General features: G+C 48.1%; 3 protein-coding genes across 3 annotated transcripts; 2 read left to right on the plus strand and 1 right to left on the minus strand.

The window, feature by feature from the left end:
- The first annotated feature begins 4,823 nt into the window (after positions 1-4,823).
- On the plus strand, positions 4,824-7,971 carry LOC100845750 (purine permease 3). The gene is made up of 2 exons (XM_003579763.4): positions 4,824-5,750; positions 7,398-7,971. The coding sequence occupies exons 1-2, from the start codon at positions 4,983-4,985 to the stop codon at positions 7,725-7,727; spliced, it is 1,098 nt and encodes a 365-aa protein (XP_003579811.2). The 5' UTR covers positions 4,824-4,982; the 3' UTR covers positions 7,728-7,971.
- Positions 7,972-17,722: 9,751 nt separating this feature from the next.
- On the plus strand, positions 17,723-32,418 carry LOC100846362 (immune-associated nucleotide-binding protein 9). Its single transcript, XM_003579765.4, has 11 exons — positions 17,723-17,965; positions 26,052-26,276; positions 26,395-26,660; positions 26,758-26,768; positions 27,021-27,081; positions 28,067-28,247; positions 29,606-29,854; positions 30,766-31,043; positions 31,206-31,367; positions 31,442-31,549; positions 31,920-32,418. The coding sequence occupies exons 1-11, from the start codon at positions 17,953-17,955 to the stop codon at positions 32,160-32,162; spliced, it is 1,797 nt and encodes a 598-aa protein (XP_003579813.2). The 5' UTR covers positions 17,723-17,952; the 3' UTR covers positions 32,163-32,418.
- Positions 21,379-23,839, minus strand: LOC104585341 (MEIOTIC F-BOX protein MOF). Its single transcript, XM_010241639.2, has 3 exons — positions 22,422-23,839; positions 21,960-22,202; positions 21,379-21,765 (listed from the first exon to the last, which is right to left on the minus strand). Exons 1-3 carry the CDS (start codon positions 23,532-23,534, stop codon positions 21,727-21,729), a joined length of 1,395 nt encoding a protein of 464 aa, XP_010239941.1. The 5' UTR covers positions 23,535-23,839; the 3' UTR covers positions 21,379-21,726.
- Positions 32,419-71,480: the final 39,062 nt, after the last annotated feature.

A 71,480-nucleotide genomic window follows, 5' to 3' on the forward strand; every position in this document is an offset into this window, starting at 1 on the left:
TAAACAGTCGATTTCGTATAGTCTACACAACTGGGTCGCACCAGCTGCGTCACCTTAGTTATTTATGCTCATTGCATGACAGTAAGCCTCATGGATTTCATCCAGAGCCTAGAGGCGTACCAGCTGCGTCGCTCTAGTTGATCCATGCTCATTGCATGAAGATAAGTCTCGTGGATCTTTCCACAAAGCCTAGAGTCGCACCAGCTGTGTTACTCTAGCTGATCCATGCTCATTGCATGAAGATAAGACCCATAGACCATCTATCGGGCCTGGAATCGCACCAGCTGCGTTATTCCAGTTGATCCATGCTCATTGCATGAAGATAAGACCCATAGACCATCTATCGGGCCTGGAATCGCACCAGCTGTGTTATTCCAGTTAAACCACGTTCATTACGTGAAGATAAGACCTGTTATTAGGCCTGGATATGCATCAACTGCATTCGTCCAGTAAAACATCAACTCAAGGGTCGCTCCCTAATCCACGTTCATTACGTGAAGATAAGACCCGTAGGCTTCTTACTGGGTCTGGAGTCGCACCAGCTGCATCATTCCAGTTCAAATTCATACTCATAAGCATAAGCTCATACTCTTGACAAGGAAGTCGAGTACTTGAAAACTAGAGTTCGACTCGGTAAGACCCCAACAGGCTAAGTCGAATTTCCCCAGTTGCCAGGTTCAAGCCCGGGGACTCGAATACTGATGTAAGCTAATGCTGTTTTTGCCCTAGAGCAATTAACTGGACTCAATCCATTGAGTATTCCAGGCGCATTATCCAAATATCCCTATGACTATAAACTAGCTACACTTCGCAGGGCTTTGACTCGATGCACTTCCGAGTCAATAGCATCCCTATTGCTTGATGTTACAAACTGTAATGTGACTCAAGCAATTCTTGAGTCGATCAATTCTCATTCGAAGTACAAGCCTCGACTCGATGCACTCCCGAGTCGACAGTCTTTACACTCAACATTATCAGCTGCAACTGGCTGAAATTAGCAGGGCATTGATTCGGTTCACTTCCGAGTCAATGGCATCCCCTCGTTTGCTGTTACATACTGTAATTTGACTCGACGAACTCCCGAGTCGTTGATTTCTCATTTGAAGCCAAAGCCTCGACTCGACGCACTTTCGAGTCGACGGTTCCTCTATTCAAGATTGTCAACTATGACCGGATCAACGCATGACGAACAAAGATTTCGGCTTTGAGTCTCTACCTGAGTCTACGTCTCGGCTAGACACCGGGGGGCTACTGACGTGGTTATGACCACTCAGGGCCTCATCTTTGGCATACCCACTACGGCCCAGCATGAAGCCCACTTGGAAGCCTACTACTGTTGGAGATATGCCCTAGAGGCAATCATGTGATGATGTTATTTCCTATGTATTCATGAGTTATTGTTATTGTCCTTGAACATCATCACTGATATGTATCAATAAATACGTGATTTATTTGTGAGACTATGTATTCTATGATGTTGTTCTAGTGGTCCCTGGTCATTGAGGTTATGCGGACACATAACCTAGACTAGCAATATGAATCAGTATGATGACTATGTTTCACAAGTCATAGGGCAAGGTGTTGCCGACTGATAGCATGGACTCGACAATGAGATTGTTGAGTCGGACAGACCCGCATTGAGACACAACGAGATGATTGTCATTTGTTAGTCTCAAGTACGATGTATATGCCAGTCCAAGACCTGAGGTCATCGCATGAGCTTGGGATGTGAATCGGCCTACTTAGGGGTTGCCAAACGCTACTCCGTAACTGGGTGGTTATAAAGGTAGCTTTCGGGTTTGCTGAGAAGCATGCTACGAGTCATGGTTGATCAAGATGGGATTTGCCCCTCCTATTCGGAGAGATATCTCTGGGCCCTCTCAAGTGATCAGATTCGGAAAGCATGGCCATGTGACTTGGGTTAAGTGTTAACCCGTTCGGGAATCTGTATCACAGGAACGAGAAGAGAGTCGAACTATCCACAAGGATGACAAGCACTCGCCTTAAGCTCGACACACATATCGTGAGGCAAAACGAATATTGCATATGACACATTTTATGGTTCGTCAATATACCTCGTGGTCATTTGAGAGTTGGCACGTGCTGCTAGGCACCGCTACCAACTATCAACTTGAGTTGGTGCCAGTGGACGAGTAATGTGTTACTTAGGCCCGCAGTCCGAGCTCGTAGTCGTGTCCGACTGACTGCGAACCTGAAGGGTCACAAGCTTAAGGGGTGGGGACCGAGTTGGATCGGATCCAACTCGTATTGGGCTTAGACTCCTAACGGGCCTCAATTGTTGAGCCCACTAGGGATGTCTATATAAGTGGAGGAGACCAACCCGGCTAGGGTTACACCAGTCCAGACGCGAGTTATACTCGGCCGTCACACCAGTCCGCCGCACGAAGTTCCTCCATGTACGTGTGGATACCTCGAAGGCGCTGCACCTTCGGCGCTTGGACGAACTGCTCGTGAGATCGACGAGGAGGAGCAGGCCGAACGATTACTCGGCATCGACACGCATCATTGACTCTACTTCCGCTACGGGTCTGCGCGTCTAGTGGTAATCTCGTGATCCATTATCTACATCATTGATCCGGGCGGAATCGGTAGAATTTTTATTTTGTGCTAGCGTAGCCTACCGCGTTCCCCAACAACTACGACTCTAGGAGTCCATATGCCCAATCTTGTGGTTCAAGACAAGGAACCTTAAACATATTATATTTCTCTATTGTAACCGATTTGGACTCCACCCGAGACCTGGCCTCCTGCATATATAAAGGACCAGGAGGGGGAGCCAAGGAGGACAACTCACAACCCTCTCCCCCGAGACAGATCTCGTCTCTCATACACGCCAGATCCGATCTGCGCACCATAGCATCTACGGCAACCTTGTAATCTCTCCATCAATACCAGATCAGACAAGCAGGACGTAGGGGTATTACCTTCCGAGGACCCCGAACCTGGGTAAAACTGTGTCCCCTGTGTCCTTGTTAGCCGACGGGATCGCCAACACACACGCATGTCGCTCTCTCTAGACACAAAGCCCCTCAACATGGGCATTGTCGAAGTCACAACTTCGTCACTCGTAGAGCTAGCCATTGCAACCCATCGGATAAAGTGATCACTGAGACTACTTTACTCCACTAAGTCACAACGGAAAGCTTACGTGATCAAAGCATAACGCAACAAACGATTTTCAAACACATTTTAATACGGAGTGAAGACTTCACGACGGAAGTTTCCGTGAAGTCTGAAATGCTTCATTCTTCACTCCGACGAAAACACACACACGTCAAAATGTTTTCGCCTAAGCTGAATATGAAAAATATGATTTCACCTTTACCAACTCCACACTTCAAACCCCCCTTAAACGTAAGTGGCCATTCGGTCACAACAGAAATTTCGTGTTAAATTTTTAATTCTGTCTTTGAAATATTAAACCCGAAATTTACATGAGAATTTTAGTATAATTTCAGGTACCTATAATTTCGGTCATTATTTCCCATGGGCTTTTGTTGCTGTGCAATGACCATAGTTGCATGAACATTTTAGAACATACAACTGATGGAGGAGTTGGAGATGTTTATGTGGAGTTAGTTCGAGAGGAACAAGAGAATGGTAGTGCATCAAGTGATAGTAATTTTGAAGATGAGACAGGAAATGAGGAAGATAGTGACGGATCATGTCAAAATGCATATAAATATTGTCGGCATTATGAACAACGTGCTGTCAAAATTTTGAACAGCAAGCCGTCACCATGCTATAAAATATAGAACGATGTGCGGGGTAAAGAAAAAAAAACAGAAAACAAGACGAAGAATTTTACTCAAAGGTTAATAAACAGATTCCTACGCTGATTGATGCCACGTCAGCAAATCCCAGCCTCAAACGAGCATCAAGCCACTAATGACTGGGAATCATGAGTTCAGGATGCCGATTCCAAGGATTAGGAGTTGAGGATTCGATTCCGACCAGTTCTGCGAGTTCTAAGGTTTAAAACAAACTTCACTGGTTTGACTTTTTTTTTTTTGAGAAACTAACTTCACTGTTTTGCAAAACAACTCTGTTCCTGGCGATGAGCACAATGGGCCAACGCCGCTGCTCATTCGCTGATCACCGCCGTCGTGACCAACGAGCCTGTTCGGCTCATCAATGCGTGATCTCGTGAAATGGGCTTTACTACTTCTTAGAATACTTAGAATATGGGCCTTTAAGTTAAGTTGGCCGAAACTTTTCCCTGGCGATGAGCACAATGGGCCAAGCAACCGTCGTCGTTACGTCGTGTCGTGCCTGTTCCGCTCTCTATAAACCGGAAACGTCCGGTGAATAACGGCGGTGCAGACCACTGTTCATTTCCGGTGCATCGGCAAGAAATGAGCGGGCTGTGAGTCTGTGACCACGAATATTGTGAAAAACTGAAAATTATAGTCTCTACTCCTCCATAGATATGTTATGCGTACTTGTCGGCCACTGTTCGTAGTGCTCAATGATTAACTGCCATCGATTCTGACGGCTGCGAGAGCTCCACAATAGTCAATCAGACACAACCGTAAAGCTGTGTAGGCTCGTTTGCTTTGCTGTTTGCGTGTGTGTGCCAACATTTAATCTACCAGCATACTATGGTAGTAGTAACTTTGACCAATGTGTCAAAAAAAAGTAACTTTGACTAAGATTTGCTTTCATTAATTAGGATTTGTTGCTAGAATTTGGCAAGTAATTAAGCTCCCAGCCGAGAGGGAGCGGTCCATTTTCCTTCGGAAAGTTAATTTGCCATCAAAGTTGTCACAACAAAAAGAAAGCTTTCCGGATTGATATCCGCAGCCAGCCAAGCCATCCAGCCGGCCGGCGTCATCGTTGTCTCCAAAGCGCCGAGTGCCTATACCTAGCTTCCAAAACTGGAGTCCAATACAGACAGACGCCACAGCCAACAATTAACCTCGGCGCGCACAAGCACAGTACGCCCAGGAGCACGCCCAGGCATGGACGTGGAAGCGCCCAAGGAGCCGCTCCCCGTGGGAGGAGCGGCGCGCGGCACCAGCAGCAACAACAAGGCGATGCACTGGCTCATGGTGGCGCTCAACTGCGGCATGCTGACGCTGGGCACGACGGGCGGGCCGCTCCTGAGCCGCCTCTACTACAGCAAGGGCGGGCAGCGGCAGTGGCTGTCGGCCTGGCTCGAGACGGGCGGCTGGCCGCTGCTTCTCTTCCCTGTGTCCTTCTCCTACCTGGCCCGGCGCGCCCGCGACGGGCCCGGCGCGCCCCTGGTGCTCACCCGGCCGCGGACGCTCATGGCCGCCGCGGCGCTCGGCTTGGCCACGGGCGCCGACGACTTCATCTACGCCTACGGGCTCTCCTACCTGCCCGTCTCAACCTCCGCCATCCTCATCTCCACGCAGCTCGCCTTCACCGTCTTCTTCGCGTTCCTCGTCGTGCGGCAGCGGCTCACGGCCTTCTCCGTCAACGCCGTGGCGCTGCTCACCGTGGGCGCCGTCGTCCTGGGTCTGCACGCCTCGTCCGACCGCCCCGCGGGGGTCACCAGGGGGCAGTACTGGCTGGGCTTCTTCCTCAGCCTCGGCGCCGCAGCGCTCTACGGGCTCGTGCTGCCGCTCATCGAGCTCGCCTACAAGCACGCCGCGGGCGGCGGCAGGGAAGTCACGTACGCGCTGGTGCTTGAGATGCAGCTCGTCATGGGGTTCTTCGCCACCGCCTTCTGCACCGTCGGCATGGTCGTCAACAACGATTTCCAGGTCACCACGTGTCCCTCCCTATAATGCTCCCGATCGATCGATCGCCGGTCTCGACTAGTTTATGATTATTCCTACGTCTCTGTGTGTGCGGGCTAGGATCGGAGTAGTGTAGTGGGGAATTTCTTGGATCAGGCACGCAGATTAAACGGCCAGGGAATTACAGCATCGAACATAGTATATATACTGCCCTCAACGTAAACCCCACGAATTAATTCCCAACAAGTACTGTAGCTAGCCGTGATCAATTCCCCCAATTAATCCTGTCGCTGCCATCGAAAAGATTGGCCTTGGCCCATTCCTCGTGGCAGAAAACGGTCCCGTGGGCGTTTCGTCAAGCGCTACCTACAGCTACGCCTCCGGCAATGATCCTGTCTAGTGAGGAAGTGATTCAAGTACGTGTGGACATGGGCGCTGACCATTTTGATGAAAGGAGAAATCGGATCAATTATTGGTATTGGTAGAGAGCATTCATGGCACCGATCATGTGTCGTGTTTGGATGCTCCGTCGTATCGTACGAGTAAGCGGGAAGGGTAATCACTCACGGGAGTCGGTCGGCGTTGCATGTCATAAAGTTAGCATGGAGGAGTACTCGTATCATGCTAGACGTGTGCAATGCCGTACTGCGGGGAGGATTTCCTTGTCTAGTGCATCAAATTAAGCACGCTTATTTGGTGCCTAGCTAGTATTCTAGAAAAATAAATTTGGTGCGTAGCTAGTACGTGCCTAGGTGGCGTACAACTGCAGTGTGCACCTATTTGGTGCCTAGCTACAGGGAAATAGTTTTGGTTTGTTAATTTGTTCTTTGACACTAAAAGGTTGGATATGGTCAATGATGCTTATACGGGATGCCGTTTTTTCAATTGCCCTTTTCCTGGATGCCATCATCCCAGCTACAACCTCAAAGTGGCACTAATTAGGCGGATGGCCTTTAGGTTAAGTGGAAACATGTACTACTAGTAATGTACTCGATTGCAGAGAGGAAATCAAGGAAGGAATCGATTCGCCGCAGTGCGGCGGTCCAGGCCTTTTCCACGCGAAAAGAAAGGTTGCCCTGTTTTTTCTTCTAACAAGGAAAAAGAAAGGCTGTTTGATGCTTGACATCGCTAAAGGGTCTACGGGTTGATAGCATAATTATTCTTGACGGCAGGATGTGGCCGGCAAGTATAGCTCGTTATTACTAGGGAAAACGATGCAATTGCAGAGGCAAAAACAATGTGGAACAGCCATATAGTTGCCGTGCTTTTAGTCTGGAACGACGGAAAGGCGTGTAGGACAAATGGATGGAAGTGTGTCGTCACTGTCTCACCGATAATCACACCTTCTACACTTTCTTTCTTAATCGAATCACCCCGTCCGCTTTCTTTCTCCCTGTCGATTCCTTTCGATGCTCCTTCTTAGGACAAGGCTTATCACATATGGACAGCTAGCTCAGACAGCAGTCATGTCAGACAGAGACCGTGATAACTAACAAGTGCCAAACTGCCAAATGTCACAAGTGATCGATGGCAAAATGATGAGATTTTACTCGTACATTTTCCGTTCCTTTATACCACTACGTTGCAGCTGTTAGAGAACGCCTGAAACTAAACCAGACGCAGAGAAGTGTGAAATCGTGGACTGATGGATGTTTGGATGCGCGTGTGCAGGCGATCTCGAGGGAGGCGCGGGCGTTCGAGCTGGGGGAAACCCGGTACTACGTGGTGCTGGTGAGCTGCGCCGTCCTGTGGCAGTTCTTCTTCCTGGGGGCCGTGGGGGTCATCTTCTGCGTGCACACGCTGTTCGCCGGGATCCTCATCGCCGTGTTCATCCCGGTGACGGAGGTGCTGGGCGTCATCTTCCTGCACGAGAAGTTCAGCAGCGAGAAGGGCGTGGCGCTCGTGCTCTCGCTCTGGGGCCTCGCCTCCTACTCCTACGGCGAGTACAGCGACGCCAAGGCCAAGAAGAAGAAAGCCGCCCTGCAAGCCCAAGATCCGTAGCATTGTATATTTGTTTTTTTTTCCTCTTTCGAAGTTTCATATTTCAGTTTGTATGTGTCGTATATGTGGGCTCGTCGTAGCCATGGGCTGGCTAGCAGATGTATTTATCGATTTATGTGTGTGACTGACCAGTGACCAGATGAGATAGCAAACTCAAAATTTTACAGTGGAAGTGTACAACACGTAAGGGAATACGTGACATTATTTTTTGAATAACACCGTGCGATTCAGCAATTATGCAAAAGCACAAGCTTCGCTTGAATAGGGACGTTAATAAAAAAAATATAGTACATCCGTTCCTAAATTCTTGTCGTGGTTTTAGTTCAAATTTGTATTAAAATCATGACAGGAATTTAAGAACGGATGGAGTAATAAGTATGGTATTTCTACGTAAGGGAATACGTGACATTGTTGATGGGAGTACTATAATAACCGTCAAATGTACTTCCGGTAACATTCAAGGTTCGAGACGATTGAGCTCTGGCCAACTTCACCAAATTGCTCCAGTTGTGGTCTTCCTCTGCCTCCTGCTTCCAGGCTGCTTCTTCCCTGCACCGGCTGGATAGGTTCTACCCTGCTTCCAAGATTCAAGGTCGGCTGGTTTTTTAGGTGTAGCTGCTGCTCCTCTTGGCTCTTGCTGTTCTTAGGTGCGGCTCCTGCTTCCGCTGTTGTGGAACAGATCTGAGCTGTGTTGGCACGTTTCCTTCCGTGCAATTTTTGTTGCGGCAAATGGCCAAGTATTGCAGTATGGGTGGTGGGCAATCTACTCGTACAAGATTGAGCTTGCGTGTCCAAAAACCAACCATTCGGTTAGGGTGAGGACTCAAACCCTAGGTTTAACGCCTGTGATTCTCAATAGAGAGCCGCTAGTGGTGATTGCATAGTTGTAGGCGTCAAGTGTATGCATGTGTGTGGGTAGCTTTAGAATGTAATCAATGTTTCTCAGGGAAAATAAACAAGAACGACCGTGCAGTGCAGGAAATTTTGCCAATCAAAAGGAGAAGAAATCTGAAGGATTTTGTCAAATAATTCCTCCGTTTCATAATTCTTGTCGAAATATTACATGTATCTAGACACTTTTTAGTAATAGATACATCCATTTTTGATCAAAATTGAGACAAGAATTCTTGTCGAAATATTACATATATCTAGACACTTTTTAGAAATAAATACATCCATTTTTGATCAAATTTGAGACAAGAATTATGAAACAGAGGTAGTAACACTTAGGAACTAACGGCCATAGATCCTCCTTTTGTGAGAAATACTAGGTCCTTGAAGCTAGGAAGAAAGCGCACCACATTGAGATCTGAGATCGGCCATACACAATCCAAGAATTTTGCAGAGGCCACGGGCTTTACCGTTGAACCCAAATCATGTGTAGTGTACAATCACGACATGCTCAATGGTGCTTAAGAATAGCATAACATGAGTCACGCTGAAGAACATCAAAGATAGATTTCTTTCTCTTTGTCTTTTAACATGTTTTCAGCTTACCATCCAGGTCACTGGGCTCATAATAGAACCCGGGATACGGAAAAGTGTCTGAGACAGCCGTCTCCCGCTCAGGAGCTCATAATGCAGAGACCAAGATGACAAGATCGTTAACCGGCTCAAAATTACCAATATAAATCCTCAGGTGAGTTTAACAACTTGCTGGATGCAGGTACCCTCGGATAAAGCATATCACCCGATTGAAATAAAGCAATTCAAATTTCAAAAGACAATTATGTACAGAGGTAATTAAGTCCTAGGACAGTTGTTAGCAGTTAGCTAGCTACCCTTCTCTAGGCTTTAGACAACTATTTTGCCCTTAAGGAAGTCCTTTGAGAAAGCTATAATAAGTTGTGATTTGGAGTGCTACCTTGTCAATCACAGTACAATTGGCTAGTATTTCTGATGATAACCAAGGTAATAGGTGAGTTAAGCCTAGCGTGTTTGTAATAATATTGGAGTTGGAGTACAGAACTTAAAGCCATGTATGGTATATATCATACTGCAAAAAAAAGTCTTTGTTAACAAGCAGAGATGAACTGCAGTCCTCCCTTGAAAACAAAAGTTGGATGTGTTCCATAAAACTAATAATTTGGCAATAGTTGGCTGGCCCTTTCTCTAGAAATAAACAACACGAGAGATGGCATACGACATGAAAAGTTCCATGAAAAACCGAATGAAATAGAAACGGTGCAAATTAAGCTGAGTATGACGACTAAGTTGTCTAAGGTTTGATGAGTTTAAAAGTAGCCTTCTGCAGGTTACTCCAAATGCGCTGCATAATTTGAAACATCTGGTCATCATCAGCACCACCATGACCTATATATTTCATTTCAATCAACTTCAATCTCTGACACTGGAAAGTCTTTTGGTCCGTACTATCGAGAGGTATCTCACTGGTCTTTCTCTTATTCCTCTTTTCCTTCGAGTCATCTGAAAACTTTTGGCAGCAGAAAAAAAAAATACCATGCAAGACATTGTTAAACAGATGTTTAGAGGGAACTGGCTCAACCCTCTAGGGATGGCCTATCATATATATTTAGAGGTACCAATACACGTATAGGTACAAGTACAGATGCTATACATGTCTAACACCCTCCCTCAATCTTAGCCACTTCCTAAAGACTCTAGAAGGGTAAGATTGCGCCTACAAGCCTCGAACTGTGGTAGAGACAAAGGATTGGTGAAGATGTCTGCAAGTTGATCCTTTGAAGAGATGAACTTGATTTGTAGTTGCTTCTGAGAAACACGTTCCCTTACAAAGTGATAGTCAACTTCGATGTGTTTTGTTCGGGCATGAAATACTGGATTCGCCGAGAGGTATGTAGCACCGATGTTGTCACACCAAAGTGTAGGAGGCTGCGGTTGGGAGATTCCCAATTCCTGAAGCAAAGACTGTACCCAGATAAGCTCTGCAGTGGCATTGGCCACAGCCTTGTATTCTGCTTCAGTGCTGCTACGTGATACAATAGTCTGTTTCCGAGCACTCCAGGCGATCAAGTTGGAGCCAAAGAACACAGCATAACCCCCGTGGCTCGCCTGTCATCTGGACTACCGGCCTAGTCCACATCAGAGTACGCCGAGAGGACCCCAGAGGGGTTCGGCTAAAGGTGCAGCCCATGAGACATGGTGAGTCGAATGTAGCGCAGAATGCGCTTGACAGCAGACCAATGAGTGTCGCGAGGCGCGTGAAGATACTGACAAACTCTGTTGACAGCAAAGGAAATATCTAGTCGCGTGATCGTCAGGTATTGAAGCCCACTAACAATACTCCGGTACTCTGTAGCATCCTCAGAGGACAGAAGCTCACCATCAACAGCAGTGATCTTGTCAGTGGTAGACATAGGCGTGGTGGTCGTCTTGCACTTAAGCATCCCAGCTCGCTGCAGTAGATCCAAAGAATACTTCTTCTGTGTCATAACCAGACCATAATCACGATGGGCAACCTCCAAACCCAGAAAGAAGTGGAATTTACCAAGCTCTTTGACGGCAAAATCAGCACCAAGAGCACGAACAAGAGCGTCTGCAGCCAACAAAGACGAACTGACAAGGATTATATCATCTACATAGACCAACAAGTACATAGTAACCTCGGGCTTCTGTAGAAGAAATAGTGATGAATCAACAGTGGAGGGTGCAAAACCATGAGCACGGAGGGTAGTAGCAAGACGAGCATGCCAGGCACGAGGAGCTTGCTTCAGACCATAAAGCGCTTTCGTGAGACGACAGAGATAATCTGGACGATCAGGATCAGCAAAACCAGGCGGCTACCGCATATAAACCTCCTCCTCCAATAAGCCATGAAGAAAGGCATTTTGCACGTCAAGCTGACGAAGAGACCAACCTTGAGTAACTGCAAGAGAGAGAAGAAGTCTGATAGTTCTAGGCTTGACCACTGGACTGAAGGTATCTTCATAATCAAGGCCATAACGCTGCCAAAATCCCTTGGCAACAAGACATGCTTTGTAGCGCTCAATAGACCCATCAGAATGCTTCTTCACTTTAAACACCCACTTTGAATCAATGACATTGACTTGTGGTGGTGGAGGAACAAGTGTCCACGTCTCATTGCGAATAAGAGCGTGATACTCATGTTCCATGGCTTCTCTCCAGTGAGGAATACTCATCGCAGATTGGTACGTGATCGGCTCAGAAGAGGGACCGCAAGAGCAGCTGCCATGCAGGCAGCATACCAGGCAACGGTCCCATCAGTACGCACACAAGGGCAGAAAATGCCACTACGGCTGCGTGTGTGCGGACACAGAGCCACTAGAGCCGTTGATGGCGAAGGAGCAGCCGGCGAGGGGCTGGGCGACGGCGACGGCCCAGTCGGCAAGTGACTGGTCATTGTGCTGAGGCCGGCTGCGCGGGCGACGGGGAGACAACCTCCGGCCGCAGAAGCGGCGAGAGCGAGACGGGAGACACGGGCGACACGCAGTCTCCCGACTACGCAGGTGAAGACAACGGCGGCGTTCTGGGCCTCGAGTGGAAGGCCGGTAAGACGGATTCCGCGGCCAGCCCAGGCGTAGAAGCAGCCAGCGCTGCATGAGCGACGTGCTCCGGCGGCAGTGACGAGAGAGTATGACTCGAGCAGCTCTAAACGTGCACCACGCCTAGTGCCTGCACCATGGTTAGGTAACAACACAGGAGAGTATGCAACATCTTCAAATTGGTCAGCAGTAATGGAGGATGAATACATAGGTGGGGACTCAGTGTTGGATATAGGTAATTTGGCAAAAGGAAAAACATGCTCATCAAACACGACATCCCGAGATATGTAAACACGATTAGTGGGGACATGAAGACATTTATAACCTTTATGAAGAGAACTATAGCCAAGAAAGACGCACTTTTTGGACCGAAATTCCAGCTTACGTTTGTTGTAGGGGGGTAAATGTGGGGGGGTAAATGTGGCCAGTAAGCACACCCAAACACCTTAAAGAAAGTATAGTCAGGTAATTCATGAAGGAGAAGTTCAATGGGAGTCTTCATGTCTAGAGCACGAGTGGGAGTATGGGTGAAGAGAAAACATGCAGTGGTGAAGGCATCACTCCAAAATCTAAAAGGAACAGATGCATGGGCCAAAAGAGTGAGACCAGTTTCGATGCTTACGTTCAGCAGAGCAATTCTGCTGATGTGTATGTGGACATGCTAAACGATGCACGATCCCAAGCTGCTGGAAGAAGGAGTTGAGGTTGCGATACTCGCCACCCCAATCCGACAGAACATAAACAATTTTTTTCTTGAGAAGGCGTTCAACATGTTTTTGAAACTGAACAAAAATATCGAACACATCAGATTTGCGTTTAATAAGATAAAGCCAAGTAAAGCGACTATACGCACAAATGAAACTGACATAAGAATTATGGCCACTGACTGAGGTCTGAGCAGGGCCCCAAACATCAGAAAACACAAGTTCTAAAGGATGTTTAACTTCACGACGAGACTCAGAAAAAGGAAGTTGATGACTCTTCCCCTGCTGACAAGCATCACGCACTGCTACATCTTTATTACGAGGCATGCTGGGAAGCTCATGACGACGCAAAACATGGCGGACGATAGGAGTAGCTGGATGACCAAGACGAGCATGCCACTGGGATGACGAAGCGTGAACTCCACTGAAAACCCGAGAAACTCCAAGCGACTCCAAGCGATAGAGACCATGGCAAAGGCATCCGCTAAGGAGCACATCTCTAGTGGCCCGATCCTTAATAAAAAGATCAAATGGGTGAAACTCACAAAGCACATTATTATCATAAGTGAGCTTATGAACTGAAAGGAGGTTACGAGTTACAGATGGAACTCTAAGAACATTGCGAAGCTGAAGACTCCTAGTGGCATGACTAGTGAGAAGAGATGCTTGACCAACATGAGAGATGTGCATACCTGCTCCATTGGCAGTGTGAACCTTGTCGGGGCCATGATAAGCCTCACGGGTGTGAAGCTTGCCCAACTCACTCGTCAGATGATCCGTGGCCCCAGTATCCATGTACCAGTGAGGGTCAACGGAGTAGGATGAGTATGTCCCTGCTGATCCTTCGGCGCTGGGCGGTCAGCCATGGCGGCTTGACATTCATTGTTCCTCGTGTCCTTGCCATCGTTGTTGAGGCCGAGGAAGCTCTTCTGGAAGCGGCGATGACACTTGGAAGCCCAGTAGCCTTTGCGCCCACAGAGCTGGCACACACGAGGCGGGCGGCCTCCCCCAGATGAGCTCGAAGACGAGGGGACGACCGAAGGTGGCGCAGCAGAACCCTTGGCACCAGAGGGGCCACGGCCCCCTCTGTGAGCGGTGTGCGCCGAGGGGGTGACATGACCACGCTGAGCACGGCGCGCCTCCACGAGCTGCTCGGTGAGAAGGAGGTGCGAGTAAAGCTCGTGCACCATCATCGGAGTCTTGCGCTCGTTGACGACCTCCACCAAACCATCGTACTCCTCGTTGAGGCTGTTGAGGATGTAGGAGGTGAACTCGGTGTCGATGAGAGGCTGGCCGATGGAGGCCAGCATGTCGGCGAGCGACTTGATCTTGTTGTAGAAGGCAGTCGCCATCGTGTCGAGCTTCTCACACTCACCAAGCTAACGACGAAGGGTGCTGGAGCGGGCCTGCGACTGCGACGTGAAGGAGCGCTCTAGGATGGTCCAGGCCTCGTGGGAGGTCTTGGTGAAGACAATCATCCTGGCAACCTCCGGAGTGAGCGACCCCCGGATGGACGAGAGGATGGCCTCGTCCTGCCCCGTCCAGACACGGTGCGCCGGATAGTAGACCAGACCGTTCACGCTGTCCACCAGCGCGGGGGGGGGGGGGGCAAGGCAGGGTGCCGTCGACGTAGCCAAGAAGGTAATGGCTCCCAAGGAGCAGAAGAACCTGCGCACGCCAAAAAATATAGTTATCCGGCGACAGCTTGACGGCGATGAGGTTGCCGAAGTGGAACAGCGCCGGCAGCGAGCCGGACGTGAAGACCGCCGGAGCCGCGTAGGCTGCAGAGGCCGGGGCCGCCGGCTCGATGGCCAGGGACGGAGCAGCAGCAGCGGCCGAGGAGGCGATAGGAGACGGGACCGACAACGATGACGCCGACCACGGATAGGAGAGCATCGAGCCCACCAACAGCGTACCAATCTGTGGCATCATCAGGGCGGCACGATCGAGCGGAATGTTTAGGAGGGCAGCGAGGGAGGCCGGAAGATACCCAGCATTGGTGAGGCCAGCGGAGGCGGCGCTCGTCATGGCAGCGGCGGCGGCGGCCAAAGAAGGTTCAGCGGTGGCAACTACGACAATAGAGGGCGGAAGCATGGAGTCGGCAGCGGCAGCGGCGGCCAGACGGTGGGTGGAGCCGGGTGGATCGGTGGGAGAGAAGGCGGCGGCGGCAGCCAGGGGTAAAACCTTAGGTGGCGGCGGCTTGGGCTCCTTAACCTAATCTGGTACCATGTTAAACAGATGTTTAGAGGGAACTGGCTCAACCCTCTAGGGATGGCCTATCACATATATTCATAGAGGTACCAAAGGTACGTTTACATGATACACGTATAGGTCCAAGTACATATGCTATACATGTCTAACAGACATTCAACATTAAGTAAATCAACCATGAAGAGAAAGGACACACACACGGTCAAAAACAGAGCGAATAGATAAATGGCATAAGTAAAGTACCAGCAATCCTCCAAAGTAAGCTTTTCCAAATTAGGAGCCTTCTGTAAAAATCTTCCGAGGGCCTTGAATTTCCTGTCCACGTCACTTACGTTGCCTAAACAATGCTTTAGTGACAAGATTCTCAGGTTCTTGAAAATTGAGAATTTATCGAATTCCTCATCTAGCATCACCTGCAATGTAAAGAAATCAAATGTAAATTCAGTTTTTTAGGAGAAACTAGTACAATACCCATGAGTTGCCAAGACTAGAAACCCCTAAAAGTACATGTTAAAGAGAATGTTGTATTATCATTTGTTTTCTCCGATAAAATAAACCACACCTACTCATCTCAATTGTTCGTATTAAATCAACAGATAGTGCGATCTGAAGGTGTCAAACTGACACCAGCAATTGAGATCTCTATAGGAGTAAAGATTTAAATTTAGTAAAGCTTGTATGAAGGATCAAAGAGTTGAAAACCACAGATTTTATTTTATTTTTAATGCAACTTACAACAAAGATGCCTAGGAGAGAAAGAGAGATATCCTGTTGCCGAAAATCCACTCAACTCCAGTTTAGTCACATTGAATAGGCTGCCAAGAAGCGCAACTCGATTTCTCAGAGTGATGCATTCTGGAGGCAAGGTGGGCAAGGGCAAGTCGCCACGTAGAAAAATCGATGACGTAGCAAGGGAGTTCGTCAATCCATCTAACGAAACACTATCACCATATATCCTCAAGATCAGAGTAGCAAGAGCAGGAGCCCTTATAACCAATTCTACTAAAAGAACACCAGTAATACGCAAGTTCATCAATGTGCTGGACTGAATTTCGCGAAAATTATGTTCACAGTCATGGAGATCAAGATCTTCTAGGACCGGGCATTTATCACGGAGATGCTCCGTGAAAGAGGTGTCCAAGGACAGACAAGAAAGATGCAATCTTTTGAGGCGGCAGAGCTGGAGACGCCCAGATTCCGGAATACATAAGGATCCCGGCAGGAAGTGATGAGAAATACGATCTCAAGGCACCAAAGGGCGGTACATGATGGCATGGCGAATCAATCTATTGAAAGTTTGAACCCGATCATGGTCGACCCAATCTATGCGGAACCGGAACGTATCCAAGGTTGGAGCGTTGTGTAACATCAGCAGATTGGGGGTGAAATCCTCCATCTTTTCCCACTTGCTTGAGCTGCGCGTATATTCTGCCATTAGTGGCATCGCCCACGGTGGTCGGGAACCCCAGGATGTCGATGTCGGTGCAAGGCGCCGAGTGCCACACGGCCTGTTCACCTCTTGGATAGCACGCTCATTTGCACGACCTCCCGGGACGGGAGTAAGGAGAGTACGGGGTGGAGAAGGTCGTCCGGCAAGGCGCTCAGCCGGTCGCAGGTAGAGCCGCCGGCCAAACGGGTTCGCCTGGCCGCGGCTACCATCACGGTCGGGTCGGCGGCGCACAGAAGTTTCGCGTTACTATTGCTCCCCGTCCTCTTCCAGACGAGGATGCAACGAATAGGGTTATGGTTTGCACTTTTGTAGTACTCACTCTATTCCAAAATACAACGTGTATAGATTTTTCTAAGAAATTCCACAATACACCTCATTTTATCTTGGTACCCGCATTTAGTATTAGCCTAATATGAGTGGTTAGGTACTAGAAAAAAGAGTTGGCTTGGTCCAAGTGCACAAATCTATATGAGGTGTATTTTGAAATGGAGGGAGTACTAAAGTAGTTTTGGTAGGCTGTGGACTTCTTGTCTATCGTAGTATCGTGGTAGATTTGGCGGGAGGCTTAGCCCGGCAAAACATTGATTTGGGCCACGAGGTGAGCTGCCTCTTTTTTTAGGTGAGGTGGGCTGCCTCTTGGCAGGGGTATATATTGCTTTGACGAAGTTTGATCCGGCAACTCTTTAGTTGAGCCCTGTAATGGTTCTCGTGTTTGAATAAAGTTACAGGTTATTCTCAAAAGAAAAAGTTGAGCCCACGACTCTTCAGCTGAGTTTGATATTAAGATGGATTACGATAATCTATTTATCTCAATCAGTTTTTTTTAATACACCGTTTTTGCTTGCATTTATGTTTATATTCCACAATAAGTCATAAAATAAGTTCGGATACGCAGCTAGCAACCGCAAACTGAGTCTCCATCCAATGAAAATCTCGATACCAAGCAAATACAGAAGAGTAAAGGCTTATTCGGTTTGGAGGAAACAAAACATCAGAAAAGTTGGGTGGCAATTGCCAAACTATGACTCAGCTTATCTAATTCCTTTGGGAAAAGAAGAGTTGCACTAGATGTTGAGTTTTCGGAAAGACTCTCCAGCGCGTAGGCGCTAATTTCGTTCTCGGCCGACGAAACGGACGCAAAACAAATCTGCTGGGCCCCACCCACCCACCCATTTATCTCCACCTAATCTTATCTCTTCCTCCTCCCGATCCTCTCTCTCTCGACCGATTAGCAGCGGTGACCGGCGGCGGAAGTAAGACGCCACCGAGCCGGAGCCGGCGACAACGCGGCGGGCCGCGTTGTCAGAGTCGAGGGTGAGCCGTGGCCGAGCCGGAGCGTCGGCGATGCGGCAGGCCGCGGCGGAGGCGAGGAGGTGATGGTGGAAAGAGGTAAGCCCCAATAACTCTACTTAGGATTGGGGTGGGGCGGGAGGTGTGGACGGTGCCAGAGAAGATGAAGCCGTTCCCGGGCTTAGAGGGATGGCCGAGGCGGCGGCAGACCGGCGGCGGTGGCGGCAGGAGCAGGGCGGGGCGGCAAGACGGCGCGGCAGCACGCCGGCCGCGGGTGTCGGAAGACCCCAGGTTGGGCCGGGGACAACAGGCGGGTCGCGAGGGGGCGGCGCCGGCGACTCCTCACCTGGTCGGAAGCTTGTGCGTTCACACCGGTCGGAAAATCGACCGCCCGGCGCGGACGACCGCCAATTAGTCTTCCCCTTGAGTTTTTCCTAAAACAAAGGAAGTGAATAGTATTCCTAAGGATTTGTTTTGCTCATTTCCTACAAACCGAATGCATATTCCTATGAAATTCCCAGTCATGTGTTTTCGTTTGAAAATACTCTAAATGGAATGAGCCATAAGCTTTGACGGTTGAGGGAAAGTAGGGGGTGATGGATGCAGGCCCAGCCCGAGGCGCGCTTGGGCCCAGGAAGCCCCTGCCCCCTCCCCCCAGCGTCCATAATACTAAAAATTTAGCAGTAGTCTTTTTGGCCCTCTCTAAACATGAACAATACGAGATGACATACGACATGAAAAGTTCCATAAAAGACTAGAAGACATATAACCAGTGATAATTAAGTTGAGCAACACAACTAAGTTGTCTACATTTTGATGAGGTTGAAAGTAGCCCTTTGTAGGTTCCTCCAAAGGCGCTGCATAATTTGAAACACCTGGTCATCCTCAAGACCACGATGACCTATATAGTTGATTTCAATCAACTTCAAGTTCTGACACTCGAAAGCATTTTGGTCCGGACTATCCAGAGGGATCTCACTGGTCTTTCTATTATTCTTCTTGTCCTTTAAGTAATCTGAAAACTTTTGGCAGTAGAGAAAACCATGCAAGACATTCGACATTCAGTAAAACAACTACGAAGAGAAGGCAAACATACATAAAAGGGAGAGACACAAACTCTCAAAAAACAGAGTACATAAATGGCATAAGTACCCAGCAATTCTCCAAAGTAAGCTTTTGCAAATCAGGAGCCTTCTGTAAAAATCGTCCGATGACCTTCAATTCCCTGACCACGCCATTTCCTTTGCCTAAACAATACCGAAGCGACAAGATTCTGAGGTTCTTGAAAATATCCAAATCCTCATCTAGCATCACCTGCGATGTAAAGAAATCAAATCTAAATTCAGTTTTTTAGGGGAAATTAAATTCAGTATCTCAGTGAAGCTTTCATGATGCACCCAAAAGTTGGAAACCACATAATTGTATAGTTTTCTAATAAAGCTCACAACATACGTAGATGCATACCATCGCCCAAAATCCGCTCGACTCCAAGTTTTTTTTTTGACAAAAATGCAGCAGCGCTGCTTTTCACTAATTAAGACGAAGCGAAAAAAGTTATTTACAGAGCCAAGAAGAAGAACAAGGAGCGAACAAACAGACAAACGGACAAACTGGAGGAGGCGAATTTCAGGAGGGCGAACCCTACGAAACCAACAAATCTCAATCATCTAGAAGGAAATGACTGCCTTGCATCCTGCATGCTTCAAGGACATGAGCTCATCGAAGGCAAGATCACAAAGCTCGGTCACCGAGAGGTGCTTGGAGTGAAAGACCCTCTGATTGCGCTCTGACCAGAGGTGCCACCACCCTAGCATGACAACAGCCCCAAGCCTCTCTTTAAGCACGGCGAAGGAGCATCGCCGAGCCTCGTCGAAACACCACTCAAAGAGAGACTTATCAAAGAGGTGAGGCATGGAAAGAACCTGAACATTGACCTGGCGCAGGAGCCGAACCTTGAAACGAGAAGTGAAGGAACATGTGGCAAACAGATGGGTGGCAGTTTCCGGCAAAGTTCGGCATAGCTGGCAGATAGGATTAGCAAGAATACCCTTTAAAGTCAGCCAATCCGCAGTGAGGCATCTTTGAAGAGCAACAGTCCAAGAGAAGAACTTCACTTTGGCGGGAATTTGAATTTTCCAAATAAGCGCAGCCTCCATACAATAGGCTCTTCCAATGAATTGAAGATGGTAAGCAGAAGCAGCCGTGTACCTGCCCCATGTCTAGCTTCCATGAGATTGAGTCCGGCACGTCGGAGAGGGAGACACTTTGAATAATATTCCACAAACTGATGAATTGGAGTAGCACCTCATGAGTAAGCTGACACTTGATGCTCATTGAGCGCCGTCTTGACACATTTGCCGCGAGCCCGAGAGTGATTGTAAAGGGCAGGAGAACGTTCTGCAAGCGGTTGACCAAGGATCCAAGGATTAGACCAAAAAGAGCATCTCGAGCCATCCCCAAGGTGGAATCTGGTGGCAGCATGGAACAGGGCAAGGGTCGCACTATCTTTTGCAAAGTGGCAGAAAAGCTCCTTATCGACGCCTCCCCATGCAGAGAAGAGCCATCGAACTCTGAAGGCTCGTCCATGCCGAGCGAGATCAAGAATACCAAGGGCGACATAAACTTTGGGTGCGCACACTTTCTGCCAAGCAACAAGGTTTTTGGCTCCAGCTGGGGAATGAGAACCGGCCCAAAGGAATGAGTGGCGCAGTTTGTCAATTTGCTTAATAACCCAAGCCGGCTGTTTGATGAACACCATTTGGTATGAAGGCAGTGCCGAGAGGACAGAATTGATAAGAATTAAACAACCCGCCTTAGGAGATAAATTTGCTTAATAACTCCAAGTTAGTCACGTTGGATAGGCTGTGAAGAAGCTCCACTCAATTTGCGAGAGTGATGAACCCTGGAGGCAAGTGGGGCCATCTTCTAAGACCTTCTAAGAGCATATATGCTTAAGTTCAGAGAAGCAAGAGCAGGAGCCTTGATAACCAGCATACCTACTGAAAACATAAAACGGACACGAATTGCCAAGTTCTTCAATGTGCTCGACTGAATTTCGCGAAATTTACATTCACAGTCACGGAGTTTTAGATCTTCTAAGACCGGGCATCGTGAACGGAGCTGCTCCGCGAAAGAGGTGTCCAAGGACAGATCATGAAGATGCAGACTTTTGAGGCGGCAGGAGCCGGAGCCGCCCAAATTTCGGAATTCGTATGGACTCTGGAAGCAACTGATCAGAACTACGATCTCAAGCACCGACAGATTCCGGAACTAACATCGTATGGATCGTACTTATATGTAGTCATGAAATAACATTATAAAGCTACCGTAATTATCTCATAATTATGAACAGTATATGGTAACCAGGAAAATGTTAGCTGAAATCGAGCAAAGCTTTGAGGAGATTTGACAAAATGATTGTATTAGGATTTATTTTTTTACTGAAACGTATATGTTCTTATTACTCCCTCCGATCCTAAATTATTGTCAAAATATTATATATATCTAGACGCTTTTTAAGAATAGATACATCCATATTTGGACAAATTTGAATCAAGAATTTAGAATAAGAGGAACTACTATATAAGCACCGATTTTTTTTTGTTGAAACTTCAGTGAAAATAGTAAAACAGCCAAAAGGCGGTGCCGATCGAACAAATTAGCACATGCAGAATAAGTAAATCCGCAGATAATGACGTTGCTAACTACAAGTGTTGTCATAGTATTTCGCCTGGCCTGGTCATAGGTCATACTGGATCTCATTCGCTGTACAGTGTACATAATTATCATCCGCGCTGCGAGCTCCAGTTCACATCAGCGGTCAACTGATCATCAATATTTTTTCGAGAACAAACTGATCATCAACATGGCTCTACGGTCTTGAGTTGGTCCTCGTTTTCCTGCATCAGAGAAAACAACCCAAGACTTCAACACAAGCCTCTTTCAAAGATCAGTTGCTTCAAATAGAACAAGTCTCTCTCTACTTGTAAGTTGTAACTTGCAAAAGCCAGCCACATTAATTGTTGCCATATCTCCATTGTGCATACAAATTTAAACAGAAGCTATAATAGAGGACAAAGTTCTTCACATATACCTTGGTGAGTATGATGGTGCGCGTATCCATTACCGTTGATATGCCCAACAGGGTTCGCAAGAGCTTGCTAATTTGCCCGTCCCCAAAACTCAGCCTGATGATCTGACTGATACCCCAAGTAACTATATCCATGGGCTTCTCGGTCGGCGGTGGAGGGGTTTTCTTCCAGCCGTTCCTCCTCCTCCTCCCCAGCGAACCCTCCCACTCCCGACCGTTTTTATCATCTGGAAGAGTATCCGAGTCCTTTTGATAGCATAGCAAGACATCACGAAACGTCAGGTGATTCGAAACAAATGCTCGTAACAGCAGCAGCAGCAGCAACAACAACAATATTTCGATAATATTGTACTTCCTTTGATCATAAATTTTTGACTCAAATTTGTCCAAATATGAATGTATCTATTATCAAAAAACGTACATGTAATGTTTTCACAACAATTTAGGATCGGAGGGAGTAGGTACCTTGCAGTGCCGCAGAGTAACTGTCTGCAGGTTGGGAGCGTTCTGCAGAAAGAGTCCCAGGATCTCGAAGCGCATGCACATGTCAGAATCCTCTACGAACAGCGTTGTGAGGTTAGGGAGCACAGGGAAGAACTCCTCTGGTTCGTCGTCCAGCTGCGCCGTACGGCGGCGGCGTACCGGTGGGGAAAACCCCGACAGCTTGAGAGCCCTGACGTTGCACGCGCTGGCAAGGAGATCGAACAGGCACTGGTCGAACGAGCAGGAAAGCTTGGGAATCGACGCCCGGGCAACGGATCTCGCCGTCCCCTTGGGATCCCAAAGCTCGGGCCGGTCCACGGGGCACGGGGAGGACACGCAGAGACGGGCGAGCGCCGGGGCCGTGATAGAGCGCGGGTTGGGATGGCAGGAGACGAGAGACAGAGTCTTGAGCGAGCCGGAGACGAGCTCCGGGAAGTAGCAGCTGCAGACCTCGAGCGTCAGTTGCTCCAGGACGGGGCACCCGGACCGGAGATCTTCGCCGAAGGTGCGGGCTAAGTATAAGCCCCGGAGGCGCATCGTGGTGAGGCGGCAGAAGTTGTCAGGGCTGGAGCCCAGCCGTCGGGGGAACGGGATCCCGTCCAGCGTGTTGCCCGCCACGACGTCGAGGGCCGCCGGGCGGCGGCCGCACTCGGTGACCCCGCGGCGGACCCACATGTCCAGGTAGGCCTGGTGGGACCGCGGCTTGGTGCTGGAAGGCCGCAGCCGGAGGTCGTCCGCGTGGAGCCGGAACTCGTCCAGGGCGCCTGGGGCGGCGGAGTGGAGATCGAGAAGGCTGTCGGCGAAGAGCTCGAGCTTCCGCCACGCGGCGTTGCACCAGGCGGGGGCGGAGGTGGTGGTGGTGGGGGGCGCGAAGTCCCGGAAGTCGATGCGGATGCGCGGCATGGAGCGCCAGAGGTGGCGCCACCGCCGCGACGCCGCGCTCGTCTGGACGGCCTGACGCGCGCCGAGGTGGGACATGATGCTGTGGAGGAGCGCGTCCGGGAGGTCGCTCAGCCGGTCGCGGCCGCTGCCGCTGCCGGGGGAGGCGCGGCCCCGGCTGCGGCTGCGGGCGCGTTTCCTGGAGTGCTCCGCCATTGTCGACACCGTTTGATCGAGCACGGCCCCTCTGTTTCTGGTTAGTTGTGCCGAGAGAGAGATACAGAGATCAACTGTGTTTGGGATTTGATTTGGATACGTACAAGGGGCGGAGATGTTCCGATATTCCCGCGTCCGCTTGTCATGGCTATGGCTATGGGCGTATGTATGTTTCCTACACTATTGTCCAGCGTCGACAAAATTCTTCAATCCGGATCAATCACGCGCGGACGCAGACGGGCAATTGGGAATTGGGATTCTTCTTCCAAATCCAAGCCTCTATTTTTCTTCGTAATACTGTAGAGGAAAACCCATTCCTCTTTATTAATTGACCAGTACACAGGCCCAGGCGTAAAATGGTCATGATAGGCGAGCAGGGCACTCCTGTCGTCGTTCCACCTTGTTGTTGGGGGCGCCGCTGTTTGTATCCTTCTAACAAATGCACTGTCACGTGCATTTGTGTTTTGTCACCTTTTTAAACTTAATAGTATATTGTTCATTTGGTTTTGCTATATTTAAGTTGTTTGATTTTTAGTTTGAGTTTAGTTGATTCCTGAGCCATTGGTTTTGATTTATGCTTTAAAATTCAAAACATATATTCAAAGCTATTTGCGCATGATCAAGTGCAACTATGCAAATAGTTGCTCCTATTTGTAAATGCTACTTCCTCTGGTTCCAAATATTTGTCGTGGGAGTCCTTTTGCAAAAAAGTCCGCTTAATTTTTTTGTGTCAACCTGCAGTACATCAGTTTTTTCCTCGATTCCCCACTGCTCTGCTCCGCGCTGGGCCGCGCCACTCCGCGCAACATGCTCCAGCAGGTTCGCTATGTGGGTCCCAATCCCTTAAATATTTAAGAAATTCGCTATTTTCTCTCCTCCCCAAATCTAGGGAACCAAGAGTCCATTTTGGTAAAATACCAAATGCGTTGATGGGCAGAAAACTACCTCGACGCTCAAAATTCCGCGTACGACCCAGTCAACCTTGTTTCCACCGTCCCCGGCGCCGGACACGAAGCCTTCGCGTCCATATCCGCGTCGGCGCGGTTCCTCGTCCAGCCGGCCGTCGAACGGCGTTTGTTGGCGCGCAGAGGCGGCGACAAGGACTCACGGGCAGCACGTTTCTGTCGGCCGCGCCGCCTTCAATTCGCGTGGCCGGCTTCGATTCGAGAAGCACGCAAGCGGGCAGCTGCGTGGCGCGGCAAGCCGTCCGGGGGTTCGCTGCAAGGACATGAGGTGGCACGGGAGGAGGAGGGGTGGAGTCAGGGGAGAATTGCAAAAAAAAATCGAGTTTTGCAGAAAAGTCCAGTTCTGTCCTCAAGTTGGACCGCCGTTGCTTTCTGAACAAAAGAAGTACTAAAACGCAAAATCGCCCCGACGGGACGGAAACGTTACTGCTTTTATTATTAGGTACAGATTGATGCACGCGGTCTACAAAAAGTATGAACATTATTTTAATTTTCAACGTAAATTAACTAGCATATGCAGAATCGCTCGTACCTGACGGAAGTTAAAATAAAACGTAAAAATATGTCATGACAGAGCATGTGAAAACAATATCGGTCACATGCTTCAAGGGTAAGTTGTAACAAACGTTCGTCAATGCGAAGAAGCCTCCACTAGGATTTTCTTGTATACTCCGTAACATTTTATTTGACAGCAGGATCTTCTTGTAACTTGGTTGTGCTTTTTACCCTCTCTTGTTTCTATTCCACCACCAAAAAATCGCATAACTCTAACCGTTGTTCCGTGCTATTGTTCTGCATTCCTCCTATATCCCTGGCGGTGCATTTTAGCAGCGAGAAAGTTTAGTTTGTGGGTTCCACACTCATCTTTTTTTTAATAAAATATTCACCCCCTTTTAGTAATGGTTTATTGGAGTAAGTAACAGATTGATGAGGATGCTCTCATGCAGGACACGCTTGCATCCTATTTGGCCTTGAGGCCTCGTTATATGGAGTAATTTTTTTTTTTGGAATTTATAAGAACAAACATTCGCCCTTTAATTCGTCTATTGAAGCGAACTCTTTGTTGTTTTGTTGTTTGTTCGATCAAGAATAGCGTGGTTGCGATCACGCCACGAGTTTTCGTGTTGCGCCTTAACTTTAGTTCTGCGGTAGTATCAATTTGCCAGGTGTAAGTGGCAACTTTAGATGTGTAGCAATGTCAACTCAATGACAATGAAAATTTTAGTTCCGCGACAACGACAACTTTAGCCCGTCGCGCCCCGAGGCTACCAAACCTTTTCTTTTTTTGGATAAGTTGTCACACGAAGCAGAGCAGTGGAGCCGTAGTATTCTGAATTTCTGATTGACTCGTTGGCAGGGAAGGAAACGAAGCGGTAAAGGTAAGAGGCTACGCCCGCGCAGTCATGAAGAACTCATCGGGAACGCGCCTCCTCTTGCCTTCACCATTACTTAAGCAGTCTTACTGCTTCTTGCCTCTTGGGATTCAATTTCCTCCAGCCGTTTCTGCTTCACACTTCTTGGCTCTTACTGTTTGTTCCTAGCTCGTGATCAGTGATGGGTGGAGGAGACTGCCACGACGGCGACGACAGCGGCATCCCCGACGCCACACTCCTCCTCGTGGGAAAGGTTGGCAACGGCAAGAGCGCCACCGGCAACAGCATCCTCGGCCGGGACGCGTTCGCATCGAAGCGCTCCTTCCGCAGCGTAACTCTCGGGTTCCAAATGGAAAGCGCCACGCTCGACGACGGCCGCGTCGTCAACGTAATAGACACGCCAGGTAATATGATTGATCTTACCGACGGGCTAGCTTGCATTTCATGTCTGTCTTCAAGCCAGGGTTCGTCTGATTTCTGATCGAAAATCCCGGGCCTGATGTAATGTGACTGATTAATTAGGGCTTGTCAACACCGGTGGCGCGGCGGAAGATGTTTATGGGGAAGACATTATCCAGCATGAGCATGGCGAAACCGCGAAAGACGGGGTACATGCGGTTCTCGTTGTCTTCTCAGCTGTGTCCCGCTTCTCTGAAGAAGACGTGGCAGCCATCCGGTCGATACATAAGCTGTTTGGGGAGCGCTTGATAATGGCTTTCACTCATGGAGATGAGGTCGAGGAGGATGAATTCAAAGACATGCTGAACGATGCTCCGGAGTACATACGGGTTTGTTTCAAATTTACCGTCTCTGTCTTTATTTGCTTGGGCTCTTCTTCTTCGCCACCAAAACGTACTGAGTGGAGTGCTATGTAAATGTTGGCAGGAGATGGTCAGGTTATGCAAATATAGGGTTGTGCACTTCGACAACAGGACCAACTGACCAAGGATTCACAGATTCAAGCAGGTCAGCTCAAGGAATTGTTTGATCAGGTGGACTCCATGTTGATCGTTCATCAGGCCATGGGACAGCCATTTTTGGACCAAATGCGCCAGCAGGTTAAGGTAGATATGTTCATATCATTTTCTTTATTATTTTCAAAATTAAACTTGGTTTTTTTTCTTTAGCATGTTACATCCTCGTTGTAGGATGAAAGAGACAGAGAAGAACCAGAAGAAGTGGAACTGGAAAAGGGATCTGGAGTACAGAGTACGGTCGGGAAACCTTGGTATGCCCAGACGTACGAGTATTTGAAGTACGCTGCTGCGTGGTAGGGGATTTCTACTGAAAGAACTGAGTTATCTCATCGACCTCATGTTTGTATTCATCGTTGCTACCCCGAATTGCTTCCAAACCAACTACGTTAGCTACTTCTTCCCTTATACTCCATCCGTCTCATCGACCTCATGTTTGTATACCTTGTTGCTACCCCGAATTACTTCCAAACCAACTACGTTAGCTACTTCGTCCCTTAAGTACTCCATCCGTCCCATATCAAGTGTTGCAATTTTGTCTAGATGCGCATGTATCTAGACGTGTTTGAGTATGGATACAGATGCATATTTACGCAAAATTGCAACATTTAATATAAGACAGATTCCGGAACTGTATGTCCGTAGTTTATATCAAGATATTCTGCTTTCGGAGGACGCATGTATCTTGGTGGGTACACTGAGGCTTTTGCTGCTTAGATTTAGGCAATTTGTGACGCAATTAATTGATGTAGCCAGTCCTAACCTTTTTCGGAAAAAGCTAGTCCTGAAAAGAATTACTCCCTCCGATTCATAATAAATGTAGTTGATTTAGTACAAAGTTGTATGTACTAAAGTTCTATTAAATCAGCGACACTTAATATGGATCGGAGGGAGCAGAAAGCATGTCTCTTTTGCTCGCGACATGATTCCATTCAGAATTCAGACTTTGTTTTGGTTATGGCATTCGTTCAATACTCCATTGCTAATCTAAAATTTGTGGTATGCTGCGAATCATCAAGACTTACAGGTTACAAAGCGGTTCTTTAATTGTTTTTGAATCTTTTAATCCAAACATCTAATCCACCGTTGCAAATAATTAAGAAACAAGATTTTTTTTAAAGGGGAAAATTCCCGGCCTCTGCATTTACAGCCAATTAAGAAACAGGATATGCTGATGAATTCCTATAATCATACATGTGTTCGTAATTTTCTGTGAGCAGGTTTGGAATAAAATATGTTGCCTGTGCCGCAAGATGGTTGACACCGTGAAAGGGAAGATCGAGAACACCAAGAAGCAACGCTCAGTGAAGATTGTCTCGTGCGGCTACGCGGTGCAAAGAATGCTGAGGCCCAAGTTGGTGACGAGCTACCGGCTACCGCTGATGGAACTGACGGCATGTGGTGCGTTGTGAAAATTGTCGCCCTGCGTGGCTGTTGACAACGACTTGGGTTGTGCTATTTGACAGTTTCCCGTGACAGACTTACGGTCAACAAGTTTCGAGTCTATTTCTTATTGCATGTTGGACGCAGGACGCATTTGTCAGCTGTCTGAAAAAACTTGTTGAAAGATGCGTTCTTGGAATTGAAATGACCTGAAGATGAATGAGAAGTACGGGTTCAACCTAAGTTTTCCCAGAGCAATGGGCAAATGACACTTTTTTTTAAATAAAAAAGGATTGTTACATTTTTCAAAAGAAATTGAAACAAAAACCTTACAGAGCCCAATTAATTAATATAATTAATCAAAGAATTAATCACTATAAAACCAAGAAAAACGAACACAACACGGCTGCACCTGCACGGCAATGCCAAAAGTAGTCTCGTCTCAGTTTGTTGTTCCAAATAGTCCATAGAACTAAGAATGGATTCACTTTTGAGTGAAATACATCATTTATTCATAAACTCGGATCGAATACACACTTTAGTATAGGAAATCAGAAGACACACCCATAAAAAAGGTCTTAAACTGGTATTAGTATAATAATTAGGTCCAAAAGCGGTTTGCTGGAATTAATTTCGGCCACATGACAGTCACTTCAGCTTAAGCCAGAACCGTGGGGTAAGGTGGGTTGTTGTTAGGGTTTCTCGGGAAGCTTTTGCAAAAATTTAAATGTGCGTTTTCTAATTTTGTGAATTAAACTGTCCATTCGCTCGGTATTTCACTTAAAAGCGAATTCATTCCTAATTCTACGAAGGACTATTTGGACCAACAAAATGAGACGAGACTACTTTTTGCTGCAGAGAGCCTAGGGGGTGGATGCACCTGAGTTTTGGGCCGTCTGGTTCATCCACTCGCCGGCTGGATCCTCGGAAATCCGGCGGACAAAACGAGAACCAGTGAACAGTCACGTACGGGGCCACCTGACATCGTAGTGAACTTGGCCCACCATTCACATCTATCCGGTGTCGTTTGGGATTCTGCTCCACTTCCCCTTATTTACGTGCTCCACTCCTCCCATTCCTCCACTACTCTGCCCCGTCCGACTTCCGTTTTATTCCGTCCTGAAGGTAATATTTACCCATGCTGTTTAGAGTGATTTTCTCGGTTGTAATTCTTGGATTTACTACCTGCATTGGGTAAAGGGCAGTTCTCTTTCTAGTAGTACTGATGTGATCTGCCTCTAGTACTCTCGATTAGATCTCGATCAGTTTCGTTAGTTAACAATCTAACACTGGACCACGCCTTTCCTTTTTTCGTTGCTGATGATGTGCCGTTTTCTTCGTCAAGAACCTCGCTGATAACAGCTAGATTTTCAACTAAATCATGGGCGGCGACGGCCGGCATGACGGCGACTGGGTGCTGCCCACCGCTGCTTTAACCAATATTACCCTTGCCCTCGTCGGGAAGATCGGTTCCGGGAAGAGCGCCACCGCGAACAGCATCCTTGGGAAGGAAGCATTCGCTTCGGAGTTCTCCTACAGCGGCGTCACCGGAACTTGCCAGAAGAGAAGCCGGACGTTCCATGATGGCTGTGCGGCCCGCACCCTGAATGTCATCGACACTCCTGGTAAATTGTCAACTCCCAGCTTAATCGCTTCTGTTGCTAGCTGTCTACGGGTTATAATTCTGATATTTCACTGATATAGGGGTAACTTTGCAGAATTCGTTATGTTTTTTTAGGAAAGAATTTGTTATGTTTCGATTAGGCTAGTATAGGCCGATTTAGTGCCGTTTCATGAGGAAACCTGTAGGAACTTAATTTTCTGATGTTGTCACTATGCATGTCTTGTTTTGTACTAGAGGATTCAGTAGTCATAAATTCACTGAAAAAAAGCCTGAAAAATGAACCATGTCAAATCCTATAGCTGGAAAATATTCTCTTCCATTCCCTGCTTTACCAATTTATTTCATATATCAAGGTGGAAATAGTTGTTGTGTCTCCTGTGCAAGATCATCTTGCTTCTTCATTAACATATACGGAGTAGTACACTACAACATAGATACAATGTTACCCTCATTTGAGAAGCAGCTTTTGGTATGGTGGTGGAGTTGTAGGTACACGACTCCACCAACTAGGGTTCAAATCTTAATGCTCACAATATATTTTAGGGGTTATCCCCTACAGTCTTTTTCTCAAAAAAAAGTGTTACCCCCGTTTCATTAGAATTATCCTTGTTCTTACGTGTCATTGCTGAATAATTCAATGTATTTCTGGGTTTTTTGCGACTATCGTTTGATGTTGCATGTTTGTGTGAAGTCCACGTGTGTTAAATCTGGCCTTCCAGAGTGCTAAGAGAAAGAAATATGCTGGATTCAAAGCCTGTACAGACACTTTTAGACAGATCACATTTGTCTTCATGTACCTGTAACTCTACCATTTAATAAAATTTAGCAGTGGGTTTATAACCTACTATCTTTTCTCAAAAAAAAAATTAAAAAATGCGCAGGAACTATATATAATGCTCTACTTTTTTATAGGCTTATTTGACATGGACACTACATGTGAAAACGTCCGCAAAGAGATCAGCAAGTGTTTGGAGTACATGGCTAAAGATGGGATACACGCGATCCTGATGGTTTTATCAGCTACAGCTCGGTTTTCTCGTGAAGATGAGAAAACAATGGAGTCGATTAAACTGTTCTTTGGTGATAATGTCTTTGACCGTGTGGTTTTAGTTTTCACACATGGAGATCAAGTAGGGGAGGAAATTATTTGGAAGAAAATGTTAACTGACAGTGCCCCAGCATATCTTAAGGTATAATTCATATCTTCCCCAAGTTTACAACTTTTAGATAGTCATAGTCCCAATTTTGGTGTTTCCAATTGCACTTGATGTGGCGAATCCAGTGTGTTGGTATTACATATCTTGAAATTTATTTGCATGTGGCTTACATTTTTGTGGTGTACTAATTTTCAGGAAATTTTAGGACTACGTAAAAACAGAGTTGTTCTCTTTGACAATAAGGCAAGTCATAAGAAGCACCGTTTGGCACAACTGGAAAAATTGCTTGATGCGGTGGACTTTGTTATATCAAGCAATCATGGGAAACCATTTTCCAACCAGATCACTCACCCTCAGGTGCTTAAAACTTTTGGTCGTATTGCATCAAGGACTTTCAGTTTTCCCATCAGTATTTTTTTTCCTTGTTGCAGGAAGCGCAGAGCAAGGAGGACATCAGTGTTGATGAATATTCAACAGAAAAGATGTCCGAAATGAAGAAACAGATATACGATGAATGCCTTGCGCAGATCGCAAAGATGGTGGGTTACTCTAATAAATAAAGTTCATTCACAAACAGTGTGGTAACATATCTTTTAGCTTTCAATTCAAGTATGCTTATCCATATAGACAAATGCATATGATTTGCATTATTCAAAACCGTGAAATGTTTGTTAGGTGAGCTACTATTGTTTGGTTTGGACTTTGGAATAGGCCGTGCTATATTTTCACACTGACACAAACGATATTCATTTTGATCTACTTTACTCAGTAACAGATTGTGAAGTTCTTTTGAACTTGGCAGTGACCACATAGTAGTTTCTCTGCTTTGAATAAGCCACTATGTATAATGTATCAAGTACCCTTGTTTCTTGTAAATTAAACAGCTGACTTCATTTGTATCATTATTAGGTGCAGGAAAATCCAAATAGTACAATCACTATGCTTGAAAAACTGCTTCTGGAAGAGGAGAAAGCCCGGCTGGAGTCGGAGAATAAGGTGGCAGAAGTCATATTAAGATCAGAAGGGGAGATTCAGAAACTTAGTGAGATGCTAGAGAATGGAAAGAAGGAGACCAAAAACATTCAAAAAGAAATGGAGAAAGTTAAAAAGAGAATGAGAACACTTGAAAAGATTCGGGACACTAAAAAGTGAGTGACGGTTGCTTAATTTCATATGCAGATGGGGAAATTTGTGGCTTGGAGAATGCCCTGTGCGTTGCTGATGGGAGACTACTTGATGTCATTCTTTAGCAGATGAACTTTTGTTGACTACTATCTACTTACTATTCAGTATTGTGTAAAGAAGAACAGGGTAGTTGAAAACTTGAACAACATCATATTATTTTGATTTGTTTATCAATGTGCCTGTAGTGGTCATATATGATGAATGCATCTTGCATGCCTTAGAAGAAGGAAAAACTGTCAAATTTTCACTTAGTCATTTAGCAGCAATGGTCCTGTCACATATATTTCCTTATCTGTTTCTTACTCGGCATTCAATTTCATGGTTTCCCGCTTGGTTTCTTTCTTGCGCTTAATCGTAACAATGTGTGAATCAAGTTTACTGAACCATACCTGACTGCCAGACTAGCATAATGAACATTATTCCTGATCAAAGAAAAGGTTCCTAACCTTGTACATATACATATACCGATCGGTGCAAACCCTCGTGGATGTTTGAATTCGGTGCAAATTTCATAAAAACCTTATATAAAATTATAAATTATAAAAAACCCTCATAAAAATACCTTATGTTGGAGGTGTGATGTTCTACAAACGTGCAAAATTTTAATTTTTTTTTAGAATTAAAGAGCTCAGCTTCCGATTTCATTAATGAAACCGCAATAGTATGTGTGACATAGAGGTCCAACAGGAAGAAAGATTACAATAAGTTGGGCATTATGAACCAATACTCCAGCAAACCATAAAGGTTCTAATAGAAAATATAAAAGGCATTGGGTCGACGACGTGCAGATACATGCACTTCGATGACTTCTTTCTTTTGAAGTTGTGCATCAGCTTCTATCTCTCATCGTCGCCTCCCTCCAAGCGCTATGAGCATGAGACACATCAGACATGACCTTGGATAGCCTGGATGCGCCATCCCTGAGCTTATTACGGTCCGCTTCCTTTTCTAGCCCAGCCCAGAAATTAATCCAGTGACAAACAGAAAACAGAATATTAGTAGGTTCGTTAAGTACTAATCCCTTGAAATAAGAATCATTCCGACATCTCCAGATGCTCCAGCAGAGGGCAGCGACGCCAACAGTCACAAGCCCTCGCTGGCGCCCCCTAAACTGTAACATCCAGACATCCAACAGATCCTTAACTGAACTAGGGGTACTACCAATGCCAGAAGAGCAACACATTATCTTCCAGCACACCCTAAGATGATCAATAGTCTCCTGGGCACCACAAAATTCACAATTTGCAGAGCCTACCTGTTTTGCTAAAATATCCCTTGTCAATATGCTATCCTTGCATATTAACCACATAAATTTTTTAACTTTCAAAGGAATCTTTATGTGCCACAACTGTATATATGGTATTCTGACCTGTTTATCCTTAAGCATATTATAAAGAGATTTAATAGAAAACTGCCCACTATTAGTTAGTTTCCAAATACATCTATCATGTTCCTCATTTAGACAGACACCTAGACACAACATTCTCAGTTGTGTCCGCATTTCTAACGTTTCCTCACAAAAGGATCTCCTGAAGCTAATGCATTGCCATTGAGATTTAAAGACTGCAGAAACTGAGATGAATTGCTTATTAGTTAAGTTATAAAGCCTAGGGAACTTTGAACACAGAGGAGCATCCCCAATCCAATGTTCTTCCCAAAAACAAGTTCTATCTCCATTACCCACTTGTTTTCTACAACAGTTAATGAAAATATTCTTTACTTGCATAAGCCCTTGCCAAAAGTGTGATTGGCCTCTTTTCTACTCACAAGTGAATAAAAATTGCTTCTTAATATATTTACTTCTAATCATATCCTGCCAAACCCCATCTTCATTTTCAAGCTTCCATAACCATTTACATAACAAGCTAATATTCTTAATGTCTAGATCAGTTACACCCAAACCCCCTTGGTCTCTCGGTTGACATATTTCAGGCCAATTAACCAGATGATACTTCTTAATCCCTTGATCCTCTTGCCAAAGGAGTCTAATTCTAAAAAAGTCAATTCTTTTCATAACACCTTTTGGAATCCTAAACAAAGAGAGCATATAGCTGGGAGCATTGCTTAAACTAGCCTCCACTAGTGTAAGCCTCCCACCTAGTGATAGAATTTTTCCTTGCCAGCAACTTAATTTACCTTCTAATTTATCCTCTATACTTCTCCAATCACTGTTACTAAGACGTTTCTCTTTAATGGGAATACCCAAATATTTAAAAGGCATTTTCCCTAATTGACATGTAAAAATCAGAGAGTATTCTTCTTGATTAACCATTGCTTCTCCTAAACAATATACTTCACTTTTATGCAAGTTGATTTTCAAGCCAGTCAAATGTTCAAAAATACATAAGATGGATTTTAAATTCCTAGCACTCTCTAGATCATCCTCAAAGCAAAAAATTGTGTCATCAGCATATTGTAAGATAATCATACCATCATCAATTAAATTAGATGCAAGATCCTGAATTAAACCTTGTTTTTGTTCCCTTTTAACTAGAATTGCAAGAGTATCAGCAGCTATGTTAAAAAGAATGGGGGATAAAGGACCCCCTTGCCTTAATCCCTTTTTAGTTTTAAAATAAGGACCAATTATGTCATTAACCATGATACCTACTTTACCATCACTAACAATGCTCATTACCCGGTCTATGTATTTAGAAGGAAAGCCCTTCATGCCTAGAATATGAAACATCAAAGTCCAATTTATTTTATCATAAGCCTTCTTGAAGTCTACCTTGAAAAGGACATCAGATTTCTTATGTCTATGAATATCATCTAGGCATTCATGCAAAAGAACTACGTTATCAAGTATGTATCTCCCTTTTATGAAAGCAGCCTGAATCTCATCTATCACTTTATCAGCCACTAAGGCAGTTCTATTATGCACAGCTTTAGTGAAAATTTTGAACATTACATTCGATAAGCATATAGGTCTAAACATTTGGATCTTATTTGCTCCAGCCCCCTTAGGCAATAAGATAATAACTCCATAATTAAATCTAGAAATGTCCAGCATTCCTTTACTAAAATCTTTAAACATTCTTAACAAGTCATGACAAACAATCGGCCAAAATTTCTGATAAAATTCTTTGGGGAAACCATCTGGCCCGCTCGCTTTATTATGTGCCATACCAAAAACTACCTTCTTAATTTCCTCCAAAGTTAAATCACAACTTAATATTTCTCTATCTTGGTCATTCAGCACACACTCTACCGATTGTGACAAAGAGATAGGTAGTAATTTAACTGGACCAAACAAATCCTTATAGAAGTTAGTAGCATAGGTCAGAATATCCTGGTCTCCTTTTATCACCCCTTCATCCTGTTATAACTGAAATATTTTGTTCTTTCTCTTCCTCCCACTGGCTTTTGCCATGAAATAAGAGGTATTGTTATCTCCTTGTAATAGATCTTTTTCCTTAGACCTTTGCATCCCTCTAATCTCATTTTCTCTCACCATGTGATTAAACTCTTGTTGTGGAGCATTCCTACAATGATAATCCTCTAAAGACAATCCTAGAATTTCTATTTTATCACTAATCACCTTTTTGTTTTTTCTAAAATATCCTTCATAATTAAAATTCCAGCCTTTCAACACCTGCCTACCTTTTCTTAATTTTTTCTGGACTATATCTGCTATGGTTTTACCAAAATATCTTTGTTGCCAAACCTGGCAACCACTTCATATATATCAGGTCTAGTTAACCAACTAAGTTCAAAACGAAAAGGCCTATTAATTGAAGGAACAACTTGCCCATTATTTACCACAAGAGGGGCATGATCAGAAATGCTCCTCACTAAAGATTTAACAGTTGTTAATGGAAAGGTTCTTTCCCACTCTAAACTAACAAGAACTCTATCTAGCTGCTGCATCAAGGGATTAAACTGACTATTAGACCAAGTGAATCTAGGACCAGTTATTTCTAGTTCCTTCAAACCCCAATGTTCTATGATGGCATTAAACAAAAAGGACCACTTCAAAGATTTACTGGATTTATTTCTTTCACTCTCTTTCCTTACAATATTGAAATCTCCCCCCATCACAATTGGGCAAGTATTATTATTTACCACCTTAACTAATTCAAATAAGAAGCGTTTTTTATCTCTGACATGCGCATCACCATACACATTAATTAAATTCCACTTAAAACCAATATCTCTATTCATAACAAACATACTAGTGTAAAACTCCCCTTTTTCTACATCTCCTACGTCAAACTTTTCATCATCCATCCCCATTAGTAAACCACTTGAAGCACCCCTAGAAGGAGCCCAAAACCAAACAAATTTTCTTCTACCAATGATACTATTTAACCAAGAATTAGAAAAAATTTCTTTCTTAGTTTCTGTAGGCAAATGAAGTCCAGATGCTCCTCCATGACTAAACCTTTTAGGAAACCTTTCTTTTCATCCTCTCCCAACCCCCTAGCATTCCAAAACAATCCTATCATTTAATTTTTGTTGATATATTTCTTCTACTCCTAGTCTTAGGTTTCACACTGAACCCCCCAGGTGAACCCTTTTTCTTTTTACCTTTACTGCTACTAAGTGTTAATAAATCATCAAGACAATTATCTATCTCCACATCTTCCTCATCATCCTCATCTGATAAGATTTCCTTAAGAATCTCAGAATCAAAGCTATCCAGCTTTGATCCCTTCTTAGGGGGTTTCTTATCTAATTTAGCCTTATCAGCAAGATATAAATTACATCTAGCCTGCTCCAATTCTTTGATAAGTTGAATAGATCCATCAACCTCATCTTTGCGACCTCCTAAACTAACTCCCAGCTGATGTGCTATATTTAATAAAGTATCACTACTGGTATTTAAAATAGTAGGAATTTCCTTATCATTAATAATAATGGGAACATCTATATTACCACTAGTAGCATCATTTTCCTTATCAGAGATAATGCAATCAGAATTTGTAAATGTACCAGAATGAAAATTAGCAGATTTAATAGGTATACCTGTGCTCAGTTCCAGATTCTTCTTTTTCTTTTGTTGTGCAACCCTATCAGTAAGCTTCATATCTTCAGTGCCTTTGTTTCTTGCACTCTTCCTTCTTAGCGTTTCCCCCAACAAGTCCCTCATCTTAACCTTACCATCCTGCTGTAAGTCTGTCAATACTTGACTTTTCTGACCACTCCTCACAATGTTAGTGTAAGAACTCTTGGTCTCGCTGTTAACAACCCCTGCCTTGAAACTCTTCTGGATATTCTCCACTTGATTCTCCTTATCATGCTGTGCTAGTATTTCTTCATCAAACATGTCCTGCTGTTCTTTACTGTCTGCAGGTAAGAGTTCCTTATTCATCTCTTCTATTTCCTGTGATCCAAAACCCAACTTCCTTGCTACCTCATCCGGATCATCATCCTCATAGTCTACTTGCTCCTCATATTTATCTGAAGTGTCAGAGTCACTATCAGTACACAAACCTTCTTCCATGAGCTTACAGTCTACAGCATGCTTTTGATTTATAAGAGCAACCCCTTGTTTGCTAGGAGAGATATTAAGAGTACTCACATCCACCTGTGTAAGTTCGCCAGACTCAGTCATCCTTGTCTCATCACCAGGTTGTTTCCCTCCCACTTCTACAAAGCTAGGATCAGTAACCACCTCTGAATCTAGGCCCACCCTCTCAGCACCAATGATGTTAGGTTCTGTCATTTGCATAGGAACAATATTTGGACTACCACCACCTTGACTAGCTAACTGCCCTGGTACTTCATTTCCTCCAGTGTTTTTGGATCTTTTATTTAATCTATCTCCTTGACTCAGGTTCATGTTCTGCTGTTGATTTTCTCTCTCAGACACAGGTATTACCACACCATTTTTCATGGGACCTCCTTGCTCTACAATTTTCTCTATCTCATACACAATGTCATAGATGTACCCATCTTCAGATATTTCTGTAGTGCCTTCAATAAGAGATGGATCCTTGAATTGAGTCAGCACTCTAATCACTTCTTGCTTCCTGTACAGACTCATATCCACTTCCTTAATAGTTCCTAACATAGAAGCCACTTCACAGAATCCAGCATAAGTAAGCAGAGAATCTGGCACTCCACTGATTCTGATCCACACAGTAAACAGCTTGAACTTAGCCATAGATGCGTTAGACCATCTTGCCACTTTAATAGTTGTATTCAGATTCATCAGACCAAAGAAATTGAAGCTATACATTTCATCAATTTTCTGTACATTAGGAAACTTGACCAGAAAGGTACCATTCATATAAGGCTTGGCTTGCCATTCCTAGCCCCAAGGAAACATTTCAGACAAGCTGTCAACAAGTTGCTGTGCAGTAATAGGAGGTCCAGAGACAGTGCTAATCAGAGCTAGAGCTTGCTTACTAGCTTCATTTTCAACTCTTTTACCACATCTTGCTACAAACATCTGCAATCCTTCCCTAGCACATCCCACCAGAACAGTTGTAGCCTTAGGTTGATTCAGCAGAGCACACTTTGAAAGGAAAACCTTGCCCCTGTATGGGTTTTGATGAATGATGACAACATGGTTGAGGAACTAATGAGTTACACTGAGTGTTTCAGGTTTTAGTTCCTCTGAAGAATTGGTTTAACCAGCATCGATGACCCCTAAAAATTGAAGTACAGGTACTGGCGTGAAGTATGAAGAACTCAATGAAGACGGTGAAGAACGTGAAGCATAGCATTCTTCATAGGTCTTTCCGTAGCTTTTTTTCCTTTCACTTGAGTATAGGAACTCCGTACTATTAAGGGGGGTTTGAAGTGTGGAGTTGGTTTTGTTGGAAATATGCCCTAGAGGCAATAATAAATTTGTTATTATCATATTTCATTGTTCTTGATAAATGTTTATTGCCCATGCTATAATTGTATTGATTGGAAACTCAAATACATGTGTGGATAAATAAACAAATACCGTGTCCCTAATACGCCTCTACTAGATTAGCTCGTTGATTAAAGATGGTTAAGGTTTCCTAACCATAGACATGTGTTGTCATTTAATAACGAGATCATATCATTAGGAGAATGATGTGATGGACAGACCCAAACCTAAATATAGCTTTTGATCGTGTCACTTAAGTTTAAGTTGCTTATGTTTTATTATGTCAAGTATTATTTCTTTAGACCATGAGATCATGCCACTCCCTAGTACCGAAAGAATACTTTGTGGGCATCAACCGTCATCTCGTAACTGGGTGATCATAAAGGTGTTTTTCAGGTATCCCAGAAGGTGCTTGTTGGGTTGTATGGATCAAGATTGGGATTTGTCACTCCTTGTGACGGAGAGATATCTCTGGGCCCTCTCGGTAATATAACATCCTAATGAGCTTGCAAGCATGCGACTAATGTGTTTAGTTGCGGGGGTATTATATTACGGAACGAGTAAAGAGAACTTGCCGGTAACGAGATTAAACTAGGTATGGCGATACCGACGATCAAATCTCGGGCAAGTAATATATCGCGAGACAAAGAGAATTGGATACTGGATTAATTGAATCCTCGACATAGTGGTTCAACCGATGAGATCTTCGTGGAATATGTGGGAACTATTATGGACATCCAGGTCCCGCTATTGGTTATTGATATTTGATCATGTCCACATGTTCTCGAACCCGTAGGGTCACACACTTAACGTTTCATGTTGCTTGGGTTAGATGAGATAAATGATGATGATATCGAATTATGATTCGGAGTCTTGGATGGGATCCTAGACGCAACGAGGAGCTCCGGAATGTTCCGGAGATAAAGATTTATATATGGAAAGTTGTTTTCAGGGTTCTGGAAAGTTTGGAATATTTCCCGGTTTTGACCGGGAAGCTTCTAGAAGGTTCCGGAGGGATCCGGAGGGTTCCACCTTGAGGCCCACCTATCCCTGGACTAAATGGGCCTGTGAGGGAGCACCCTGGCCTTAATGGGCCGAGGGGCTAGCCCACAGGGCCCATGCGGCCAGGAGGAGAGTCCTGGCCGCATGAGAGTCCTGGCCGCCGGATAGTCCTGGCCGGCCACGCCTCCTCTACCCCTATATAAATAGAAGGGGGGGCAAGGGAGAGAGACACCCCAAGCTTTCAGTTGGATCTCTCTCCCCTGAGCCCTCCTCTCCTCCTCTTCTCACGCGCACGGCGTAGCCCTGCCCGTGAGAATATTCACCATAGTCACCACGCCGTCGTGCTGCCGGGATCTCGTCTACCTCTCCCTCTCGCTTGCTGGATCGAGGAAGGAGGAGACAACGTGAAGCTGAACGTGTGGATACCAAGGAGGTGCTGTCCGTTCGGCACTGAGATTGATCTCATTGAAAGTTCCACTACACCAACAACGATCTCGTGATCGTAACGCTTAGCGGTCTACGAGGGTATGGTGTTCATGATCCCTCTCGTTACATACATCTAGTATATATATTCTTGGGTTTTCTTCCGCACTTCTCGTAGGAAATTTTTTCGTTTCCTATGCAACGAACCTAACAGGTGTACGTGAAACCTTATTCTTCATGTTCAGCTTAGGCGAAAACCATTTTCTGTGTGTGTTTTTCGTCGGAGTGAAGAATGAAGCATTTCAGGCTTCACAGAAACTTCCGCGTGAAGTTTTCATTCTGAGTTCAAATGTGTTTGAAAATCTGTCGCTTTCGTGCTTGACTACCTAATCTAACCGTTGTGAGACGAAGTGATAAAGTGTGAGCTGGAGGCTCAAAGTTCACTTTATCCAACGGGTCACAACGGCTAGATCAGCCGTGGCCAAGGCTATATAAGATGACCCACCCCGAAGAAATTCGGTGGTGATCCCGATTGAGTTGTTTTGAAGAACACCTGATAAAACCCTTAGAGCTGAACTGAGCGTGAAGAATGGGATCCCATCTCTAGCCGAGCACTTGAATCTTGTTACTCTTGGTGATTGGCATCACCTAGACGGATAGGAGTCAGTGTTGAAGAGCAATCGAAGATTGTGATTTGCCATCAACCAGTCTGTGAAGGTCCGGAGATCACCTCAAGATCTACCACGAGTAACTGGGCGAGACTTCGGTCTTAACTCAGGAGAATTGGGTGGACTTGTGTGTCCGCGAGTCTTGTGTGACTCAGCCCCCTCAACGGAGACGTAGGATTGTGCCAACAATCTGAACTTCAGAAACAAATCCTTGTGTCTTCAGTCTTGGTGATTTCGTTCCTCAACTCTTACTCTGAAGTATAACTGATTCATTGTGTTCTGTCTTCATTGCTGCTGCTAAATCTGTTCATCTTTCTTCATTCCGCTGCAACTCTAAAATTAGTGTAATCTAAATTGTTGAAGTGCTGTGACTGTCTTCAGTCTTCAGTCTTCATTTTGAAGAAAGAATTAAAACTGGTCACATTCACCCCCCCTTTGTGACATACTCGATCTTTCACACTTTGAAGTCAAATGAGAGTCCTTAGCACATATATCACAGAACAATATGGTTTTCCATTCCTTAACTCCATGTCCAGCGCCATCACATCTATAACAAATCTTACTATTAGGAAGAATTGGCACACTAGTGTTCACAGTACCCCTTCCAATTTGACCAGATCCAGCATCACTCATCCCTTGAGCATTACCCCCTACCCCACTCTGAACATACCCATTACTTGCTTGAGCACTGTCTACCGAGTCTGCACTTCTAGCCGGACCTTGCTGCTGATTGAAATTCCCCCTACCAAAACCATCACTGTTCCCTCTTCCTCCGCCAAAACCACTGAACTGAGGTATAGATTGAACACCACCTCCTGGCCCTCCATGCCCCACGAACCCTCCCGTTTGCGGATTCCCCACATACGACGCTCCTTGGTAACCATGGAATTCAGGAGGCGGAAACGTACCATAAGCTGCCCCTCTGGGATCAGGATGCAGAGCTTGACCAGGAATCCCTTGCCCGAATCCATCCCCACCAAATTGCTCCAATTGGTAGGGCATCGGTCCTGGCGGTTGCGGCTGGCCCCTCCAGGCTCCATCCCATCCGCCAAGCCCTCCCCTCCCTCGACCTCCAGGTCCCCCGCGCTCTCCGCCCCGCCAATCACCACCCTGCTGCATAACTGCTTCAGCGAAGGAGCACGTCGGGGGGACAGGTACAGCCCCTCCAGAATCCCCAACCGTGGCCATTCCTCCGCCGTCGCCGCCGCTGCAAGACCAGGGTTCGAAACACGAGCAGGAATCGCGCACCAACCCCCTCTGAATTGGGAAATCGATCTCTGTGGTTGTCCCCACAGAAACCCTATGGCAGCCCATCGCGACCACTTTCCACGTGTCGAGCTTGGGGAGCAATCAATGGCGGACCACCTCCTTGACTTGGTCCAACCCGGCCCGGTCCAGGCGGTTCGACTTGAAACACTCCCGCCCCCTCCCCCATGGCTGTGGTCGACGACGACGAAGACCAGCTTGTGTCGCTCGCCGGCGGCACCGGAGATCCATCCGCCACACCCTTGCAAAAGCGAACACCCGTCGGCAAAGGCGGAAAAAAAGGTCTACGAGCTACAATAGAGGACGAGAACGAACTCCCCTGACAAACTACCACACCACTCGGCGGGGGGAGCACGGGATTGTCGACCCTTTCCTCCACTCGAGCAGTTGGAGTGGCATCAATGGCGGGAGGTGGGTGAGGATGCGAGTTTGGGAAGCGAGCGCGAGAGCCATGCAAAAGTTCTTTTTGAAGTTTTTTTTTGCTACTACCAAACGCAATTGTTGGACTCAAAATTTTACACACGTAAAACATCAATTCTCTAACATATGTAATTTTTGTGAGAATTTTTTGAACTTTATTCAACTGAGTTTGCACAATTTGCACCAAATGGGGGTTTTCAGCTGATACACACCTATATACTTTCAGTCTGATCTCCATATTCTGGGGTTCTTTGGAATCTCCTTGATGTATACATATATCTTGTGCAAACGTACCTGGGCAGAGACATCATCAGGGTCATCTGCACCTGAAATGTGCCGGCTTACATAGAACGGGAAGAAGTTGAGCATAGATAGGGACACCTTAGAATCTCCAGAAATGAGATGATCATGGAAGCTTGTTCTTTTATAAATAAAAAAAGTAGCGCAACAGAAGATGGCATATGTCTTTGCTATACATTATGGGTTGGACTATAAGTAAGACGCATTGCAGAATGGGCTGTTTCTTAAGCTTTGTTTACAAGAACGGTAGTCTTCTGTAGGATACCCCAAACACCAATCAAAAGGTCGATGAGTTTCTGGACATCGGCGTTTCTTTGTATTGGATTTCAGTCAACTTCAAGTTTGGGCACTTGAAAGTTAGTGCGTCTTGATTATCCCTTGCTTTCCTTTTGCTAGACTCTGCTGGAAGCTTCAGGCAGTAGACAGGATTCATGGAAATTTTAAGTTACTATAAAGCTATAATATGAAGCACTGGAGATCAAGAAAAATGTGAAGTACCTGACAACATTGCAGAGTAAGCTTCTCTAAATTAGAGGCGTTGTTCAGAAAGTATCCCAGCATCTCGAAGCTCTCACTAAGGTCACATTTATCGAATACCAAAGTTCTAAGATTGTGAAACACTTGGAAATTGTTATCCAGTGTTCCCTCATGAAGTACCGCCTGAAATAGAGAATCAAAACATCACCATGTTCAAATTATTGATCTATCTATACATACATATTCAGTTTACTAATATAATTTGATCAATAATTTATGATAATATCAAATATTTTAAATGGCACCGTGGCCGTAACAAGAAGAAGAGACATACCAGTGTTTTGGAACCGGAGAGTGTTAAATCTCTCACGTTAATTAGGCTGCAGAGAAGGTCGTATGACCATTTCACCTTCCGTTGGGTCCCAGGATTGTATACAAATGGTGGATTTGACATGGGACGACATCGTGTTAACATTAACACCAGTTCAGTCAAAACCAGCATCACAGACAACCAGCTGCAAATAAGCAAGGGTTGGAGCTGTAATGGTCAGTGCATCATTCATGTATAGAAATTTGCAATCCTCAATTATCAAGTTCTTTATTGTGCGGGATGTGATTTCTTCAGTGAGAAGATAACAATGCTCGAGCACCAAATCTTCCAAGACAGCGAAGCTAGACGTGAGCTTCCGTGAGAACCTGTTGTCCAAACTAATGCCAGAAAGATGCAACCTTTTGACGCGCGAAGAACCGAAACAGAAACATGGTAAGAATTGATACAGCGATTCCACACACGGATCTCCACTACCCTGGGGCAGCCCTTAATGCCACGGCGTATCCATAAGTCTAGAAATCTCGACTCGTGAGCCTCATCCACATCAATCCGGAACCGATCCAATGATGGCGTGCCATGAAACACGAGCAGATTGTTGACCAAATCTTCAAACCTAGAAAAGGGCTGCCTTTGCTGCGACCCTGTTACCCAGGCGCAGAACTCCCTCTCGTCGATGTCGAGGCATGCACGGCATGGAGCACCATAGGCCCTCCCACCTCCGGGAGACCGGGACAGAACGCACGTCTGCACGGCTTGCCGGGCTGTGAGGAACGACATAACGGTGTGGAGAAGGCAGTCCGGCAGGGCGCTTAGCCGGTCGTGGCTGACGGCGGGGCACTTGCAGGAGGAGGCCGCCATCACCCGCACCCAACTGCGCGAAGAGAAGTGGTGCTGATTTGAAACGCGAGACACCTTGATTCAATCTCACGGGTACAAACCTGGAAGTCGGCGGCGACGAGGCCAAGTGTGTTCATCAGCTATAGCGGCACCCCAACTTATGGGCAATACGGGATTCCCCTGCATGACATCAGGTAGAAACCAGCCGCTGGCAGGTGATCGGGACTACTCCAAAGGCATCGTAAGCTAAATACGGAGTATCAGTTCTAGTTGTGCTGAATAAACATCCAATAGCATTGCAGGGTTTCAGATAGTATATCACGATATCATCTGAGGCAAGGACGTAGTATAATGGCAGGACTCTCACAAAGTTGGTTTTATACCAAATCAGTTTGAGTTCTGCTTCAAAGATGGCAGAAAAAGTTGAGCGTCGTATCCAATTGCAGGCAAAGATGTATTGTTTCCGGATTATTACTACTCGTGTATATATACATCCGATTTTGTTTGGTTTCCAATACCTCTGCTTGCTAGCTCATCCCTTTTATATCGTTCCAAAGGCGACGTCCGTCTTTGCTTCGTGACTTCGTCTCGTGCAGGGGACGACGGTGGCGATGGACATCATGCCGCTGGAGACCAAACGGGCGAGGTGCAGCCGCAATCCATGGTCGGAGCTCCCGGACGAGCTACTCAGCGTCATCCTTGACCGACTCCCTCCAGCCTTCGGCGACCGCATCCGTTTCCGCGGCGTGTGCCAGGCATGGCGCGCCGCGGAGCTTGCCCACCCGCGCCCTCCCATGCCATGGCTGGTCGTCCCCAGCTACTGCGTCAGCCTCCACGACGCCGCCATCCACCGTGTAGTCCTGCCCCAGGACGCCTGCGCCGCCGCCTGTCGAGGTTCGTTCGGCGACTGGCTTGCCCTCGTGCCGCACAAGTCGGATCGCCGCCCCTACATGCTGAACGCTTTCACCATGGCGCGGATCAAAGTACCGCGGTGGACCGGTGAGCCGATGGGCAAGATCATCTTGTCATCGGCGCCGGACACGGAGAGCGGCTGCACGGTTGCCGCCATTGTTCACCCTTATTCCGAATACAGGCACAAAGACAAGGGCAAGGGCAAGATCGTCGTCTGCCGCCTAGGTGGTGGAGGGGCGCAAAACACTTGGTGGTGCATCATGTGGACGATAGGTGGCGCTCACAGCTCTCAACTCTCTATGAAGAAACGAACATAGGATTTGGTGCAGCGTTCAACCTGCTGTTTTCCGTTTTGCTTCGCTATTTATTCTCAACAGAAACAAACGTTCGCGAGCTGCTCCCCTACCTGACCGTGCCATCCCACCATCGAGAACATGCTACGTACGATCCTACATGCAAGGCACGGCACAACGATCGCCGGCTCTGGATCTAACAGAAAGTGCAGAAATATCAGCACGTCCTAACAACCTGGACGACCGATTCAAGCTAAGCTGGAATTAAAACAAACAACTCCTTATTTTGCTAACAAACTCTCCCTAAGCTAGTTGTTGATCACCTTCATGCCGAGCTTCTCACGCACCTCCTGGAACTTGATGCGACCAAGTGCTTTGGTGAACACATCGGCCAGCTGATCCTCAGTACGGATGTACTCGACAGAAACCTTCCCTTCTTCAATGCACTGACGGATGAATTGGAAGCGCGTCTCAATGTGCTTGCTGCGATCATGAAAGACCGGGTTCTTGCACAACTGAATCGCGGACTTGTTGTCGACGCCGATGGCAGTGACTTCAGGCTCCTTGTCGAACAACTCGCCAAGCATGCGACCAAGCCACACTGGCGGCACGCCGCCGTCGTCGCGGCGATGTACTCGGCCTTGCACGTAGACAGCACAACGACCTTTTGCTTCTGGGACTGCCAGGTGATGGGCTTGCCGTCGAGCATGAAGATGGCGCTTGACGTGCTCTTACGATCGTCCAGATCTCCCGCCATGTCCGTTTCGCTGTAGCCGTACACGACGCCCTTTCCGCCTCGAGCATAGTGGCACCCCATGTTTTGGGTACCGGCGATGTAGCGCAGCAGGTGTTTCACTGCTGCTAGGTGCTCAGAAGTGGGCTTCTCCATGAAACGGCTCACATACCCGACCGCGAAACAGATGTCCGGCCGGGTGTGAACCAAATACCTGAGACTTCCGACGATGCTCCGGTACATGGTGGCGTCAACGGGCATCTCTGAGCTCTCCTTGCTCAGCTTGAGGCGCGGCTCCATGGGGACATGGACTGAGTTGCAGCCCTGCATGCCCGCATGCTCCAGCAGCTTGCCGGTGTATGCAGCCTGGCACAGCGACACACCATCGTCGGTCTGGTGCACCTCAATGCCCAGGTAGAAGTGCAGCAGCCCCAGATCGCTCATACTGAACTGCCGCTGCATCTCAGTCTTGAACCGCTCGATCTCAGTGCTGGACGCCCCTGTGACGATCAGGTCGTCGACATAGATGCCGAGGAGGATGCGCTGGTAGCCGGAGCCGTGTGTGTACACGCCGTGTTCGGAGACGCTTCTCTTGAAGCCCAGCTGTGCCAACGTGGCGTCGAGCTTGGCGTTCCAGGCACGAGGGGCTTGCCGCAGCCCATAGAGCGCCTTGTGCAGACGCATGACATGGTGCTCGCGCCCTTTCAGGATGAATCCCGGTGGCTGTGACACGTAGACCTATTGACATCACCCTCATGGGTCAAAATCCAATTGGCAAAAGAAAGGTAAAGTGCAAGGTTCAAATAAAAGGAAGCTTTGTTATTGGATTTTTCTGAGTTTAAGTTCATGGTTTTGAATATGGTGAAATGCAGAAGTGACATGATGCTCATGAAATGCAATGCTAAAGATTTTGAAAATTGGGATCTTACAGACCTAACCTCCTTAAGATGAATCTCGTCCTCAAGATTCTTGCTGGCTAGCAAAAAGGTGTGGGTGGTCTTCTCGGAGATCCTATTCATGCTCCCATGTAGCTTCCTCTTCGGTGTGGTGATTCCATTGTACCTTGCAGAATTTGATAGTCTTGGTGCGTGTATGCCTCTCCGCGGTATCCAAGATCCTGATCGGCTTCTCTTCATAAGTAAGGTCGCTTTGTAGCTCAACTTCCTCAAGTGGGACTATATCCCTCAACGGTGTATATATTAGCTAATTCTGGGTGGCATCTCTTCAGTTGCGACACATGGAACACATTGTGAACACTTGTCAACACTTCCGGTAACTCCAACTTGTAAGCCACTCCCCTTGGCGTGCCAAAATTTTGTAGGGTCCAATGAAACGCGGTGCCAATTTTCCTTTGATTCCGAACCTCTTAACTCCACGTATCGGCGAAACTCTGAGATACGCTTTGTCACCAATCTCATAGGTGATCTCTCTACGCTTGGAATCTGCATAGCTCTTCTGCCTGGATTGAACTATCTTGAGTCTGTCTCGAATCGGTCTGACCTTTTCTTCGGCATCTTTTACCATGTCAAGACCAAATAAACTACGGTCTCCCACACCATCCCATAATAGAGGTGTCCTGCATTTCTTGCCATACAAAGCTTCGAATGGTGCCATTCCAATGCTTGATTAGAAACTGTTGTTGTACGAGAATTCTGCGTACGGTAAGTTCTCATCCCAACTAGAGCCATTATCTAGAGCGCAAGCTCTCAACATATCTTCAAGAATTTGGTTCACCCTTTCGGTTTGTCCATCCGTCTGTGGATGGAACGCTGTGCTAAACTCTAGCCTCGTGCCTAGAGACTCATACAACTGTCCCCAAAATCTTGAAGTAAACTGAGTACCTCTGTCTGAAACGATCTCCTTAGGGACTCCATGTAGACACACAATTCTAGACATGTAGCGTTTGGCCAACTGAGCACTTGTATAAGTGGTCTTCACAGGTATGAAATGAGCAACTTTGGTCAAATGGTCGACTACTACCCATATTGAATCATAGCCAGACCTTGTCCTTGGCAATCCGGTGATGAAATCCATGCCTACTTTGTCCCATTTCCAGTCTGACACTGGCGGCGGTTGCAATAGTCCAGCTGGTTTCTGATGTTCAGCCTTGACTCTGTTACAAACATCACACAAAGCAATATATTCTGCGATATCTCGCTTCAATCCAGTCCACCAGAAACTTTCTTTCAAATCCATGTACATTTTTGTGTTCCCAGGGTGAATGGAGTATGGTGAATCGCGAGCCTCTTGAAATATCAGCTTTCTGATCTCAGGGTCCTGGGGCACGCAAATACGCTCCTTGTTCATCCTCACGAAATCCTTCAGCTTTGTTTTCGGCCATATTAGCTCTTATTTGTGCAATCTCTGTATCAATTTTCTAGGCTTCTCTAATCTTGTCCAACAGTGTGGGTTGTACTTCCAAGTTAGCTAGATAACCTTCTGGGACTATCTCCAATCTGAGGTCCTTGAATAGTTCGCACAATTTGTTGGAGCACGGGTCTCCGGCACCGGGGATGCCGAGCACCCCCTTTTTGGTTCGGTGGAGGGCGAGGCGATTGCTCCGGCGATCGCCGACGTGGCGAAAGACACGAAGTATCGACACGTGAATTTACCCAGGTTCGGGCCACTCGGAGGTGTAACACCCTAAAAAAACAAATATTGTTTCAACCTCATAAAATAATGTTTCAAAATACTGCAGCGGAAAAGGACAAAACATAAGGGCCACACTACTCCAAGGTGAGAGCATGTTGGAATGTAAGCACATGACCCATGACAAAACAACGAACATCACTCATTGTCGGATCCACCTGCATTGTTAATTGCAGCCACTACGTGGTCAATACATTTGAATGTATTGGCAAGTTCACCAGAGATATAACAGATCCTATCAAGTATATGTAGTATTTGGTTAGGTGGGGTTTGGCTATTTGCATAAAAACATCATTGTTCAATCCTATCATTTTTAAACAAATAGTTTGAATTCTATAGGACACGAGGTAGAAACACCCATGCTCCTATTAATGTAGGCACATTGAGTAGAAACATCAATGCTCCTACCCGGTTCAAACCATTCATTTTATTAGGAAATTGGAATGAGTGAGACCTTCCTTACAGCTCCAATATCTAGTTGCTCATAATTGTCCGTAACCGGGGACACGGCTAAGTACTTAGTTTGACACTCTCGAGAGGTGGTACACTTTACCCACAAGTAATCGACGTGTTAATCCCTTGCTGTCCTCAGGGTAGAGTAGCAACGGCATCGACTACAGGAATTTTCAGAACATAACCCCCCAGACCACCTGAGGGACGCACCCCCACCTACACTGCTACATACCGATGTCACCTCGGATCCGGGTTCATATTTCTTACATCCATCCTGGCAGAGCCCATAATACCATGTGGTTGTACTGGAAGCTACTAAACAGGAAACTAGTCCAGTCTCTGGTTACCCCGGGTGGCATTCCTCGGTTGCAACGCAGGCGCTCCCATAGAAATGGCGAGACGACTCATAGAAATGGACCCATAGAAATGGACCTGACGCCGCATACATCTCCACTTCCTCAAAGCAGCCCACTCAGGACGGTTCATTGAATTACTTGTTTTGCCATACAGTAGGAAAACTATATTTGTAATTCAATAATATCACATTGTAATAATATCGCCCTCGTTTATTATCATAGCATAGCAATATTACTAGGGGTGTGAGCTCCATTGAAAACGATGTGCTCAGTCCGAAACGCTTCCCGAGACCCGAAGGTCACCGGGAGCGTAATTTGTCCCATGGGCTGCACCACTCCGGGGTTGATCCCTCGGAACGGGTCGGTGGGCTTCATCTGCTCCAGGGGCGGCTGAAGCTTCTCCACCAGCATGGCGGACAGGAGGTTGAGGCTCGCCCCGCTGTCCACCAGTACCTTGGTCACCGTCACGTTGTTTATGATCGGCGACACCACGAGGGGGAGTACCCCTGACCCCAAGGGACGCATCGAGTGATCGTCCGAGTTGAAGGTAATCGGCACATGCGACCACCACAACGGCTGCTGCGCCTCCACGCTGGGGAGGAGGGCGCAGACCTCACGTGTAAGCCGCTTCATGGCAGCGTGAGACGTGAGAGCGTACGCTCCCCCATGGATGCAGGCGACATCGCGGGGCTCCTGGAAGCCAGGCTCGTCGACATCGTCACTGCAGTCATCCTCGCGAGGTTTGTTGCGTCCCCGAGGAGGCCGGTCCTTGCCGCCGCGGGCTTGACCGCGACCTCCCGCGGGTCCTCCTTTGTAGCCGTCGGCTGCGCCCCGGCCTGCTCCGCTGCGGGGGTTGTTCGGTCATTTTTGGGAGAGGTGCCTGATGTTCCAGCAGTTGAAGCAAGCCCCGGTAACACGGCGCTCCTCGTGGCGCTGCTCGTGCTTCTCCTTGATGGTCTGGAGAGTGCGGCAGTCCTGTGCGTCGTGGGTGGCGTTGGTGTGGATGGGGCAGCGCGCGGCCACCGCCGGGTTGCTACCTGATGCTCCCGCCGATGCCTCCTTCTTGGTGGGTCTCTTGGGAGCCCCCGGTTCCGCGGCAAGCACTTGCTTCCCGCCGCGTTTCCGGGAGCCCTTCTTCCTGGAGCCCTCAGGTGGGTTTGCCGCCGCTTTGGTGGCAAGCTCGGGTGCCAAGCGCCCTTCCTCGGCCATCGCGCACTTGTGCGCGAGAGCGTAGAGATCCCTTGTAGTCCGGATCCGGTGCGTGTTTAGGTTTTTATGCATCTTCAGGTCGCGGACGTTGATGGCGTACGTGTTGAATATGGCGGCCGCTTCCGCCTCTGGGATGGAGTAGGAGAGGTTGGAGAACCTGTTGGTGAAGTCCCGCAACATCTCCTTCGGTTTCTGCTGTACCATGTGCAGTTCCGCCATGGTTCCCGGGCGCTTGTAGCCGCTTTGGAACGCGTTCACAAACTGCTCGTGCAGGTCAGCCTAGGAGGCTATGGACCCGACGGGCAGGTTGAGCAACCAAGTCATCGTTGATCCTTTGAGGACCATCGGGAATCAGTTGGCCCTGACCTTGTCGTCGGCACCGATAGCGTACATGCCCAACGTGTAGGTCAGGAGGAAGTCCGTGGGATTCACGGTCCCGTCGTACGTCTCGAGCGTTGGTGCGCGGAACTTGCGGGGCCATGTCACCCGGAGCAGCTCGCGAGTGAACGCGGCGCAGCCGTCATCGGCGCCCATGGGAGCGTCTTCCTGCTCCTCTGGGCACTGGCGCTCTGCCTCGCGCCGGGGCCGGCGCTGCAAGCGCTGGCGGTGGTCTTCCTGCTTGCGGGCGTTCAGGACGTCTCACACGTCACCTGGCGTGACGGTCGGTGACGAGTCCGAGTATCCCTCAGGATCCTAGTCTCCTTGCCCTCCCGACGGGGGAGGGTGCTCTCCGTGCCTCGAGACGTGGGGCACATATCCGTGTCCCGGGTTCTGTCCCCGGCTCGAACCGGCTGGGCCGCCCTCACCTTGCGGCTATTGGGCAGCGAGCGCGAGGAGCGCGTGCCGCTCCGCACTCCACACGTCATGCGCTAGCGTGCCTTGCGGTGGCTCGTAGCGCACCATGACACGCGCGGCAATGATGGCTTCCGCCGAGGTTTGGGCGGGAGGCTGTCGGTTCTCCGACTGACTGCCCTCCCTCCTGTCACCCGGTGCCTTCGGATGTGTTGGCCGAGACTCCGTTGGCATCGCACGCGACACACTGTGGTCGTGGTGTAGCTGTCGCTGCGTGTCCTCAGCCCGCGAGGGGGCTCGCTGGCTAGCGTGCGACGTTGAGGTCGCTCGTGCGGCTGGCTCCGGCGCTAGGCGCCGCAGGTCCCCTCAGTCGGGTGTCCGCCGACGGCCGAGGAGGTGGAGATGGCAGCTGCGGTTGCTGCCGCTGCCGTGGAGGGGACCCTGGTCCCCTTGAACTTGCGACGCACCCGCGGCGTCGTGGGATCGAGTGCGCATGGCGAGGGTGTCGTGCAAGCCGACCCGGGGCTCGTCCGCCTTCTTGGGCGGCATGGCGAGCTAGTCGTGGAAGATGTTGCCGATGAGGATGCTGGCGTGAAGACGATGACGCTGGCGGTCACCCAAAGCTCTCTGCACGCCCCCTACCTGGCGCGCCAGATGTCGGAGCACGGGTCTCCGGCACCGGGGATGTCGAGCACCCCCTTTTTGGTTCGGTGGAGGGCGAGGCGATTGCTCCGGCGATCGCCGACGTGGCGAAAGACACGAAGTACCGATACGTGAATTTACCCAGGTTCGGGCCACTCGGAGGTGTAACACCCTACGTCCTGCTTGGAGTTGTATTCACGAATATGCGTGTGGCTTACAGGGTGCCCCGGGAGTCCCGGGGAGCTACTTGGCTATGAATCTAACTAGAGATAAAACGAAACTGAAAGGAACCCTTTGACCGTTGGCATTGGTCCTCCTTTTATAGACAAGGGGATACCATAGGTGCCGATGCATGCAGCGTGACACGTCTCCTAGACGCGTGTCACTGCCACAAGAATTACACTCCCGCTGATCCACGCTGGGCACCATGCAGCACCCGGTTCACTGTACACGGTAGAAAAAAATGATTTGTAGAGTAGACGCCCTAGTCTTGCTGAGCAAGACTAGCCCTGCCCATGTGACTCCTGTTGGTGCATTAAATGCACTGCGTTCGTTGTCTCGTCCTGTCTTCACTGTTCTGCAGGCCCCGCCTGCATGCCCGAGCGTGGGTTGCTAGGGTGCCCCTTCCCGGCTAGCGCACCCGGCCAGTTGCCGGGGAGACGTTTCTTCCACTTTCGGGACCAGGGTTTCTGGGCGCTTCTTCTATTTCGGCCCTTGGCTTTGCTTTCACCAAGGACCGTCTCCTTGGGGCAGGCTTCCCGGGCCTATCGTTCCCGGGAGGTCAAACTGGCGGGGCTTTGCCACTGGCGACCCACGCGTCCCGTAGCAGTGGGACCCCGTGGGCCACTGGTACGACACAATTCAAAGGGTAACTCTCCGGCTGTAAGTCCATTAATGTAGCCCTTGCGGCTCAAAGCGTCAGCTACCACGTTAGCCTTGCCTTGATGGTATTGCAGATTTAAATTATAATCCTTGATTAGTTCCAACCACCTTCTTTGTCTCATGTTCAGCTCCTTCTGCATGAATATATACTTCAAGCTCTTGTGGTCGGTGAATAATTCACAATGCTTTCCCACGAGATAGTGCCTGCAAGTCTTGAGTGCGTGCACTACCGATGCTAATTCCAAATCATGGGTGGGGTAATTCCTTTCGTGACTCTTAAGTTGTCACGAGGCGTATGCCACAACTCTCCCTCCTTGCATCAAAACACAACCCAATACTAGACATGAGGCGTCACAATACACTTGGAAAGCTTCCTGTATATCGGGCAAACACAGAACTGGTGCAGACACTAGGCTTTTCTTCAATTCTTGAAAACTTTCTTCACATTTATCAGTCCACTCAAATTTCTTCTCCTTCTTCAAGAGTTCCGTCATGGGCCTTGCTATCTTGGAAAAGTTCTCAATGAAGCTCCTGTAGTATCCGGCAAGTCCTAAGAAACTGCGAACATCACCGACGTTCTTAGGGGTTTCCCATTCTGTTACCGCTGCTACTTTAGCTGGGTCGACAGCAACTCCTGCTCCTGACATGATGTGTCCTAGGAAACTGACTTCTGACAGCCAAAATTCACACTTGCTGAATTTGGCATACAATTTGTGCTCTCTAAGTTTCTCCAAAATCAATCGCAGATGTTGCTCATGTTCTCCTTTGCTCTTGGAGTAAATCAAGATATCATCGATGAACACTACGACAAACTTAATATTCCATGAATACCTTGTTCATCATATTCATGAAGTACGTTGGAGCATTGGTTAATCCAAAAGGCATCACTGTGTACTCATACAACTCATATCTAGTGGTGAAGGCTGTTTTGCGTATGTCTGCTTCTCGGATTTTCAGCTGAAAGTACCCTGATCGAAGATCGATCTTAGAAAAAAACACAAGCTCCCTCCAATTGATTGAATAGATCATTGACTATAGGTAAGGGGTACTCTTTATCGTCACCTCATTTAGTGAACGATAATCTATGCACATCCGTTGGCTCTTGTCCTTCTTTTCAACAAATAAAACAGGTGCTCCCCAAGGTGATGAACTAGGGCGAATAAAACCTTTAGCCAGTTGCTCTGCGAGTTACTTCTTCAGTTCCTTCAACTCATTCACAGCTATCTTATACGGTCCCTTGGCTATAGGTCCACTTCCTGGCATTAACTCAATAAGGAACTCTACATCACGGTCAGGTGGCATGCCAGGTAGTTCCTCTGGATACACATCTGGATATTCTTTCACTATCGGTACATCCTCTAGGCTAACCCCTTTAAGAGAATTTACCTTGGGTCTCTTAAGTTCATAGGTTGGCTTGAAGCGGATTCGCTTCTTTTCTGGGATGGTAAGGATAATTGTCCTCCTAACACAATCTATGATCCCCTCATATTTGGCTAACCAGTCCATTCCTAGGATGACATCTAGCCCTTGTGTTTCTAGAACGACAAGGTCGGTGGGGAAACTATGCCTCCCAATATCTAAGGACAATAGGCGGCATCTATAAGCCGCTATCATGGCTCCCCCAGGTGATTTCACTCTCATGAGGTCGGTCAAGGTACTAGTAGGTAGCTTATGTTTACTGGCAAACAGTCTTGATATGAAGGAATGTGATGCACCGGTATCAAAAAGTACGAGTGCTTGAAAGGTATTTACGGAAAACGTACCGATCACCATACATTTTTCCTCGGTGATCTCTTCCACGTCAATATGGTTCACGTGCCCTTTCTGAAAGTTGTTAGGCTTGTGGACATTCCCATCAATTCTTTCTCGGCAGTCGTTGGAGTAGTGTCCAAGTTTGTGGCACTTGTAGCAATCCCCTTTGCTGATGTCGCGCTTGGGGCGGTTATCGCCGCGGTTCTGTCCTGGGTTGCCTCCGATGCTTTGGCCATTGCCATTTCCATTGTTGTTCCTCGGATGTGAGTGCTGGTGCTGGTGCCGGTTGCCATTGTTTCCCTGGTGGTTGTGTCCATGTCCCCCATGGTGATGGTGATGTCCATTTCTTCCATGGTGATTGTGGTTGTGGTTCCCATGCTTGATCATTGATCAGCTGCCACTACCCTCATAAGAGGTGTGCGGCCTCTGGTGTGGACCAGTGTGAGTGATTCCATGGTGATGCCTCTTCCTGCGGTTCTCCATCCGGTTGTGCTTGTTCTCCAGGATGATGGCCTTGTCCATCATAGACTGGTAAGTAGGGATGTAGACGACTGCCAACTGAACAGCAAGCTCATCGTTCAATCCATCCAAAAACCTTTCACGACGCTTGGCATCAGTGTTGACATCATCAGGAGCATAGCGTGACAGTTTGTTAAATGCCTCGATATATTTAGACACCGTGCGGTGCCCTTGCCTCAGCTTATGGAACTCCCACTTCTTCAGGCTCAGCACGCCGGCTGAGATGTGAGCCGTGCGAAAGGCATCCTGGAACATCTCCCATGTGACCTCTTCCATGAAAGTGGTGATCTGGTAAGTCTCCCACCATGATGCGGCGGGTTCTTCGAGTAAGTGAGCAGCAAACCTCACTTTTTCTGCCTCAGTGCAGCCCACTGTTACTAAGCACTTGTTCACCGAGTGAAGCCAGTCATCCGCTACTATTGGTTCAGGAGAGTTGGTGAAGGTAGGTGGGCGCAGTCTCAGAAAACGAGTGAGTGCTTGTAGGATATGAGTCTGGGCTGCCAATAGTTGTTGCATAGTGGCGGCATTGTTGTCTTGCCCCTCATTGTTGTCAGCAGCATTGCGACGAGGTTCACGTCTCGGCAGCATTTGTTTTGGGACAGCATAGATGAGGACAACAGATAGACAGGGTTTAAAGAAAAACTAAGCCCCACAACACAGCCAAAAAGTAACAAACATAAACAGCAAGCACACCACAAGCATAGCAATTTAAAACATGACCAAGGCAAGTATAACAGGAAGAACAAGGGTCCACAGAAGCTCTTCATCCCAGGCTCCGGAGTTAGGATCAATAAGTTCCGAGACTCAGGTGAAGACAACATTACCACGGGCGCTTTAATGCTAGATCCATCACCGACTCTCCAAATGTATCCCTTCTTGAAAGACTGAATTCCAGCCCAAATACTTTGCCACGTATAAGAAGAGCATTTCTTCAGTTCTGCATTTAGTAAATCACCCGAAGGGTAATACTTTGCCTTTAAGACTCTAACACATAGTGAATTGGGCTCGCACAAGAGACGCCAACACTGACGAGCCATCGTGGCCAAATTGAAACAAGGCAAATCCCTAAACCCCATACCACCTCTCTTCCTGAGGATACACATGTTCCACCACGCAAACCAGTGCATATGTTTCTTCTCATCATCATCTCCCCACCAGTAACGGGACATTGCACCTGTGATCCCTTTAGTTACCTGCGTGGGCAGCTTGAAGACAGACATCGCATACGCAGGAATAGCTTGTGCGACAGCTTTCAATAAGACTTCTTTTCCCCCATAGGACAAAACTTTCTCCTTAAAGCCATGCAATCTTTGACAAGTGCAATCAATAAGATGCTGAAAGCAATCTGTCCTATCCACACCCACAAGAGGAGGCAGACCCAAATATTTATCTATAATTGCTTTAGTCAAAATGTTAAGCTCTAAACAAATTTCCTCCCTGACCTCGGCTGGTGTACACGGGCTGAAAAAAATACTTGACTTTGCATCACTAACCAGCTGGCCCGAGGAATTACAGTAGGCTTGTAAAACTTGACGAAGAGCCAGTGCATTAGCTCTATCTGCCTGCATCAGGATCAACGAATCATCGGCAAAAAGGAGGTGTGAGACAGCCGGGGCACCTCCACACACTTTCAGCCCAATCAGACTTCCGTCCTCCTCAGCAGCAGACAAAGGACTAGATAAGCCTTCCGCACACAAGAGAAAGAGATAGGGCGAGAGAGGATTGCCCTGCCTCAAGCCCCTAGTAGGAATAAAACTTTCTGTTTACTGTCTATTAAAGCGAACTTGGTAACGTATAGATAAGACACAAGCCATGATAAGATTTACCCAAACTTGATCAAATCCCAGCCGAAGGAGCATCTGCTCTAGGAAAGACCACTCAATTCTGTCATATGCCTTGTGCATATCCAACTTAATAGCACACGCACCAAATTTGTCTTCTTTCTTCTTTTTAATCATGTGGTACGACTCATAAGCAACAAGCACATTATCCGTAATTATTCTCCCCGGGAAAAAAGCACTTTGCGTAGGGGAAATAATTTCCGGGAGCAGAGTTTTCAATCTAGCTGCCACCAGCTTAGATATTACTTCCTCCGTTCCATAATTCTTGTCGAAATATTACATGTATCTAAACATTTTTTAGTAATAGATACATTCATATTTGGGCAAATTTGAGACAAGAATTATGGGACGGAGAGAGTACCTTGTAAGTAACATTAGATAAACTGATCGGCCGGAATTGCCTTACCTTCTCGGGCTATCAACCTTAAGAATTAAGACAATCATCGTATCATTCCATCCCTCCGGAATAATGCTTGAGTTAACAGCCACTAGCACAACATCAGTAAGTTCCTCACCGAAAAGCTCCCAGAACCTTTTAAAAGAGATTGCATGGAGACCATCTGGGCCAGGCGCTTTCAAATCACTAATACTAAACAAGGCTTTTTTGACCTCCTCGTGTGTATAGGGGGCACGCAAGACATCACTCATCTCATTGGTGACACATGGCTTCACTTTCAGGATCACTTAAGGATCGGGCGTATCAACTTCCGCCGTAAACAGATTTTTAAAATAATCATTGACATGGTCTGATAGTAAATCCCAGCCCTCAAGCCAAGTACCTGTATCATCCTTAAGACCTTTTATCATGTTACGTTTCTTCCTGGCAGAAGCGAAGCTGTGAAAAAACTTGGTATTACGATCGTTCCAACGGCGACGTAAGTCTTTGCTTCGTCTCGTGCAGTGGACGACGGTGGCGATGGACATCATGCCGCCGGAGACCAAACAGGCGAGGTGCCACGGGAATTCATAGTCGGACCTCCCGGAAGAGCTACTCAGCGTCATCCTTGATCGGCTCCCTCCGGCTTTCGGCGACTGCGTTCGTTTCCGCGGCGTGTGCCAGGCATGGCGCGCCGCCAAGCTTGCCCACCCGTGCCGTCCCATGCCATGGCTCGTCGTCCGCAGCCACTGCGTCAGCCTCCACGGCGCCGCCATCCACCGTGTTGTCCTGCCCGAGGGCGCCTGCGCTGCCGCCTGTCGAGGATCGTTCGGCGACTGGCTCGCCCTCGGGCCGCACAAGTCGGGACGTCGCCCGTACCTGCTGAACGCTTTCACCATTGCGCGGATCAAGCTCCCGCGGTGGACCGGTGAGGCGATTGAAAAGATCATCTTGTCGTCGGCGCCGGACACGGAGAGCGGCTGCATGGTTGTCGCCGTAGTTCACAATGACCACGAATGCAACAACAAGGCCAAGATCATCGCCTGCCGCCTAGGTGGAGGACGGGGGAAAAGCACTTGGCAGCGCCTCACCGGCGGGTTCCAGCTCCGGGATATCATCTTCTTCGAGGGGAAACTCCACGCCCTCGACGGAGACGGTGGCGTCCACGCCTTCGAGGACGTGGAGCTGGAACTCCCTCGGAATAAGCGGCCATGGAAGCCGCCCGTGGGGGAGATAACGGGAAGATTCGACATCGATGGCGAACTGCACCTGATCGCCCTCCATGGGAAGCTGTGCGTGGTGGGTAGGTGCTTCGGGGAAACCTCCGTCCCCGGCGCCACGCACTACACCTGCTCTGTCGGGGTGTTCGAGCTCCCGTTGCCCAAGAAACGGCCGCTGTCGCTCAAGGACTTCAACGGGCACGCGGTCTTCGTCGGTGACGCCTGCTGTGGAGCCTTTGCTGCGGGCGGCAAGATCAGAGAGAACCAGATCTGCTTCGTGGACGGCGAGAAGAAACTGTCGTGTCTGTCCCAGTGTCCCTTACGACGAGCGGGCAAAGAGACGCCCGCCGGCCTCTTCGGGCACTGAAGTCCTACGATGCGCGACACCGCTGCGTCCGCACATACCGGCCACGCGAACTACTGACGCAACCGTGGCGGTGCGCGGCGGCACAGCGGTTCCCTGGCAGCCATAGCATAGGCCCGCCGCCGCGGACGACGCCGCCGGGGCCCGATCGAGCTGCTGCTGTCGGACGTGCTCAGCTGCCTGGGATCAACGGCTCCACTCTACTCCACTGCGCCGGCAGGCCACCTTGGCACCGTGACCGTAAGCATCTCCGTCACCAAACCAACAAGAGCATACCGTGCGCATACCTGGAGCTTCACAAAGCGCGACCGGTCAGCTAGGAAGGCGAAGCAGGCAGCGGCGCACGAGGCCGTCACGTTCTTGCGGAGCCGGTTCCGTGCCGTGCTGGACGATAGCCCGTGGAGCTCCATCCCTTTTGCCCATGGCGGCACTGACGAGAAAGCAGAGGAGGAGGAGGAGGAGGAGGAGGAAGCGGAACAACAGGGACAAGACGGCAGCGAGGATGAGGATGGGCTATTTGATTGTTTTGACCATTGGTACGCATAGTTGATTTTTATGACCATTGGTACCCATAGCGGCGGCTCGGATAGATTACATGCAGATTGGTACTCCATGTCTTTAGCGCCATCGACTGTGCCAAGATGATGAACAGAACATCCCCACGAAAACGATGAGCAGAACAGATGCATCCAAGTTCGTGTTTTGCCCGTAATCTATATACCAATATATTAAATTGGAATTGGTGGTGATGATATGGTCGCGGCGGTACGTTATTTCACTGAAATTACGCTTCATATGCCACCGGAAAAAATCGTAAAAAACCGAAACGTTTTTTCCGGCCGTCCCACGCACCCTAACAAGAAAAAAAAAACAGAACGTCTGCCTTGCGCCGCCGGTCGTACGTCAACATCTTGTGCGCCCATCCCGTCCTGATTCTCTTTCCCTCCTCCGCGCCCGAGGCCACCGTGCCCTAGCTCGTTTCCCGCGTCAACATCGTGTGTGCACGTCCAACCCCGATTCTCTTTCCCTCCTCCGCGCCCGAGGCCACCGTGCCCTAGCTCGTTTCCCGCGCGGCCGCGGAACAGGTCGGGATCCATCCCCGTTGCGACTTGCGAGGGAATCCTGCAGATAGCCATGTCACGATGGCATCTCCAGGCGGCCAGCGGCGATCATTCCTGATACGATCCATCCATCCATCCTCTCCCTGCCAGAAGTTCCGATCCGTGCCCCCCCCACCCCGTGCACCGCGTACACGTGCTTCGCCACCAAGCGTGTTGTGCCACCACAAGATCGTGCAGTGCACCACTACCAGATCAAGGACGGGCTTCGTCGTCCAGATCGATGGGATTGGGGAATTGGGGAGATCCAGCTCCTGCCTACTCGTGCTCCTGGATGTAGATAGGGAGAAGGGAAGATTAGGCATTGGGCCGCTGGATTGGGAGTAGTTGGGGAGGGGGCAGGCCCGCAACGAATGAGGGAAGTGGCAGAGTGGGCCGCCAGATCGAGAATGACATGGGTTGCCTGTGTAACAGATTAAAAAAAGTTAAATGGGCCGTGCCGCACCGCACCGGCATGTAGGCTTGAGATGCAGGCTTGCGGGCCAGCACAACCCATTTAGTTCCATGCTTTTTTGGCCGATCAATTGGCCACCTATAGTCATGGGGTAGCGCAACGTCTTCTTCTTTTTTTATTGATGATCAAGTTTTTGCGAGCACATGTAGTCAAAGTGAAAGAGACATCGTGCATAATAACAAGATTATCTTGTGTGTGGGATATATTCTCCGTAGGACACAAATTCCATTGACTTTAAGCATTCATGTCGATTTCTACATAGTTTCGTCATTGTACATTTGCAGGAGAGAGTGTGGTGGCCCGTTGCAAGGCACGGGTTTTTATAGTGTAATTAGAAGGCTAGCTAGCTGTCCTAAAAAAAGGCTAGCTAGCTGCTTATTTGTTGGCAAAGTATCAAAAATAATAGTTGTCTTAACGGTTCGCTGCCAGATTTGGCCAGACCAATTAATTTTGCATGTTGTGGGCTCACTACCAGAATCACACGGTTTCGTATTTATTTTTGTGTCGGGCACCGAAAGTACCGTCACCAAAATAATAATTATGACGGGCATGGTACTACCGACAACAAATTATTAATTATCGGGGCGGGCCTTGACACTGCTGACAGAAAATAAAATATCTTGTGGCAGCTAGAACCTGACACGGAAAATCTGCATTTTCATGTATGTCCTAAATATTTATGTGAACACAAATTTGTTCGGTTACGATGTACCCCGTGACAAAAACACAAATATTGCTTTTTATCACTTTTTTGAAGCAAATACCATAAATCTTGCTCTAAACACTCTCAAAACATTTGAACATGCATATGATTATATTTTGTATATTCTACTTGAGTATAGTAATTTTTTATACTTGTTGGCTATTATTTAAAATTAACATGTATTTTAACCAAATTTATTTCAAATAACACCTTGTCTGGAAAATATGAAAATCAACCAGGGATCCATTTAGGTACTAATAAGGTTGCTATAATTTTTTGAAGACATTTGAGAAAACTATGACTATACATTGTATTGTAATGGTGGCATCTCATAAGATCTTATATGATCTTTTAGAATTAAAGTGTGAAGTTAGTAATGCAAATGAAGTTTAATTTATCTTCTTTTGATACCAAAACATTTCTACTCGTATGAAACTATACATTTTATGTAGTTGTTTAGAGTATTTTTACCATTTTTATACTCATATACTATTTTTCAGAATTTAATTGGAATGGTTTCAAATTATTATCGTGGCCCTACGCTAGAAAAAGAGAGGCACCCTGGCCTTTTTGTCAAATGTTGAATCGACAACCAATGTATAAAATATAAAAATGGTATATTTATTGGATTTAAAGAAAAAAAGACTTTGATTCATTTTCCATTTTGTTCGTTCGTTTTTCTTAATGAAATTGAAATTATTAACTAAAATGCAAATAGAAATAAAGGAACAACTCTGCTGACCATGATAAGATTTTTATCTAGGCTGAAGAGTCCGATAGATATACACGCGCGTATGATCAGCAGACTCAAGTAGACTCGGGATTTTAACTTCAAAGCATCGAAGCTAAATATATCAGTTTTAGTTAGTTGTGCCGAATCAACATCCAATTGCATTGTAGGGTTTCAGATACTATATACTCCCTCCGTTCCCCAAATTAAGGCGCATACAGAGATCAGTCTCGGACACATTAACCTCATTCGGCAGAGATTTGCTGAATAAACATCCAATTGCATTGCAGGGGTTTCAGATAATATATCGTGATATCATCTCAGGCAAGGACGTATAATGGTGGGGCTCCCACAAATTTTCTTACCAAATCAGTTTGAGTTCTGGTTCAAGACGGCAGAAAAAGTTGAGCGTCGTATCCAAGTGCAGGCAAAGATGTACTGTTTCCTGAGTACTACTCGTGTATACACATCTGATTTGATTGGTTTCCAACAATACCTCTGTTTGCTCGTCTCTTTATTTATCGTCCAAAGGCGACGTACGTCTTTGCTTCGTCTCGTGCAGTGGACGACGGTGGCGATGGACATTATGCCGCCGGAGACCAAACGGGTGAGGTGCCGCCGCAATCCATGGTCGGAGCTCCCGGACGAGCTACTCAGCGTCATCCTTGACCGACTCCCTCCAGCATTGGGCGACCGCCTCCGTTTCCGCGGCGTGTGCCAGGCATGGCGCGCCGCCGAGCTTGCCCACCCGCGCCCTCCCATGCCATGGCTCGTCGTCCCCGGCCACTGCGTCAGCCTCCACGACGCCGCTATCCACCGTGTAGTCCTGCCCGAGGACGACTGCGCCGCCGCCTGTCGAGGCTCGTTCGGCGACTGGCTCGCCCTCGTGCCGCCCGAGTCAGGTCGCCCCTACCTTCTGAACGCTTTCACCATGGCGCGGATCAAGCTACCGCTGTGGACCGGTGAGCCGATCGACAAGATCATCCTGTCGTCGGCGCCGGACACGGAGAGCGGCTACGCGGTTGCCGCCGTAGTTCACCATGGCCACGATTACCGCTACAAGGCCAAGATCATCGTCTGCCGCCTAGGTGGAGGACCGGGGGGAAGCACTTGGTGGCCCATCACCGATTTGTTCTGTCTGCAGGATGTCATCTTCTTCGAAGGGAAACTCCACGCCCTCGACGGAGATGGTCGCGTCCACGCCTTCGAGGACGCGGAGCTCGAACGCCTCCGGAATGAGCGGCCAATGGAAGGCGCCCGTGGGGGACATAACGGGGCGACGATCCCAAGCTGCACCTGGTCGCCCTCCATGGGAAGAAGCTGTGCATGGTGAGTAGGTGCTTCGGGGACACCTGCGTGCCTGGCGGCACGTACTACACCTGCGCGGTCGGGGTGTTCGCGCTCCCCTTGCCGGAGAAACGGCCGGCGCCGATCAATGACTTTAACGGGCACGCGGTCTTCGTCGGTGACGCCTGCTGCGGGGCTTTTTCTGTGGCCGCTGCGGGCGGCAAGATCAGAGAGAACCAGATCTGCTTCGTGGATGACGAGAAGAACCTAGCGCCTCTGTCCCTTCCAATGAGCGGGCAAAGAGACGCCCGCCGGCCTCTTCGGGCACTACAGTCCTACGACCCGCGACACCGCTGCGTCCGCACGTACCAGCCTCGCGACCCGTCGCCGGCAGCCGGCCAGCCGTGGTGGTGCGTGGCGGCACAGCGGTTCCCGAGAAGCCATACCATGGGCCCGCCGCCGCGGACGACACAATCAGGGCCCGAGCTGCTGCTGTGCAACGTGCTCAACTGCCTGGGATCATCGACGTCGTTGATGTCCTACTCCACTGAACCGGAAGGCCACGGCACCGCCGTGACCGTACATGTCTTCGTCCCCAAATCAAGATCGTACGACAACCATACCTGGAGTTTCACACAGCGCCGACAGTCAACCAGGGAGGCGAAGCAGGCAGCGGCGCACGAGGCCCTCACGTTCCTGCGGAGCCGGTTCCGCGCCGTGCTGGACGACAGCCCGTGGAGCTCCATCCCCTATTTCCATGGCGGCGTTGAGGAGAGAGCAGAGGAGGAGAAGGAGGAGGACGAACATGCGCAAGACAGCAGCGGGGACGACTAGGGGGGTGAGCTGTTTGGTTATTGTGACCATTGGTACATATAGGCGAAGACATGGAGGCGGCGGCTCGGATAGATAGCTGCAGATTCATACTCCGTGTGTGTAGCGCCAAGATGATGAACAGAACATCCCTGCGAATTTGATGAGTAGAAGAACATAACCATCCAAGTTCGTGATTTGCCCAGGCTACTAGCTAGCTGCTTATTTGTTGGCAAAATATCATGTGAGAACCAACATGGAAATCATATTTGGAAGTTTAAAGAAATGACTTCTAATTCAGTACACTCCCCCTCCTCTTACGAAAAACATAAGGACGGTTCAGATCACTCTGTACCCCTTCATTAAAAAGGCACGATCGTCACCAAATTTCACTAGGTAATAGTAGAAACAATTCCGCATAATCCCACCAGAGGGATCGTTGAAACATTTCTTGAGCCAGCAGGCAATAGGCGAACAAGTCGGATGTTCGTGCCGTCGAGAAATCCAAACATCGCTTGGGATTTTCGAAGTTTTCCGGAGATTCAACCGTCGGATCGCAATAAAATTTCATATTGTAATAGTAGACACAATTCCGCACAATCCCACTGAAGAGATCGACGAAATCTTTCTTGAGCCAGCGGAAAATATGCGAACAAGCTGGATGTTCGTTCTGTCCCGTACAGTCGCGAGGAATCCAAACAATACTTGGTGTTTTAAAGTTTTCCGGCAATTTCACTGTTGAATCGTGATGCAATTTTACATTGTGATAGTAGACAAAATTCCGCACAATCCCACCAAAGGGATCGTCGAAACAATGCTTCAATCAGCGAGAAACCTGCAAACAATTCGGACACTCGTGCTGTCACGCGCGGTCACGAGAAATCCGAACAACGCTAGGTATTTTGAAATTTGCCGGAAATTTCACCGTTAAATTGCGATGAAATTTCACAGCGTCGATTTAGACATAATTACGCACAATCTCACCGGAGGATCTACGAAACAATTCTTGAGGCGATAGATACATTGCGAGAGAGAAAGATGGTAGGAGGAAGAAAATAGTAGGGGACAAAAGAACCAGAGGAAGAAGAAGAAAAATCGTAAAAAGACCGTCATACCCTTCCGAGTTTGGAGAGGGGGTTGTATTGAATTAGACCTCGAAAGAAATCTATATCTAACCTCTTTTCTGCCAATATAACTCTTCCATCTCACGAATTTGGACCAATTGAGCTTCCAATTCATATCTTAGCCTCCATTCATTAGGATTTCGCTCTGTAGAAACAATACAAAAAGCACCTGTTTTTTGAGGGGTTCCGAATACATGAAGCAGAAGTTTTCAACAGGGGGTTCAAGTAACTGATCATTGTAAAAACATAATGACATCAGGAGGCCATATATATAATATGAGTAACTTAAACAACGACACGAGTAGTCCATTTTTCAAAAGGGGTTTCAATTGTTTAAAGGCAAGTGCAAACAAAATGACCCCTGTCTTCTCTGAAACAACACACTACATACGTTGCAACAGGAACCGTATGCACTCTGGCACTTGATACACTGGCCGTCAGTCTTTGTTATCTTCTCTGCAAACATGGTCATTTCTCCATTGATCAATTTGTACATGAACAAAATCATAGCACCAATCTTGAAGTCCTGGTTCTTCCGCAGAAACCTAACCCAACCTTTCGTGATCTCCAAACGTCCATCAATTTTCCTTATGTCGCACTTTCCCTTGCTTCGGTATACGTTGGATTCTGGACCATTGATATGCCGTACCTATGTCGAGTCATATTAGACTGTGTTCTTGTCCCAGACAATCTACGGTGACACGGTCTAATATGACTCGGCATTATCTGGAAAAGTCCACCCAATATATATTACTGTTAGACACTTCTTTTGCAAATTGCCCTAAGCACCTATGCAGTATGTTCACAACAATTTAACAAATGGAAGAGATGAACGATCAAAATAGCAAATTAAAATACCATCCTGGTCATGTCTGCAGCTTTCAGAGTCCGCAGGTATGGCTTCGTGGCTCCTTCACCATGGTAACAAACGTGTCTCACAACTTCATCCATCTGCGTGAAAGTTATGTGCGTGCGTCTTGAACAGACAAGCGACTACACCAAACTCCTGTTAATGTACACCATGTTGGCATAGTGTGCAGGACACAACAATCAAGAAATATCAACAAAACCTTCTCAACAATTTTGGTTCCTTCTCAACAATTTTGTCTCTCGCCAACATCGGAACGGAAATCTCTGCCCCGCTCCTTATCTTGAAAATCACCCACTCCCCCTGATGAGGTGCATACTGCCTGATCGGGTCTTTCCAGCTATGGTCACCAATCAGCGTCAGGTTTTCGGTCATGTCTACAAACACCATATAACAGCATGGGCGCTTTGTTGTCAAACAATTGTGCCACCGTTATAACCTTTAAACAAGTTCCTTTTGTTATAGGGTATCTTGCTGTTCTCGACAACAATTAGAGTAAGAGGTGCCAATGCTCGATAGCACAAGTGCAGGTATAAAAGTAGGGCGTGTACGCCGGCCTTATAGCGAAGGTCGCCGTATACTTGGACAAGTTGACACGTCAATATTTTTTGAATAGTCTCGGTCGACCCTGCGGGTGCGACTTAATCCTATGTTAGGATAAGTTTCGAGGAGGTTGTTAGCCAAGGGCTTGGGCCGAGCAGATCTTCCCAAGACACCTTTTGGCGAGAGGTTCGTCAGGGCCGTCTCGTACTTGGACCGAACGCGTCTTTCCAAGTATCGAGGTTAGGATACTCTCGGAACTCTAACCCAACCTCTTCTCCTTCGAGCCCGTGCCAACCAAGGTTAGTTCGGAGTCTCGAAACTAGAGTGCCCTAGAAGGTTTCCTCGAGGCCGATCGACTTTCAGTCGAGAGCGGCGCGCGAGAGCGAACCTTAGAGGGAGCACTCTAGTCCTCTCCCCTTGAGTTTATTCAACTGAGAGTGAATGGTACATGCCCCCATGGGGGTATTTATAGCCTACGGGTCCATGACAAAAGAACATGGCTACCTTTGAGAGAGGGAGAAAAGTTGGGACAAAATGGTAAAACTAGTTCCTTTGGTTCATAGTTTTTGTGTGCACCATGAGGGGGAAGTGAGGGATGGTCAATGGTCCACCATGGACCAAAGCCTCATCCCACACCTTTCTTGCCCCTACTCTAGCTCATTTGATCCTTTGACCATGGCATGACAGGCTTGACTTGTTGACTTGTCTTCCTTTGCCACGTAGGATTGACCGCGCCACGTGGGCGTTATGACTCGTGCTTGGAAAACGTTGACTTGGTCGTCGCCACGTAGGATTTACTGTCCGGCCCATATAAGGATTTTATTTACCACAACAGTAGCGCCCTTGAGCTTGAGGCATTGAGAATGCCTTCAGGTCAACCTTCGATGCGAGACCTTTGATCCCTTTTCTCGTTCTTGGATTCACGATGGTACCTTTGATGGATTCCCTGGCGGGCTCCCTTGTGAGAAAGGAGGTACTTGGTGTTTTTCCTGCAAAGAACAGGATCCTTGGAGGCGTTGCGGGGAAATTCCATGCCCGCGGCAAATTTCTCTGCGAGAAATCGAGTTTTGGAGGGTATTATAGCAAAAACCGGGACCTTAGGGCCTCTCTGCGAGAAATCCGGTGTCCCGGAGGACTGTTCTACAAAAATCAGGGGCCCTGCGGACCTCCCCGAAATTTCCGGAGTCTTATTGGAAATTTCTCCCAAAATCTTGGGTTTTTTTGCACTTCCGCGGGTCTTGTCGGTCGCACGGGCTAGCCGGGCCGTCCTGGCGCGTGCGCGGACGCGGACTTGGCCGGCCTTGCGTGCGAGTTGGGCTGCCTTCAGGCGCGCCACAGTTTTTTTTTATTTCGGCCGTTAGTGGGCCGCTCCTGGGCCGTGGCCCGATTTGGCCCGATACCGGTTCGCAACTTAAGTCGCGCGATCGGACGGCTCTGGACGAAGGGGCGCCCTAGATCCAAGGGTCGGGGACCCTTCTTCCTCCCCCGTACGGGAAAGGGAAAGGTGGCCGGAGCCGACCACCTTTTCTCCGTCCTGGGCGCGATGACGCCGGCGAGGGTGACGCCGGGGCTGGCCGTTCGGTCGGGGCGGCCAGGGGAGCCCCCGCCCCCTTCCTTCTTTTCTTCCCTCCTTTTTTTGGCAAAGTTGGGCTTCTTATCTCTTCCTTGCTTTGGACAGTGCACAGGACGGTGAGGTGTCACCCAGCAATTGGCCCGACCCGGACGCTTAGGAGCTCCGGCGGCCTATAAAATGGAACCCTCGGGCATTGAGGAGGCTCACACCATGCTTGTTTGATTTGTCCGGCGTCGAAGACGAGCTCGGCGGCGCCCGACATTTCTTCGAGAGGTTGGTGTTTGTAGGGGCCTCGCAGGGGCACTAGCCACTCTTTAGCAGCGACGGAGGTCGAGTTGGTGGTCGAGGAGCCGCCACGGAGGCTTCTCGTCGTCGAGTCCTCGTGGGACGCGGAGCACGCCCGATGCCGCTAGGAGTGACGTGCCGGTCGTGCGTTCAAGTGCAGTCGGGAGACCCTCATCGTCGGCCGTGCTCTTCTTGCTCCTATGGAGGCAAGGGCGGCCTTGTGGCGTCATTCCTTGTGTCTTCTAGGTGCCGGAGATCCTTGCGGGCACGCGGTCGAGCACCTTGGGTGCGTCATGGCTTGGCAAGGGCGCGGACATGGCCAGGCGCGACACGGGTGCGCGTGTTCCGTGGGAGCGACGACGGCGAGGCCAGGCGGTGCGTGACGCGAGCGCTGCGCGGGGAGGCACGCGTGGACGCGGGTGCGAGGACGCGGTGCGGCTAGACGACGCGCGAGAGCGGGCGCGGCCTTGGTCCAGCGGGTCGCGGCGTGCGAGAGCGGGCGCGAGCGGGACTGCGGCGCGGCGAGTCGCGCGCGCGGACGTGGTGCTCCTAGACGACGAGCGGCGCAGGCTCGGTCTTGGTGCAGCGGATTGCTGCGGGTGAGAGGGGGCGTGACTGTAGGCGTGCACGTGAACGCGGGCAAGGACGCAGGCGCGCGGGCGCGGTGCCGGTGCGGCGCTGCTGGGGCGGGGGGCGCGGGCATTCCGTCGAACGCCCAGAGGCCGCGGGCGGCAGCCCGTCCTATCATCCTCTTCCCTGTTTCTCCTTTTGTTTTTTTTTACACGGGCGGGCCGAGGACCGAGCGGGCCTGTGGCCCGTGGAGCTGGGGCCTCTTCTTTTTTGTTTTTGCGGCGCGGGACGGGGGCTTTGGCTCCAGGCCCGTAGCTTCCCTTCTTCTGCCAATTCGTTTTGGAACCTGAGCTTATTTGGCTAATCCTTGGTGGATCTTTTTTTTTGCAGGTGAGATGGCAGGACCCGACGTCGAGCGTCCGGTGGGTGAGCCGCCGAGGGGGTCTTCCACGGCGCAGCTTGCAGCAAACCAACCGTCGCGGAAGAAGAAGGTCTCCTTCCGCCCTTGTGGTGGCCCTCTCTTGGTTCCGACAGCGTCGGTGGACGGCGGAGGTTGGGCACACAACCACCTTCTCCCTTCGTCGATGAGCCCCGAGGATCGTGCCCAGCTGGAGGAGGCGGGATACTTCCCCAAGGGAGACGGTATCCTGCCCGATAGCGAGGAGGTGAGGCTCGACCAGCGGCGGCGGCCGGGATGCATCGTGGCATTCTCGGCTTGGTTCCACGCCGGCCTGTGTGTGCCTGTTCACCCCTTCTTGCTGGAGTTCCTGGAGGCAATGTTCCATGACGTCGCACGGGACTCCTCCCATGTTGGAAGGTGACCAAGCGAAGAGGTCGGAATTCTTCCGAAGCAGGTCGACGAGTTCCTCCTCGAGTTTACTCGGGAGGTCGGCTCCGATCTTCACCGTGTGCGTGGCGTCATCTTGGGAGACGCGTACTTCCTTGAGTTCTCCTTCGGGGAGGGGCTTAGGGATGTAGCGCTCCTAGGGATTGGTTTCGGATGCTCCCACATCCGAAAGCATGTTAATACTCTTGGATGATTCTCCCTTTTCGGCGCACTTGGTCTCGTGGTGGTAGAGTGTCTTTCTATCCGAAGATTGCTCGCCACGGACCGTTATCACGCCCTTCGGGCCTGGAATCTTCATGCACAAGAAGTTGTGGTGGACGGTGGCACAAAGTCGGTTTAGCGTCGTCTTCGCGAGGATGGCGTTAAAGGAGGCCCCCATATCCACCACGTCGAACCATACAAGCTCGGTTCGATGATTTGTGGCGTCTCCGAAGGTCGTGAGGAGCTCAATTTGTCTGAGCGGATGAATGGACTTCTCCAGCACGAAACCGGTGAGGGGATAAAGGGATGGCTGCAGCGAGCCGTTCTTGTATCCCCCTTGTGGCTCCATCAGCTTCTTTAATGTGCTCAGATATAGGATGTCGGTGGAGCTTCCGCCATCCACAAGAATCTTTTTGAGCTCACAATTGGCGACGATCGCCGTCACAAAGAGGGCATTGTCATGTGGAAAGCGTATCCCCTTGGCGTCTTCTTCGGTGAAGGCAATTGGCACGCTCGCCCACTTGGGTGGTGGTGTCGGGGTGAAGGTTCCCACGACATTGACTTCACGAGCATACTCATTGCGTTGTCGCTTTGATCCCCGTCCCGTGGTGGAGCCCCCGAGTATCACTCCGACGTGATGTGCGGGT

Source organism: Brachypodium distachyon, chromosome 5 (assembly GCF_000005505.3).
Source record: "Brachypodium distachyon strain Bd21 chromosome 5, Brachypodium_distachyon_v3.0, whole genome shotgun sequence".
Taxonomy (NCBI): Eukaryota; Viridiplantae; Streptophyta; class Magnoliopsida; order Poales; family Poaceae; genus Brachypodium; species Brachypodium distachyon.

Excerpts from the sequence above, each read along its gene's own strand:
- LOC100846362 (XM_003579765.4), top strand. Across the intron at positions 29,855-30,765 it reads GAATGTCATCGACACTCCTG|GCTTATTTGACATGGACACT; the intron begins GTAAATTGTCAA and ends ACTTTTTTATAG. Across the intron at positions 31,550-31,919 it reads TTGCGCAGATCGCAAAGATG|GTGCAGGAAAATCCAAATAG; the intron begins GTGGGTTACTCT and ends TATCATTATTAG.
- LOC104585341 (XM_010241639.2), bottom strand. The coding sequence starts at position 23,534 with ATGGCGGAGCACTCCAGGAAACGCGCCCGCAGCCGCAGCCGGGGCCGC. Across the intron at positions 22,203-22,421 it reads TTACTCTGCGGCACTGCAAG|GACTCGGATACTCTTCCAGA; the intron begins GTACCTACTCCC and ends TGCTATCAAAAG. Across the intron at positions 21,766-21,959 it reads GCACCATCATACTCACCAAG|GAAAACGAGGACCAACTCAA; the intron begins GTATATGTGAAG and ends TCTCTGATGCAG.
- LOC100845750 (XM_003579763.4), top strand. The coding sequence starts at position 4,983 with ATGGACGTGGAAGCGCCCAAGGAGCCGCTCCCCGTGGGAGGAGCGGCG. Across the intron at positions 5,751-7,397 it reads TCGTCAACAACGATTTCCAG|GCGATCTCGAGGGAGGCGCG; the intron begins GTCACCACGTGT and ends GCGCGTGTGCAG.